Here is a 70,387-nt window from a genome sequence, read left to right on the forward strand (position 1 = left end):
TGGCCTTAGAGATGAACCTAGTTAAGGCTACCATTTTGCCAGTAAGGCTCTGGATGTCTTTTGAAGTTACCAGTTCCTTCATGTCGAGGATTGCTTTGATCTTCTCGGGATTAGCCTCAATGCCTCGTTGGCTTATCATGAAGCCTAAGAATTTGCCAGAGCCTACGCCGAAGGCACATTTGTTGGGGTTCAACCTCATTCGATACCTCTTCAAAATGGTGAAAGTTTCATATAGGTTGGTGATGTGTTGGTCGGCATGTTTGCTCTTGACTAGCATATCATCAACGTAAACTTCCATGTTCTTCCCAATCTGTTCGGTAAACATTGAATTGACTAGTCTCTGATAAGTCGCCCCTACATTCTTTAGGCCGAATGGCATGACTTTATAGCAATATAATCCCCTATTAGTAGTGAAAGATGTGTGTTCTTGGTCCGAAGGGTTCATGAGGATTTGGTTGTATCCTGAGTAGGCATCCATAAAGCTCAGGAGTTCACACCCTGCCGTAGAATCTATAAGTTTGTCAATGAGAGGAATAGGAAAGATATCCTTCAGGCATCTTTTGTTTAGGTCGGTGTAGTCGACACACATTCTCCACAAGACCTTTTGGAGGAGGAGACTTTCTTTGGTCGGATTTTTCTTAACAAGGATCACATTTGCTACCCATGTTGGGTAATTGACTTCACGGACGAAGCCTATGCCTTTGAGTTTTTCAACTTCTGCCTTCATTGCTTCGTATCGTTCAACATCATAAGATCTTCGCTTCTGTCTCACCGGCTTAGTCTTGGGGTCAATACTCAAGCGATGACATATGATATCGGGAGAGATGCCTGGCATTTCCTTGTATAACCAGGCGAATACCTCAATGTTCTCTTGCAAAAAAGAGATCAATGCCAACCGAATTGGTGGTGACAAGGTGCTGCCAATCTTCACTATGCGATCTGGATAATCTTTTGACATAGAAACCTTCTCCAGCTCTTCAGCGGGTTGTGCTTGCTGGGTGAAAGAGTCATCTCGAGGATCGTCGGGTTGACTGTTGCCACCGTGAAGATCCAAGTTGGCTTCTTCCGGGCTGGTCTTTATGACTTGGTCATGTATAGAAAAGGTTTCCTTGGGCACAGGCAGGTGTTATTGCTTGACCGAAGTGTTGTAGCATAACCGTGCACTAAGTTGATTTCCTCTAATGTAACCATTGCCATAGGGGGTTGGAAATTTCATCAACAACATATGTGTGGATATCATGGCCTTGAGATCATTGATGCCTATGCGTCCAAAGATGACATTGTATGTCGTTAGGCAATCAACTACCATGAAGTTAATGGTAATGGTAGTTGTGTAAGGGTCTGTACCAATGGTGAAAGGTAAGTGTATGCTTCCTATAGGTTGCATGATATCACCGAAGAAGCTTATCAGAGGAGAAATCGAGCGATCAAGCAAGTGTTCAGCTAGATTAAGTGCCTTGAAAACTTCAGCAAACATGATATTGACCGAAGCCCCCGTGTCTACCAGGATTTGTCGTACTTCAAAGTTGGTTATGTGAGCCTCCACAATCAGTGGGTCGTTGTGAGGGTAGATGATACCTCTTTCTTCTTCAGGGTAGAAACATATTGGATCCTAGTTAGGCTTTTGATACCTGCATCCCATTATGTCTTCCACATGAAACACTTGGTTGCCAGGCCTTAAAACTCGTTCGCTATTTTTCATGGCCTTATTGAAAGATTCAGATATGGGTGTGTTACTGCTTATGAAATATATCACATTCACTTGGCGTTGGTTATGGTTATCCCTTGAAGGGTGAAAGAGGAATCGATCAATTTTTCCTTCACGTGCCAAATCTTCAATATGATCACGAAGGGTAATACACTTCTCGCCGTCATGGCCGTTATGCTCGTGGTAGCAGCAAAACGTGCCCGTGTTCTTCGTGGGCTTGTAACCCGACTGCCTCGGCATTGGCTTCGGCATCAGGTGTGCTATGCTAGGGTAAATGGCCACGCATGTGGTGTTCAAAGATGTGTATGTCTCATACCTTGGGCTAGGGCCTGCCCTGACATGTGTTTGGCCCACTGTGTTGACTGCCTGGGGGCGGGCATTATCGTGGCGACACCCTTGGTTATCGCGATAGTGTCCCTTACTTTTTTTAGTAAAATGAAACTGGTGAGGATGGAAATCTTTCCTTTTGCCCTGAGATTGATATGTCTGTTGACTTGGCGAAGTATTAAGTAAGGCAAAGGGAGGCACCGCTGCTGTTTGGAAGGTTGAGGTCTTTTCATTTGGTTGGATCTGGCTTCCACTCCCTACTTGCTGATAAGGGGTGGCTGTGGAATGTTTCCCTTGATATGTCCTTGCCTCAGCGGAGGCATGGTTGTAAGCATGTGCCATCACTTCAGAGTAAGTCTTCCAAGTGTTGGCATTGATCATGTACTTTGAAGAAACAATCACTTAGGATTGCCGTGAAGGCTTTGAGGGTAGTCTTGTCGTCTACCTCGGCACAACGGGAATACTCATGGCTGAAGCGGCCAACATATATACTTAATGACTCGTCTGCCTTCTGGCGAATAGTGTACAAGTCATCCGCAGAGTGCAAGCGATCGGTCTAGAAAATGTGTTGAGAAACAAACAGTTTCCTCAATTCCTCAAATGAGTCTATCGTCTCAGGTGGAAGGCAGCAATACCAGTTTAGAGCTCCGCCAGAGAGGGTGGAGGGGAAGAAAAGACATCGCTCTTCGTCGGTGTGCATCCAGTATGCCATGGTGGACTCAAAGAGGTTAAGGTGTTCAATCGGGTCCTCATTTCCAGTATAGAGTTGCAAGCCAAGCTTCTGCTTTGTCTTTGCTTGGAGAGGGTGTCTAGGATCCTCCTTTTAAGAGGGCCAGGCCTAAGGTGGTTCCAATCAGGTATCTTAGCTTGTCGTTCGGCCTTCAACTTGTTTACTTCCTTAAAGAGCTGTAAGACAAAAGGGTCCTGAGTAGAGTCATGTACCACTGAAGCTTTCTTTCGTAAATCTCCATCTCCTCTTGGAAGTAGGAAGGTTTGATCAAGAGCATGTGATTTTTCCTTGGACTCGCCGTACTGACTTCCAAGGTATGTCTGTCGGACCATCTCTGAGTCCCCTATACCTTCGTGTTCCTCTAAGACTTGTTTCCCCTTCCCCAAATTGGTAGCCGGCCTGGGACATGGGAGGGGACCGAGTCTTTCAGAGACCCTCGGGTCATTGATCTTCAAGCTTACGTGGATGTTGTCTCGACGTTGCTTTAGGAAGTCTCGACGGTTGCGAAATACGACTTTCGATCCTTCCACTCCTTCTGTAAGGAGGTACATTCCTCCACTCATCCTACTTCGGGTCAAAGCAGCTGGGTTGAGAGAAGTCTCATGTTGGTCGCCATTTCGATGAGTAGCTCACTCCATAACAGGAATACCCAAGTCGAGGGCAAATGACCCTCCGTGCTTGGGGGCACCCAATTAATGGTTGACTTCCACAGGGGTGATGAGCTCGTGTGTTTTAGTATATCTAGCCTCGTGGAGCATCTCGAAGACCTTGTCATATTGCTCTTGAAGGATCTCATTCTTCATCGCTATCTTGTTGTTCTGAGCCTCCAGCTCATCGACTTTAGCCTAAAAAACAAACTTCTTTTGTTCCTTCTTTCGTTGCTTCGCACCAGGTGTGAGGGGGGTGTCGTTCTGTATGTTGTGGCTTCCTTCGCTCCCCATGATGGAGAGGGATGCTTGGTCAAAAGAGAGTGTACGAATGGTGGAGACCAGCTTGACGAAGCTAAAGAGAGTAGGAATAAGTGTCGTTCCCACAGACGGCGCCAAATGTTGATGCACAAAATCAGTGGGGACTTTGGTACAACAGAAAGTGTCAAGTTTGTGACCTTCGCTAGATTGCTCCGGTCACTAGTGTGGATAAGTATGTAAATGGATAGAGACAGGGAAGCAAACACAAGACATACGTGGTTCACCCAGATTGGCTACGTCCACGGAGTAGAGGAGTTCTCATTAATTGTGAAGGGTTTACATAAGTACATAGGTTCAAGCTCTCCTTTAGTGAGTACTAGTGAATGATTTAGTACAAATGACATTAGGAAATATTGTGGGAGAATGATCTCCTTTTATAGAAGAGAGTTTCTAGCTTTGTTCTGACATTGACACATGTCGTGTTGTGATTGGCTTTCGATGTTGACACATGTCGCGCTATGATTGGCTTCTGATGTCGACACATGTCATACTGTGATTGGCCTCCTGGTTGGAGGGAAACTCTTCTGGGTCCTTGACGGTATAACGTTGACCGGTGCTCGGTAGTTTCGGGATTGGTCAAGTATGGTACAAACAAACTGGATACATTCATTGTATGCAATAATTTTTTATTCAAATGATATAAAGAAATTAATGAATGCATTTTAGATCGAAGTTCAAATTTTGTAGTTTCTTTTTTTTTCGTTAAGAAAATGTTCTAGAGACTTATGTCGTTCGATAGATGCATATTTTGCAGATGATGAATCTAGAACACATGAACAATCTACCATACTGCAGTGCATATAGGTGCTTTTCTTGGATGGATCGTCACAATTTATGAATCAATTGGTATATGACAATTATACCCATGATCTTCCCAGAGTGTTTTAAGCTATACTAAATTGTTTCTTACGTTAATTATTTTGTAGCAAAGTCGTCCTTTCACTATGAAGCCACTAGCAACTGGTTTACAGAGCTTCCTGTGAGTTAAAGTGTCTTAAACTTTTGATTGAAAATCTTTATGGTGTTTTTTTTATCATTTTTGTTATCTCTGTAGCTGTTTTGAAAATTTTTTTTTTTACGATTTTTATCCAATGTTTATATGTGTAGGCACTCAAATTAGAGTTTACTGTTTTTATTTCGAAGTAGGAAAATGATGGAAAAATAGGACTCCTATAAGATTTTGGTTTTTTGTGGGTTTTCAAGTTTTTCCTTGGCTTCAATTTGTGTTTTTAAATATGTCTGTGATGTTTACATTGACCATTTCATCGTTTCGGCTTGCAGAAAAATTGCAGTTGTCAATCTGGATCCTGCCAACGATGCATTGCCATATCCTTTTCAATTTTTTCATCTTTTGTTGTTCGTAATTTCGTTGTGTGATTAATATTTCAAATGCTAAAAATGCAGTCCATATATACTTCAATTATAGGCACTAATTTAATAAATCTGTGATGAGCTCACGACCTTTTGATTTGATGAAACCATATGGCATATTACAGCTTCTTTCAACGTACTCTAATTTATGATTGTGCTAATTTTTGTGTATTTTTTGAAGATCTCTTCTTCTTTTTTTTCCCCTCATTCAAATATGCACCAATGCTTTGTTATGTATGTAGCTCTATGTTTCGATTACATGCTCTCAATTTCTAGTTATGCGTTTTTTTGTGTGGTGATTAAGTAATTTGTGTTGTGTTTGGTTAGGAAAGTGCAGAAAAAATGGGTGCCCTATAAATTTAGTAAAAATGCTAGAGAGAAAAAGGCAATCCCAATTGGCAGCGTACACCACGTTCAGAACTCAACGGAAAAACAGCCATAAGTCTATAGTTGATCCGAAAGAGTGGCAGGTTTGACAATGGTTGCACTGAATTCATTTTTGCTCACTGTTTGAATATGAAAATCAGTTAATTTTCCATTCAGGTTGAACCAAAAAGTCTCCTGGATGCACATTTTCTTAATAGCGATGTTAAGGTAAATTTTGTTTACCCTTCTTCCAAATTAATTCAATGGATTATGTCTTCTGAGTAATGTTGAAGCAGGACAATGTATCTTAGAAAGTTCACGGTGTATAGTTTCTGCATAAATTTATTTTGGGAATAGTATATATATTCATATATGGAGTTCCGTGATACATGAACCGGAAATTATACAATTTAGTGTTTTTTTTCAACAGTATGCCATTAGCTTCAATGATTGAGATCTTTGGCATGTGCTCAACATCTAAATAAATGCTTGATCAACCTCTCCCATGGTAGGTAAATTTGATTTGGAAGGAAACACTTCAACTCTTTTTATTTATTTTTTATGATCATAACACTGTCATACAACGTATTACTATTATGAATGTTATGCAGGAAAAAAAAATTGTAAAACATTGCTGATCAACCTTTGCTACCAACAACAACAACAACAACAAAGCCTTTTCCCACTAAGTGGGGTCGGCTATATGAATCCTAGAACGCCATTGCGCTCGATTTTGTGATGTCCTCCGTTAGATCCAAGTACTCTAAGTCTTTTCTTAGAGTCTCTTCCAAAGTTTTCCTAGGTCTTCCTCTACCCCTTCGGCCCTGAACCTCTGTCCCGTAGTCACATCTTCGAACCGGAGCGTCAGACGGCCTTCTTTGCACATGTCCAAATCACCGGAGCCGATTTTCTCTCATCTTTCCTACAATTTCGGCTACTCCTACTTTACCTCGGATATCCTCATTCCCAATCTTATCCTTTCTCATGTGCCCACACATCCCACGAAGCATCCTCATCTCCGCTACACCCATTTTGTGTACATGTTGATGCTTCACCACCCAACATTCTGTGCCATACAACATCGCTGGCCTTATTGCCGTCCTATAAAATTTTCCCTTGAGCTTCAGTGGCCTACGACGGTCACACAACACGCCGGATGCACTCTTTCCATCCAGCTCGTATTCTATGGTTGAGATCTCCATCTAATTCTCCGTTCTCTTGCAAGATAGATCCTAGGTAGCGAAAACGGTCGCTTTTTGTGATCTTCGCTAGATTGCTCCGGTCATTAGTGTGGATAAGTATATAAATGGATAGAGATAGGAAAGCAAACACAAGATGTACGTGGTTCACCCAGATTGGCTACGTCCACGGAATAGAAGAGTTCTCATTAATTGTGAAGGGTTTACACAAGTACATAGGTTCAAGCTCTCCTTTAGTGAGTACAAGTGAATGATTTAGTACAAATGACATTAGGAAATATTGTGGGAGAATGATCTCGTAATCACGAAACTTCTAAGTATCGGAGTGTGGTGTCGTCTTGACTTGCCTTATCTGTCTCATAGGTAGATGTGGCATCTTCTCTGGAAGTACTCTTCCTCCATCCAGGGGTGGTATCTTTAACTGGTGGAGATGCACAAGGTAATGTATCAATTTCACTTGAAGCTTACTTGTAGTTTCAGGCTTGGTCAAGCGCGATACAAACCATGTAGTAGGAGTCCCCCAAGTCGCCGAGCTAGGGGGTCTGCTGAAAGAGGTGACAGACAAGGTAAGCAATCAGAGCTCCGACTGATTGTTCACCTTCTCCCCATCTTGCAGCAGCATGAAGGATAAAGAGAAGAAAAATGAGAAGAGATGATATGAGATACTTTTGCTTTTGAAGAAGTAACGTTCCACAGGCTTATTCTTGAACTGAGCTGGAGGGTTTTTTGGTTTCCTCCAGAGTATAAGGCCGACTGAAGAATTTGAGGGTCAAAACAAGTCCATCAAATCTAGAGTACGTTCCACCCTGCTGATATGGGATACTTTTGCTTTTGACAGAGTAATGGATGTATCGGCACGTGTGCTGTTACGCTTGTCTCCACATGCTTCCTTGTATCCTTCGCACTTGCCCTATCTGTTCCTCAAGCAGATGCGGAATCTTCCCTGGAAACATAAGATGTTGAAGATGAGTACTCGAGAGCAATGCCAGGTAAGTAATCAGGTAAGGGGTTCCAGGCAGTCAGTTCCTGGCTGGAAGCTTGATTCCAAGTGCTGACTGATTGCTCTCTTTCTCCTTGTCTTGCAGGTAAAAACAAGGCCAAAAGAAAAGACAGGGAAAAAGCATGATATGGGATACTCTTGCTTTTAACCCTGATGATATGAGATATTCTTGCTCTAGTATAGCTTGTTTGCAGAGGTATTATCGGGGGGAAAGAAAGCTGAATATTTCGAAAGGCTTCGTTGGGAGTGCCCTCTCAGATATGATGAAGGGTTGAGCATTTTTGCAAGTCTGCCTGTCCGTTGGGGATGGAGGTCGACATATATAGGAGTCTCCCTAACAACAAGTAGTAATGCTATTCCTTTACCCTGCTTGGTCATAGCACAGTAGTGGGAGCTGCCAGTTTCACATGTTTTAACTCTGTCAGAGCACTTTGAAAAAGTGGTCTGTGGTATATGGCTCTCGAGATTCGGAGAACGATGCCTCTTCGATTTTTGAGAAAGCAATCATGCTGGGGGTCTGACTCTCGAGATTCGGAGAGCAGTGTCTCTTCGATTTTTGAGGAAGTAATCATGTTGGGAGTCTGGCTCTCGAGATTCGGAGGGCGGTGCCTCTTCGATTTTGGAGCAAGCAATCTTGTTGGGAGTGTTGTCTCGAATGTGAGTAAAGGTTGGGCATGTTTGCTAGTCTACCTTGCCACGAAGCACAAAGGTTGACACACAGGGACTTTCCAATTATCCAGCAATGGTACTGTTCCTTTACCCTCTCTTCGATTTTGAGAAAGTAGTCATGTTGGGAGTCTGGCTCTTTAGATTCAGAGGACGGTGCCTCTTCGATTTTGGAGCAAGCAATCTTGTTGGGAGTGTTTTCTCGAATGTGAGTAAAGGTTGGGCATGTTTGCTAGTCTACCTTGCCACGAAGCACAGAGGTTGACACACAGGGACTTTCCAATTATCCAGCAGTGGTACTGTTCCTTTACCCTTGTGGGTAATAATATGGTAACTAGACCTTCAAAATTTATGTGTCTAAACTTTGTTAGTGCTGTTTCTTTGCTATTCTTTTACCTTTCTTGGTCAGAGCGATGTAGTGGGAGCTGCAAGCTTCACGTGCTCAACTTTGGCAGAGAACTTTGGCAAAGTTATCTGTGGTACCCATGAGTTATTGTTGCGTGTGGGAAGTGAGTGATTGAACAGTAAGATTCATGTGCTTTCTACTTCACCAGAAGTCTTCGACAGAATGCCCATAATTTCTGCAAAGCTGAGTGTGTGTGTGACAGGTGCTGACAAGGCTAGAAAAGTAGGTGCCTCTTTGATTTCTGAGATCGGCCCTCGTGGTCTATGAGCAGCCCAGCTTTTGAGAAAGCGAGCGCCTCTTCGATTGATTCGGAGAACGATGCCTCATCGATTTTTGAGAAAGCAATCATGCTGGGGGTCTGGCTCTCGAGATTCGGGGAGCAGTGTCTCTTCGATTTTTGAGAAAGTAATCATGTTGGGAGTCTGGCTCTCGAGATTCGGAGAGCGGTGCCTCTTTGATTTTGGAGCAAGCAATCTTGTTGGGAGTGTTTTCTCGAATGTGAGTAAAGGTTGGGCATGTTTGCTAGTCTACCTTGCCACGAAGCACAGAGGTTGACACACAGGGACTTTCCAATTATCCAGCAATGGTACTGTTCCTTTACCCTCTCTTCGATTTTTAAGAAAATAGTCATGTTGGGAGTCTGGCTCTTTAGATTCGGAGGACGGTGCATCTTCGATTTTGGAGCAAGCAATCTTATTGGGAGTGTTTTCTCGAATGTGAGTAAAGGTTGGGCATGTTTGCTAGTCTACCTTGCCACGAAGCACAGAGGTTGACACACAGGGACTTTCCAATTATCCAGCAGTGGTACTGTTCCTTTACCCTTGTGGGTAATAATATGGTAGCTAGACCTTCAAAATTTATGGGTCTAAACTTTGTTAGTGCTGTTTCTTTGCTATTCTTTTACCCTTCTTGGTCAGAGCGATGTAGTGGGAGCTGCAAGCTTCACGTGCTCAACTTTGGCAGAGAACTTTGGCAAAGTTATCTGTGGTACCCATGAGCTATTGTTGCGTGTGGGAAATGGGTGATTGAACAGTAAGATTCATGTGTTTTCTACTTCCCCAGAAGTCTTTGACAGAATGCCCATAATTTCCGCAAAGCTGAGTGTGCGTGTGACAGGTGCTGACAAGGTTGGAAAAGTAGGTGCCTCTTCAATTTCTGAGATCGGCCCTCGTGGTCTCTGGGGAGCCCAGCTTTTGAGAAAGCGAGCGTCTCTTCGATTTCTGAGATCGGCCTTCGTGGTCTTTGAGCAGCCCAACTTTTGAGAAAGCAAACACCTCTTCGATTTCTGAGATCAACCCTCGTGATCTCTAAGTAGCCCAACTTTTGAGAAAGCAAACGCCTCTTCGATTTCTGAGCAGGCGCCTCTTCGATTTCTGAAGCTCCGTCGAGTGCAGATTTTTATAGGGGCTGGCATTAAGTTCCAAAGCACACTTGAATCTCCACCAGTAGAAGCTTCATTCTTGCACTTCTAAGATCTTGATTTGTCCGACCTCTTCTCTCTTCAACACCTTTGAAAATGTCTGGCCCCTCCGACTGTCGTTTTGACTTGAACCTTGTTGAAGAGGCAGCCCCGCCTTCTCCAGACAACATATGGCGCCCATCCTTCGTCTCCCCTACTGGTCATCTTACCGTTGGGGATTCCGTGATGAAGAATGATATGACCGCTGCGGTGGTGGCCAGGAACCTTCTCACTCCCAAAGATAACAGACTACTTTCCAAACGGTCTGATGAGTTAGCTGTTAAGGATTCGCTGGCTCTCAGTGTTCAGTGTGCAGGTTCTGTGTCTAATATGGCCCAACGCCTATTTGCTCGAACCCGCCAAGTTGAATCATTGGCGGCTGAAGTGATGAGTCTCAAACAGAAGATTAGAGGGCTCAAGCATGAGAATAAACAGTTGCACCGGCTCGCACATGACTATGCTACAAACATGAAGAGGAAGCTTGACCAGATGAAGGAAACTGATGGTCAGGTTTTACTTGATCATCAGAGATTTGTGGGTTTGTTCCAAAGGCATTTATTGCCTTCGTCTTCTGGGGCTGTACCGCGTAATGAAGCTCCAAATGATCAACCTCTGATGCCTCCTCCTTCTAGGGTTCTGTCCAGTACTGAGGCTCCAAATGATCCCCCTCCGGTGCCTTCTCTTTCTGGGGCTCTACCGACTGCTGAGACTTCTCCTAAGCAACCTTTGTGAAGGCTCCCTCTTGTGTGTTTATTTTGACTCATGTATATGTACATATTTGTAGCTTATCGGGAATATCAATAAATAAGCTTTCCTTCATTTCAACGTATTGTGTTAAATACACCAAAGCCTTCTTCGCTAAGTTCTTTGAATTTTCTTTTGTTGAAGCTTGTATGTTGAAGCTTGTATGTTGAAGCTTTCTGAGTGGAGCATGTAGGTTGGGGTAGTGTTCCCTTAATTTCCCGAGTGAGGAAAACTTCTCGGTTGGAGACTTGGAAAATCCAAGTCACTGAGTGGGATCGGCTATATGAATCTTAGAACGCCATTGTGCTCGATCCTGTGTCATGTCCTTCGTTAGATCCAAGTACTCTAAGTCTTTTCTTAGAGTCTCTTCCAAAGTTTTCCTAGGTCAGGTAACGAAAACGGTCGCTCTTTGGTATTTCTTGATCTCCGATCCTCACCCCTAACTCGTTTTGGCCTCCATTTGCACTGAACTTGCACTCCATATATTCTGTTTTTGATCGGCTTAGGCGAAGACCTTTAGATTCCAACACTTCTCTCCAAAGGTTAAGCTTTGCATTTACCCCTTCCTGAGTTTCATCTATCAACACTATATCGTCTGCGAAAAGCATACACCAAGGAATATCATCTTGAATATGTCCTGTTAACTCATCCATTACCAACGCAAAAAGGTAAGGACTTAAGGATGAGCCTTGATGTAATCCTACAGTTATGGGAAAGCTTTCGGTTTGTCCTTCATGAGTTCTTACGGCAGTCTTTGCTCCTTCATACATATCCTTTATAGCTTGGATATATGCTACTCGTACTCCTTTCTTCTCTAAAATCCTCCAAAGAATGTCTCTTGGGACCCTATCATACGCTTTTTCCAAATCTATAAAGACCATGTGTAAATCCTTTTTCCCATCTCTATATCTTTCCATCAATCTTCGTAAGAGATAGATTGCCTCCATGGTTGAGCGCCCTGGCATGAACCCGAATTGGTTGTCCGAAACCCGTGTCTCTTGCCTCAATCTATGCTCAATGACTCTCTCCCAGAGCTTCATTGTATGACTCATTAGCTTAATACCCCTATAGTTCATGCAATTTTGTACGTCACCCTTATTCTTGTAGATAGGCACCAAAGTGCTCGTTCGCCACTCATTTGGCATCTTCTTCGTTTTCAAAATCCTATTGAAAAGGTCAGTGAGCCATGTTATACCTGTCTCTCCCAAAAGTTTCCACACTTCGATTGGTATATCGTCTGGGCCTATTGCTTTTTTATGTTTCATCTTCTTCAAAGCTACAACCACTTCTTCCTTCCGGATTCGACGATAAAAAGAGTAGTTTCTACACTCTTCTGAGTTACTCAACTCCCCTAAAGAATCACTCATTTCATGTCCTTCATTGAAATGATTATGAAAATAACCTCTCCATCTGTCTTTAACCGCGTTCTCTGTAGCAAGAACCTTTCCATCCTCATCCTTGATGCACCTCACTTGGTTTAGGTCCCTTGTCTTCTTTTCCCTTGCTCTAGATAGTTTATAGATATCCAACTCTCCTTCTTTGGTATCTAGTCGTTTATACATATCGTCGTAAGCCGCTAACTTAGCTTCTCTGACAGCTTTCTTCGCCTCTTGCTTCGCTTTTCTATACCTTTCACCATTTTCATCGGTCCTCTCCTTGTATAAGGCTTTACAACATTCCTTCTTAGCCTTCACCTTTGTTTGTACCTCCTCATTCCACCACCAAGATTCCTTTTGGTGTGGGGCAAAGCCCTTGGACTCTCCTAATACCTCTTTTGCTACTTTTCGGATACAACTAGCCATGGAATCCCACATTTGGCTAGCTTCCCCCTCTCTATCCCACACACATTGGGTGATTACCTTCTCTTTGAAAATGACTTGTTTTTCTTCTTTTAGATTCCACCATCTAGTCCTTGGGCACTTCCAAGTATTGTTCTTTTGTCTTACTCTTTTGATATGTACATCCATCACCAACAAGCGATGTTGATTAGCCACGCTCTCTCCTGGTATAACTTTGCAATCCTTACAAGTTATACGATCCCCTTTCCTCATTAGAAGAAAATCTATTTGTGTTTTTGACGACCCACTCTTGTAGGTGATCACATGTTCTTCTCTCTTCTTAAAGAAGGTGTTGGCTAAGAAGAGATCATATGCCATTGCAAAATCCAAGATAGCTTCCCCATCCTCGTTTCTCTCCCCAAAACCATGGCCACCATGAAAACCTCCATAGTTGCCTGTCTCCCTGCCCACGTGTCCATTTAAATCTCCTCCTATAAATAACTTCTCCGTCTGAGCAATTCCTTGCACCAAGTCTCCAAGATCTTCCCAAAATTTCTCCTTCGAACTCGTATCCAACCCTACTTGAGGTGCGTACGCACTAATCACATTGATAAGTTCTTGTCCTATTACAATCTTGATTGCCATGATTCTATCTCCTACCCTCTTGACATCTACAACATCTTGTACCAAGGTCTTGTCCACGATGATGCCAACACCGTTTCTCGTTCTATTTGTGCCCGAATACCAAAGTTTAAACCCTGAGTTTTCTAGATCCTTTGCCTTACTACCAACCCACTTAGTTTCTTGTAGGCACATAATATTTATCCTTCTCCTCACCATAACTTCCACTACTTCCATAGATTTTCCCGTTAAGGTTCCTATATTCCACGTTCCTAAACGCATTTTGCTCTCTTGAACTCTACCCTTCTGTCCTAGCTTCTTCACCCTCCCCTGTCTAATAGGATCAAAGTACTTCTTTTGTGTGTCCCGGGTAAAGTTGATAGGAGCATATGCTCCCAAACAACTTTGAGTGGAGTCGTTCGAAAAGAAGTTTCTATGGCCCCCTTGCTCATTTAACACTGCATCCGGGTGCCGATGGAGATACAGCGACCCTTGCTCACTTATCACTGTGCTCGGGCCACACAGCGCGCCACTTACGGGTGACGCCCTAGCTTTAGCGCGATTTTGTTCTGGATTCATTTTCATAAGGATTCGACGTGATCATGGAGTGCCGGCTGTCGACTACCTGACGCCCTCCCCCTCCTCCTTTATCCGGGCTTGGGACCGGCCATGTAAGACATAGGCGGAGTTTAACCTTTGCTACCACCAAAATAAAATTTGTATAAAGTTGCTAATGGACAATAATAGGTAGCTTGCATTTCCTTTTCATGTACTAACAACTTTTAGTTTATATTATTAACTTTTTTTTACGATATATATACTTCTCTTTACTTGCTCACTTGAATTTTCATTTATATTAACAACTTCTGTTTTTTTCTTATTTTTGTCAGAGAAGCTTGTATATCATGAAAAATAAAACAAGGAAGATCTAAAGTGACAGTCAACGAAATTTAAATAGTGCTAATTAGTGTATGTATGTAAATATAGCTGTAAACAGGAATGTAAACTCCACCGTTCGACACCTAATATGATCATACTTATGTAGAGAACTTATTGTATGTTTTACACTTTTACAACCCGCAGCAACGCGCGAGCTCTATTACTAGTATTATCTATTCGTTGAGGAGGGATTTGACTGTAGCTTAGCTACAGTCAAATCTTTGCCACTCGATTTTGCTTTATTTACACCAGTACCATCAAGGTTAATTATTAAAATTAGAAGGGTAATTTTGTCTCTAACCAGTTTCAATATTTATGATTTTGCCCCGTCTATTCATGTTTGTTGTGAAATGGACCCTCGATTTGTATTATTTATATTTCTACCATTGCCAAACAGCATGGGTTGCAGAGACAGAGAGAGGGAGATACTCCATTCCAAGTTTGACATGAAGTTTGTTTAGTTAAACACTTTCCTTAGCCATGAATCTTAATTTTCTGTTAATATTGCAGATACTTCATTCCAAGTTTGACTCAAATTCAAATGTCAGTACATCAGCCATGAAATTTTCATTTCCTTGTGATGGTTCAATTACAAATTTTGATTCCTGGTCGAGTGGATTTGATATTGGCGCTTGCGTAGAGGTAATTTCTAACATATTTTTCTTTCAAACTCGTCTTTTGAAATTTTTGCTACATAAAACCTGCAAATATTCCTGTTTGCACAGAAATCAAGTGCCCCGGTTGTACTGTAATTGGTATATAATGTTGCTTACTCTAATTAGAAATCTGAAATCATAGGTAATAGAGCATATGGAGGAAAATCAAGCATCTGAGTTTGGCAACGTGATGCCAAACATATGGACTTGAGTGGTGTTGATGAAGAAGAATTTTCTGGAATTTAACGACCTCAAAGTGTTGGTGCCTGATCGTATTCATGAGCTATTTTGTAAAGGGGTTTCGTTGCGGCTTATTAGCTTTGGTGAGAATGCAACTTTGCTTCTTAGATTCCTTCTTGATAACAAGTATTTATTAGTAACATTGTTGAATAAGTATCTAATCTTATTTTGTTTGCATTGATTTGGGTATTTAATGAAAAAGCATGTGAATGTGATACATGGATAAAGTTTGATTTTTTTTTTTCCTGAGTTAAGCATTTAGCTACTGGATTGCATGAAATTAGTATTTAAATAATTTCTTTGATAAAATTGTTCTTGCTTCTTATTTTCTTTTTGGGGTTTATTTGCTGCATAATTTGTTTGTTAATCTTTGAGTGTGGAGAAGATTTGTTTCCTTATTCTATTCAAATAGTCCAAGAAGAATAGAAGATTGTTTCATTTTTCTTTTTTTTTTTGGCTTTGAATATGAATTTTCAAATTTACACCTCATCATATCCTAATGAGGACATGTGTGGAAATTATTCATGTTTGTCGTGGATAATATATTCAACGCCCAGCAGCAAAGCAAGAGCACATTTTCTAGTTCTCTCTATTCAAACTAAGCTTTCTCTAAGTGGTTGGATAGGGATTAATCGTTCTATTCAATGGTGGCGATGATGACATACCTTGGAGGCCAAGGAAAAGGACAAGAAATAGTTTCATAATCAACTTTGGTCATAGGCAGCAGCAGAACAAGGAAAGTCCCATGACCTAAATAGAGAAGACCGATTCCTGGTGTTTGGTGTGGTTGTGGTGTTGGGACAAGTAATGAGGATGACACAAGGACTTAATCATTATTCCATATAATATTCAACCGTATAAATACTTTAAAATCTTTTCTGTGGACATCCACCCTCCCACTGTAGTCCCACTACTTACACAACCCAGCAACCCTCCCCGGCTATCTCCCACCCAACATCCCCTGCTGCAAATTAAATACAAGGTAAACAAAACAAGGAATTTAATTGGGATGGGCTGGGCTGAAGAAGATTGAAAAGATGCAGGGGGTGGCAGTGGGTGCTTCGAAAGGGAGGGAGAGAGTTGAGGGGGAAGAGAGGAAGGATGAGCTGTGGAAAGGGAGAGAAAGACTTGCAACTAATTCGACCGTTGGATTTGCATCAACGGATGAGACCAATACGTCAGGAGGATCCTTATCAAAAATGACATTTCATCACACTTGACAACCAATAAAAAAGCTTTAGAATTAGCAGACAGGGTTTAGGGTTTAGGGTTTGCGGGATTAATCTATCATAATTAAGGATTAAGAAAGATTGGAATTCTTTGGGAAACACGAATTCAAAGTCATTGATGGTGCTTCCATTTATTCATACAATATATACGATCGAATTCGTCCATACATGCATCAAATTGTTGGCACATGAACACAACACCTACGTACGCATCAAGTTTACATATTTTTTCTTACACCTTGGAATGAATGGAATTCTTTTATCATCAATGTTTAGACCGAGACCAAAACCAATTCCAAAAAAAATGCCAAAAGAGATCCCAAAGATGAGTGCTTTAAAAACTTCCTGTGTGTTAGATTTTTGAGCAGCTGAAAATACCGGCGAGCAAGAGAGGTTCGCTGTTGGAGGGCCGCATAGTCCTGGATTCCCTTCAAAGCTAGAGCTGGTAAAAGTATCTAACTGACCTCCAGATGGTACAAGTCCCTGAAGATCATTGTATGCCACACTGAAGAAAGACAAGAAATGCAGACCTTTCAGAGAATTAGGGATTTCACCGGACAGATGGTTATAAGAGAGATTCAGTCTCTCTAAGTTGGTTAGGTTGGAAATCTGTTCTGGGATGCTGCCAGCGAAGTTGTTATGACCAAGGTCCAACACATGAATATACTTCAATCGACAAATTTCAGAAGGGATACTGCCAGTAAGGCTGTTGTTACCCAGACATATAGTTGGGGGGAGATTGGACAGCTGATTGTACTGATGATTAGTAGGGTTGTTGGGCATCAAAAAGACTGGCAACTTAAGATAACTTCTGTCTATCATATCACCGGCCTCTTTCGATGTCAAAGCTGGCATTCCACAAAACTCAATGGGAAATCCTCCGGTAATGAGGTTATTAGACAAATCCACGTAGAAAAGGTTGGGCAGACTACCCAATGAAGCCGGAATAGGACCAGTTATGTGGTTAAATGGTAGGTCCAAGACTTTAAGATTTTTAAGCATGGATAGCCAGGTTGGTATTTGACCAGTGAATTGACAAGCGCCCAGGGCAAAAACCTGAAGACTTTGGAATCCAACTGGGTTTCCAAGGCTTTTATCATCTGGCAGAGGCTCATTGAAAATATTCTTGGCCAAGACCAGAGTGGTTAGATTCTTGCAACCCTTCAGAATCCTAAAAGCCCCCGCAGCATTTCTCAAGTTGTTGTTAGAGATGGACAGGAAAGACAACGATTCTAATGCGACTACTTCAGGTATCTCGCCTGTGAGCTGGTTGCTGGCAAATCTAATAGCTGTTAAGGACTTGCAAGAGTAGAGGCTTTGAGGTAACTCACCAATGAAGTTGTTGTTGCCAAGGTCCAGAGTGGTGAGACGTTGGAGAGTCGAAAAATTGAAGGCAGAGAGCTCTCCAGTCAAGTTGTTGATCCGCAAATTCAAGGTCGATAGATTTGTGCAGTTGGTGAGAGATGGAGGCAAAGGACCTGTAAAGTTGTTGATGTGGAGGAGCAGCTTTTCCAACTTGAAAAGGCTACCGATATGGGTTGGAATTGGGCCAGAGAACAGATTCATAAAGAGCTCTAGGACCTTGAGATTGGTGAGGTTCATGATACCACCGCTGATGGGTCCAGAGAGACTATTGTTAGGCAGAGAAAGCTGTTGGAGATCAGCAAGCTTGAATATCTCACCAGGGAGAGAACCAGAGAGTGCATTGAAGCCTGCACGAAAAACTTGGAGCTTGGAGCATGATCCGATTCCAGGGGGAATTGTGTCAGTGAATTCATTGAAGGACAAGTCGAAGAATGTAAGGGAAGCATGGCTGCTGCGGTTGCTCATGGGTATTGACCCGGAAAAGCTGTTGTTGCTGACATTGAAAATTGATATTGATGGGACAAGGACTGAAGCCGGGATTATTCCATTGAAGAAGTTGCTGGACAAGTTTATAATCTGAAGGCGGCTGCTTCCATTAGAAGATGGTGGAAAGCGGCCGATGAGACGATTGAAGCTCAAGTCAATGACCTGAAGACTTGGGAGGGAAGAAAGCAAGTCATTTGGGAGAGAACCCAATAGGGAATTGTGGGAAAGATTGAGGTGGGTGAGACGAGTGAGGTTGGTGATGGCCAAAGAGACGACACCAGATAAGCCTCTTTTCGGCAACCACAGCCGGATGACGCGGCGATGGTCAAGTGGGTCGCAGGTGATTCCATCCCAAAGGCAGCAGTCAGTCGAAGCAGACCAATTCAAAGGTGCCTTGAAAGGCAAGGACAAGAGAGCATCGCGGTCGAGTTCGTCGCAGGCAGCATAAGCAGAGCAAGGCAGCAGAAAAAGTAGAGCGGAAATTAGAAGAAGCTGCGTTGCCGAGACGTCCTCCATGAATCTGTTCGTATCAACCTTCATGACCATCACCATCGCATGGACCTATAGTATAAGCAAGTAACACTGAATGACATTTTATAAGAAAGAGCTTGAGTCAAATTCACCCATTGACATTGACTTTGTGACATTTTCCAAGAAAGATTTTGAGTCAAGTCCCCCAAAAGACAAGAAACTGTTTTCTTATTAGTGTTGGCTTGGTGTTTTTGGGAACTCATCTTCTCGTTCTTGGCAGTCTCTCTCTTTTCTTTCATTTCAACCATATGGAATAATTTCTATGTACTGATCTATATCTATATCTATACACACACACACACAGTGACACACAAACAAACATATTTATCCTGCATGTCTGGTCTCAGTTAACTTTTGAGAGCTGTTAGACTTGGTCTAGATCCCACTAAATAATTAGAAACTAATTAAGTTGGTTAATGCATCCGGCAACAGACTATTCCAATGTGTTCAAGATTATACTATGTTGACTGCGGTCAATAACCTTAAATATATAGTACCTTGTTAGTTGGGAGAAATAATATAATGCTGTATGAAATCAGTGTTCAGTAACATATAAAGAAAGGGTTCAAGTGGCTTTCTGCTATCACATCTTTTAACATAGTTTAATTTGACTACAATGAATTGCATTATGTGAGGAATCACATTTTCTGCATAGTAATTTCTCACCTTTATGCTAAACCTTATACAGAAATAACCAACAACGATGATTACGTAATATGAACGCGGAGCCACGTCAGCTATGTTTGTTGTAGCCTTAAGTAATTTAGCATATATTATTCATCATTTTTCTAAACATAAAATTGTATCCAAGAAGGATACCCAGCATGTTACTAGTAGCTTAGTATATATAATAAGTTATTTGGTATCCTTCTTTCACTGTTCTAAAAATCTCTGTCTAGCGCCGCCTAGGTTCCGTCTAGGCATTAAGCGGTTGGCCACCGCCCCGGTTAATGCCTAAGCGTTTGAAAATTAAGAAATGGCGCCTAGACCTGCTGAGGCATCCGCCTAGACCGCCTAGGCACCCGTCTACCCCGCCTAAACCGGCCTAAGTTGCAACTCACTTAGACAGAAGATAGATAACTTTTATTTTGCATTTTATTTTCTTCAATAAATTGTAAGAGACTTGTTGAATACTTAAATGAACACACATTATATGCTTGTTCCCTTTGTTTTCTTATGTTCCAATACTTCATAATATATATGTCATTCTATTTTATAGTTTATGATGAAACTATATATATATTTTAAGTATAAACAGACACTTACTTACACGAAATATAATAGATTTACTTAAATCCACCTAGTCCGCCTGAACCCCACTTAGACGCCTAGGCGCTAGGCTCCAGCCTGTCGCCTTTAAAACCTTGCGTTCTTGTATCTAATTTTTTGTTTTTGAAACTAATAAGTATTATGGAATTTAGCATATATTATTCATCATTTTTCTAAACATAAAATTGTATCCAAGAAGGATACCCAACATAGCCTAAGCTTCCTCCTTTTGTCAAAACATCAATACAAAGATTAGAGAGATTTCCTTTCGTTTCTTTGTTCTTCGGTTATGTCCTTCAAAGTACATGGAATAATTTCTATGTACTGATCTATATCTATATCTATACACACACACACAATGACACACAAACAAACATATTTATCCTGCATGTCTGGTCTCAGTTAACTTTTGAGAGCTGTTAGACTTGGTCTAGATCCCACTAAATAATTAGAAACTAATTAAGTTGGTTAATGCATCCGGCAACAGACTATTCCAATGTGTTCAAGATTATACTATGTTGACTGCGGTCAATAACCTTAAATATATAGTACCTTGTTAGTTGGGAGAAATAATATAATGCTGTATCAAATCAGTGTTCATTAACATATAAAGAAAGGGTTCAAGTGGCTTTCTGCTATCACATCTTTTAACATAGTTTAATTTGACTACAATGAATTGCATTATGTGAGGAATCACATTTTCTGCATAGTAATTTCTCACCTTTATGCTAAACCTTATACAGAAATAACCAACAACGATGATTACGTAATATGAACGCGGAGCCACGTCAGCTATGTTTGTTGTAGCCTTAAGTAATTTAGCATATATTATTCATCATTTTTCTAAACATAAAATTGTATCCAAGAAGGATACCCAGCATGTTACTAGTAGCTTAGTATATATAATAAGTTATTTGGTATCCTTCTTTCAGTGTTCTAAAAATCTCTGTCTAGCGCCGCCTAGGTTCCGTCTAGGCATTAAGCGGTTGGCCACCGCCCCGGTTAATGCCTAAACGTTTGAAAATTAAGAAATGGCGCTTAGACCTGCTGAGGCATCCGCCTAGGCACCCGTCTACCCCTCCTAAACCGGCCTAAGTTGCAACTCACTTAAACAGAAGATAGATAACTTTTATTTTGCATTTTATTTTCTTCAATAAATTGTAAGAGACTTGTTGAATACTTAAATGAACACACATTATATGTTTGTTCCCCCTGTTTTCTTATGTTCCAATACTTCATAATATATATGTCATTCTATTTTATAGTTTATGATGAAACTATATATATATTTTAAGTATAAATAGATACTTACTTACACGAAATATAATAGATTTACTTAAATCCACCTAGTCCGCCTGAACCCCACTTAGACGCCTAGGCGCTAGGCTCCAGCATGTCGCCTTTAAAACCTTGCGTTCTTGTATCTAATTTTTTGTTTTTGAAACTAATAAGTATTATGGAATTTAGCATATATTATTCATCATTTTTCTAAACATAAAATTGTATCCAAGAAGGATACCCAACATAACCTAAGCTTCCTCCTTTTGTCAAAACATCAATACAAAGATTAGAGAGATTTCCTTTCGTTTCTTTGTTCTTCGGTTATGTCTTTCATTAATTTTAGTACAATAGTTATCACCTTATACATTATTAAGCCAGCAGTCAGTTGACTTGTACATTAACCGAACAACCAATATTGTAGACAAAATTTACAAAGTAAATTATGTGTCACGAGTAAGGATGAGCATTCTTATTAACCTTAAGCAATAAATCAATTATGAACTTCCATGTCCTTTAGTTTCGAAAATTTTGTCTAAAAATTTAGTCTCCCTAGCATTATCCATAGTCCATTAGATCAGATGAGCGTTTACTTTGAAAGGATTAGTGGCTGCTGGACTGGCTAAATATTCACATTCACATAATATAATAATGACTGTTAGTTTAAACATGAAGCCAAAACTCGGGAGTTGACAACCTACCTCTTAATCTAGTCAAATTTATGTTTATGCGGAAGTCATTTGCAGGAAGCAATTGAAATAATTAAGGACTCGGTTTGGAAGTTTTTTCTATCTTTGTATGTGGTCTAATATCCTAGTAAATAAGGTGTTGAGTTTCTGCACATGTATCTAGTGGCGGAGCCAGAATTTTATGGCAATGAGGGGCGTGACAAAGAAGTTCTCAAATATTGGTTGTTCACATATACTTTTGGCAACACAAGTTCAAAGTCATTGATTGTCATACCATATATGTGACGAATTCCATACACGGATCAAAATGTTGGCACAGCAAAAGCTAGTACCGATGAATGGAATTCTTTTATCATCAACGTTAAGACCAATGGCAAAGCCAATGCCAAAGAAAATCCCAAAGATGAGTGCAGTGAGAATTTTCTTTGTCTTTGGCTTGGATCTCAGAGTATCTGTAAATACTGGTTGAAGGCTTTGACAACAAGTATTTGTTTTATCTTTTTAAGCATGGCTAGCCAGGTTGGTATTTGTCTTGTGAATTGACAAGCGCCCAGGGAAAAAACCTCAAGACTTTGGAATCCAACTGGGTCTCCAAGGCTTTTATCATCTGGGAAAGGCTCGTTCAAAAAATTCATGAACAAGACCAGAGTGGTCAGATTCTTGCAACCCTTCAGAATCCTAAAAGCCCCCGCGGCATTTCTCAGGTTGTAGGCAGAGATGGAAAGGAAGGACAGTGATTCTAACGCGACTACTCCAGGTGACATCTCGCCTGTGAGCTGGTTGCTGCCATATCTAATAGCTGTTAAGGACTTGCAAGAGTAGAGGCTTTGAGGTAACTCACCAATGAAGTTGTTGTTGCCAAGGTCCAGAGTGGCGAGGCGTTGGAGAGTTGAAAATTTGAAAGCAGAGAGCTCTCCCATCAAGTTGTTGACCCGCAAATTCAAGCTCGATAGAATTGTGCAGTTGGGGAGAGATGAAGGCAAAGGACCTGTGAAGTTGTTGGTGTGGAGGAGCAGCTTTTCCAACATTGAAAGGTTTACCAACATGGCTGGGGATTTTCCCGGAAAATTGGTTTGAGTGGAGCTCTATGATGTTGAGATTGGTGAGCTTCACAATGCCATCGCCGATGTGTCCAGAGAAGCTATTGACAGGAAGTGAAAGCTATTGACCTGGAAAAGCTGTTGTTGCTGACTTTGTAAATTGATATTGATGGGACAAGGACCGAAGACGGGATTGCTCCATTGAAGAAGTTGCTGGACAAGTTTATAATTTGAAGGTGGTTGCTTGCATTAGAAGATGATGGAAAGCGGCCGATGAGACGATTGAAGCTCAAGTCAATGACCTGAAGACTTGGTAGGGAAGAAAGCAAGTCATCTGGGAGAGAACCCAATAGGGAATTGTGGGAAAGATTGAGGTGGGTTAGAAGGGTGAGGTTGGTGACGGCAGAAGAGACGACACCGGATAAGCCTCTTTTCGGCAACCGTAGCCAGATGACGCGGATATGGTAAAGTGGGTCGCAGATGATTCCATCCCAAAGGCAGCAGTCAGTCGAAGCAGACCAATTCAACGGTGCCTTGAAAGGCAAGGACAAGAGAGCATCACGGTCGAGTTCGTCGCAGGCATCATAAGCAGAGCAAGGCAGCAGAAAAAGTAGAGCGGAAAGGAGAAGAAGCTGCGTTGCCGAGACATCCTCCATGAATCTAACGTATCAATCTTCATTACCATCACCATCGCATGGACCTATAGCATATGCAAAGACCCAAGTGACATTGACCAAGAACGAACCCTAATTGAAAATCTATCACAAAACAGAGCAGGGGCAGCTGCTAGTTGCTGTTCTGAATTTTTCTAAATTTAATCCAACACCAATGATCTTTTCCCGAAAAGCTTCACGATCAAATAAAAACGTCAATGGATGCTCCGAACATATGGTAAATTATGTATTTTGATCAACGGTGTCGAGGATAATACGCCATAAGACGCTACATTGCACTAGAATGAGCAGCCAATAACACTAATTATTCAAGAACCAAGTCACAGGAAAAACAAAGAATTTGGTATGACTACGAATCAGGCACCCTCAGTACACATCAAAAAACCTATCTGTATATTTGCCTCTAAGTAATCAACATCTCAAGATAAGGGGGTCCAATAAACTGGCACAACCGCAATCGTTATAAACAACTCTCAGAGAAAGACAGGAGCCATAACCAGCGTGATTGTAGCAAGCATTTTAATGAGAACGTGCAGTGAAGGTCCGGCTGTGTCTTTGAATGGGTCGCCCACACTGCAACACAAAATAAACCGGATCATATAGTAATTTTCTATTTCTTAGATTCAGAATCGAGCACCAACAAACAATGCAAGGAACAATAGGTTAACTGGAAATTTCATGGCACGTGAAAGAACTGAGCACAAGAATTGATAATGACGGAGAGAGAGATGATATCGAAAGAACTTACGTATCTCCTGTAATGGCAGCCTTATGGCAATCACTTCCTTTGCCACCAAGAACCCCCGTCTCAATGTACTTCTTTGCATTATCCCAGGCACCACCTGCTGTGTTGAGGAAAAGTGCCATAAGAATACCGGAAACAGTTGCAAACATCAGCATGGACGCCACAACTTTAGCACCGAGTAGAGGTTGCCCAGTATAAAATCCAAAGATCCGGAACACAATACCTGCAAGGAGTACAAGCAAGAATTAATCCTTCATCATGCAGCATTAGAAAGTTTCTGTAAAGCAGAATGGTCAAACATGGAAGAAAATGAAATGAAAATAACAAAACAATGTCAGCTAAGTTGTGGGATAACGAGAAATAAAGATAAATGCCAAAGATCAACATGAACCGCATGCTAAAGCAGCATGTTGGTATGTTTTCACCAAACGCTAAACATTTGACAATAATGCTAAGAGTTGCATCCTTTTCATCAAAAAGTAAAAAATACTAGCTCCTTCCGTAAAGACTGCGACCATTTGAATCAGAGAATCAAATTGCAAAAATCCTTGGTAAACCCACATTTATAAAAGTTCAAAATAGGAAGCACCAAAATTCAATGAACAAACAATTATATAAAGAAGCCTGATCCTAGAAAGAAGGAAAAAAAAACAACTATCATCTCTAAACCATAAAGAAAAATACACCATTTGTAGCAGACTCTCAAGTTTGTTCAAACGTAATTATGCAGGAACACTAAACTCCTATAGTGCAATTTGTTTCATTCAATGCCCCATAATTAATTTCATCACAATTCATTGCAACTCAACCAAAGGAAAAGAGACTCAATAAATGAAGATAAGTATGGTAAAAGTACATTTATACTGTGCACTATATAAGATATTATAACTTCTGCAGTCGTTTATAGAAATAATGCAAATCCAATGCACACATTTTAATTCTCTCAAAAAGCAGCCATGATAAGAGATCAAGTCCACTGGATAAAGGAATACAAGTGAAACAAGATAATTAACCCACCAACAGCTATAGGTGAAATAATAGCCAAGGCACCAGGTTTTATCATCTCCCTTAAAGATGCAGATGCTACAATAGCGACACAACGAGCATAATCTGGCTTCTCCTTGTACTCCTACAGAAAGCAAGTTAGGAAAAGCATAATTAGAAGGGTAGTTTGATTATTTATCCAACAGTTGTGCGCACACTGTTTGCGTACCATCATGTACACTAATTTTTCATCATATTCTTTTCTACATTCTCTCCGTTCACTTTTTAATTCTTATTTCATTTATTTACAATTATACCAGTATGTCTAACTAGTATTTGAATGGCATTTAGGACAATATTTATTGTGGTGAGACTCTGATTCCAAACAAATGCTTTAGCGTCATTATAAAGATTAAGAATATGGGAATTTCTACAAAAGCAATACTCACCATTATCCCAGGCCTCTCAATAAATTGTCGCCTTACTTCCTTAACCACCTCTTGAGCAGTTCGGCCAACTGCTGAACAGGCCCAAGCACTAAATAAAAATATCAGCATAGAACCCAACAATCCGCCAACAAAAACTTCTGGAATGGCAATATCAACCTGGAAAAGAGTTAAAAGTGCAAATTAAGACACAACTGAATGGTATTTGTCAGGGGAAAATATCAACGGTGGGATGCTGTTCTGTTTACCTGTTTGAAAGGCTCACGTGCAAATGCAGCAACCTCATCCATATAAGCACTAAACAGAAGAAAAGATGCAAGTGCAGCAGATCCTATGGCAAATCCTTTAGTAGTAGCTTTTGTAGTGTTTCCTACAGCGTCTAGAACATCGGTGATCTCCCGAACACTTTCAGGCTGTAAGGATATATCAAATCCAAATTTGTATAAAATAAGAAAAAATAGAAAAAGTAGTCTTCACAACTGAAACAGAAATCTTAAATTCGTCATTATAAGATACCTGCTGACTCATCTCTACAATTCCACCAGCATTATCAGCTATTGGACCAAACATATCCATAGTGAGAACATACGCAGCAGTACTGAGCATTCCCATTGTTGCTACAGCTGTGCCAAACAGCCCACCAGTCGGAATTCCATTTTCGTCTATAAGGCCAGAGGTCTGGCCCAGCCAGTAAGCTGAGATAATAGATACACTAATGACAAGAACCGGAAGAGCAGTTGATTCAAGACCCAAACTGACTCCAGCAATTATATTAGTCCCATGACCTGTGGAGCTTGCAAGAGCTAATGTGCGTACAGGCTCATGTTTGTAGTCGGTATAGTACTGGGTGATAAAGACGAAAACATATGCTGTGATGATCCCAACTAGCCCACACAAGGCAAAGTTAAACCAGGCTGATGGTGCTTGCTCAGTGTAAAGCAGCCATCGGGTAGACTGTACAAAAGAAACAATCGCAATGACAACAATGTCTTAAAACTCAAATAAAAGGAAATTTATGCAAGCCTCTGAAGCATAAACTTCAAAAAAAAAATATTTCAAATGATAACCCGAGGAAAAAAGATAAACATGACTCGATGGTCAGCGAAGTATTACCGCACCAAATGTCAGAACAGCCAAGACTATTGTAATAGAATATCCTCTTTGTAGAATTTTCATTGGATCCTCGGAAGAAGCCTTTCCGCTGGAATCACGTGTACCTCTAATTGAGAATATTCCGACCGATGAAATCACCAGATCAAAAGAGTGAACAACCAGAGGAAACAAGATGAAACCAGATGCATCTGCACAAGCAGTGAAAGAAAAGGTGAGTGTTTAAGAGAAATGAGTGGCCCGGTTTGAATAAAACCAGTAACAACGCTAATGAAATGGCCAACAAACATATTTGTCACCAAGGTTGAGTGACTGAGTATGAATATAACACCACAAATTGTGCTTGCCTTCAATTTTACAACGTTGAGCCATCGTTCCCCCGAGTATCATAGCACTAATAATCTCAGCAGCAATACTTTCAAAAAGATCAGCACCACGGGCTGCGCAATCTCCCACATTGTCTCCAACCTCAATTTCAATTATCAAAGTACAGCCAATAAATTTACACATTTAAAGGTAGAAGGCATAATACTAATATATTGGTGTTGTCCTCAACTATGGATAAGAGGACTAATAAAACAGATGATATGAAACACATAAAAATGGAAAGTAGGTCTTCAATATACATAAGTACTGCGTAGGATTTCAGGGTAGGAAGAAGAAAAATACCAGATCTGCAATCACAGCAGGATTCCTAGGGTCATCTTCGGGAATTCCCTGCTCTACTTTTCCAACAAGATCTGCTCCAACATCAGCTGCTTTGGTGTATATTCCACCTCCCAACTGAGCAAATAAGGCAACAAAAGAAGCACCAAATCCATATCCAACAAGCAGAAGAGGCACTGAAAATTACATAAACCAAAGTCAAGCACTAGGTCAAAAAAAAGAACAATGGAAATAGCAATTGATGTAGAATAGTGAGAATAGAAAGCACAAAGATGAATATGCACTCAAACAGCTAACATCATCATATAGGTACTAAGTTGAGACCATCATATTTAAGCATTAAAGCCAAATTTACCGCTTACTGTCTAGATCAACAGGTTATACCAGGGCAGACGGGCAGCAATAAGTTTGTAAATACATTTTCAAACAGAGTGGAAAAATTTACATTAGGACAGAAAAAAAAAATAACTATTATCTAAATAAATCAACACAGGAAACCCATGACAACCCAAAAGATTAAGATGATACAGCAGTACAGTTTAATGTTTCAAAATAGGATCATTGACGTAGAAATTCTTTAAATTGATGCGATAAATATCAATCATAAGCCAAGGAGCAAGGAGAGTCAACACATACAGTCAGTAACCTTCATTGAACCTGGCGAATCCACTCCCAACCAAACATAAAATGTGGCATACAGGATGGCTATACCAAGTACAGCCATACCAACAACCACCAAAGCAGAAAAACCACCAGCACGAACAGCTATCTGCACATGGTATTTCCCCTTTAAGACATGAATACGATGTGTTCTCAAACAGTAAACTACATAGGACACATACCTGTAATGCCTCTCTTGCAGACCGTCTTGCAGCACTAGAGACTCTAACATTTGCACGAACTGAAACCCACATCCCAACATACCCAGCAGCACCAGAACACAAAGCTCCCAAAAGAAATGCAGCTACCGTAATATAAGCTGAAGTGAACCTGCATCAGACAATCATCATCAATATTTAGTGACATAGCTTTTCTTTTGGATTGGGGTGAAGAGGACAGGTATGAATATAAAAATCAAATTATTACCTCCCGAGACCAGATGCTTCTTGCTGAGGTGTCGGTCTGCGAAATAAATATATGCAGAAAATAACCGCAGCTAGTAAAAATGCCATCTTAGAGATGGTCCCATACTGGGTCCTGAAGAAACCTTCAGCTCCATCACGTATTGCATCTGATATCTGAAGAGGGAAATGAGAAGCTCTAAATAACTACAAGCAGAGCTAAAGAATGCCACCTTTCAACTACATATCAGTACCATCTTTAGAAATTAAATTAAGACTTGTCAGACTATCCCAGCTCTGTTTACTACCCAAAATGCAGTCAGGCCATTGAGTATTACCATGCCTTTCATCACATAAATACTAACTTATGATTCTTTGGACTCTTCAAATATGAAAAATGAAAAGACTTCAGTGACAACAGTGAGGAACTACATGTAACACCAATACTTTAGCGAAACCTCTCATGAATCCGTGTTGTGATTGATATATTATCCCCTCCGTACTGAATTTTAATAAAAAGAGGGGCTTGGTGTTTGGAACATGGACCACATTGGCTATTATTTGGGTAGTTTGGATAGAAAGGAATAGACAGATATTTGAGAATATAAGACTGAATTTTAATAAAAAGAGGGGCTTGGTGTTTGGAACATGGGCCGCATTGGCTATTATTTGGGTAGTTTGGATTGAAAGGAATAGACAGATATTTGAGAATATAAGATTGATTATTTGTCGGAAAGAGTTCCCTTCTGGGCTTCCCTTTGGACATTGTCATCAGATTTCACGTAGAGACCCTTTTTTTAAGGTTGGAATTATGTTGTTAAAAATGCATTTTGTTGTTTTCTTGGATGTCTTCTGTTGCTAGTTTTAAGGCAGATGATGATTTTGGTCTTTGATTTTTTTCTGTTAGAGGACATCTTGTTCAAGTGTTATACCCTTTGCTTTTTATTAATAAAGTCTTGTTTCCTATGAAGATACATAAACAAAAGAAGGAAATAGACCCTCATTGGGTATATCCAATAGATTGTGGATGAACAGAGTATAGATATGTTAACTTTAATGGCAGTTTACAGATATAGAAATTGTAAAAAGATGTACCTGACCCATCTCCAGAGGTCCCTCATCCTTTGCAAGAACCCATTTCGCCAGGTGCATAGACACCAGAAAGCTGATAATACAAATTGCGAAGACGAACACAATGATAGGAGAAGTACTTGCTCCAATGTAAAAGACCACTCCAAGCGCAATAAGTAAAATAACAAAACGAACACGGACATTTATCCGCATCAGAATCCGAAAAATCTGCACAAACATACAATAGAATAAGAATTCACTTATAGAAGTGTCAAATATAATTTCATATATGTTCATAGTATCATGTAGGTTGGCATAAGCATGCACTAATTTGCTTTCTATAACCAAGGTGCCGAGCCAAAAAAAAAAACAGTATGTAAAGATGAGTTTCAAATGTCTAGCCTACATAAATGGTTGTTATTATGAACAAATTCAATGTACAGCTGCTGCCCAGATGAATTATAAAGCGACTTTCTTCTTGCATCAAATTCTTGTCACCACCAAAGTGGATGTTGTTTTTCTCAAATTATTTCTCTCAATTCAAGGCAAAACAAACAAAATAAAGACAAAATGTGCCTAGATGATAACATAGCAGTTTAATTCCCACACTAAAATGACACTAAGAAGAAAAACAGATACTAAAAGAGGGGTATAACATTCTTACCAATGGGTTGTAAGATTTACCACGCATGTTAGGGAATGTCCTCGGTCTGTCTTGGTAAGGCCCCAAATTACCACCCTCCACGTCAACATCCATGACCATAGAATGGATGGAATCCACCTTCTGAGCTACAGGAAAAGGACTGTACTCGCCACCTTGGGGCAAGTCGCCCCCTGAACCTGGATGCTGAATTTTGAAAGTTATAATTCAGCCAGGAAAAAAGACTTCTTGCACTTCACCGCATACAAGTAAGAAGAAGTAACTTTGGTTAACAGTCCAGCAGTCGTCTAAACTCAAAAACTACTCTCCATATTCCCTCCCGGAATTCAAAAAACTCAAAATTTCAGCCTTTAACGCCAAGCAACTTTGCTGTTAAACAAAAGCCATTAGTTTGTTAACTATAATTTGCTTTTTTTTTTCATATTACATTCGTTGAAAAAACAGCATAAAAATTTAAAATCACAAAGGGAAGGGAATTAGATTAATATGTCAAAAATCACACGAATGAGCTACCTTTTTCATTACAATAAACTTACAAATCTATTATCCATTGTATAACAATTGACTCCGAAAATCGACATCTCTGACACAGAACACATTAAACAAACAAAACTTAAACCAAATGTAAAATCCAGTCCTATTCACTAGACTGAACTGATCAGTCCCGAACCCAAACAGGATCACGAAAGCTGTTCTAATGCCGAATTCGGTTTCCGAAACAATGCAATCAGAGAGTAAACACAGTAAACGAAATAATGCCCCAAACAAACGCTGAATCTCTCACCTTCACCACTCATTTTCTCGGCCAACAAACCAAAATTGATGATGTAAAATTCAAACAAAATTCACACAAAACCGAATGAGATCCAAATGCAAAAACCCTAAATTTGAAAATTGAGGGTCCCAAATCGCTCTACTTAAGATCAATACAGAAACCGGAAAACGATAATTGCAGTGAGAGAGAGAGATCGAAGAATAGTATAATCTTACCAGTGAACGAGTCGAATGATGAATGTGATTGCAGAGAGAAATGTTAAATTAGGGTTTCAACAGCTCCTTTGAGAGACGAACTCGTAGACTTTTCACAGACCGATGAGAGCTAGAGAGAGAGAGAGAGAGAGGCAAAATTTCCTTAATTTAATTTTTTTGAAATATATTTTTAATTTTTTCTTAAAAGTGAAGTGAGTTTTTGGGTGGGGGTGGATTTGATGAACAATGTCATTTCACGATTGACACTGTGACGGATATTCGATCGTTATTGCATACGTGGCAAATTGACATGTCACCGCACCCAATTGGACGATGCCATGTTAGTCAATGTCATCCTGACACATGGCGCACATTGGGTAGTGCGATACGCCACACCAATTTTAACTTCTCATATTTTCTCAATTTTCAATTATTGGATTAACAGAATGGTTGAAGAAGATTAATGATTAAAAATTAATAAAAACGTCTGGATAGTAAAACTGAATGTGTGAACAGTCTGATAATCAATTAATTTCCTTCTAACAGAAATAAAAAAATGGGGAGATGAAATATTATAAAAATAGGGAGATGGAGCATATTCCATTCCATACAAATAATTTGGTGGAAATCAGATCCCTCAATGAAAGGGATCCTCAATTGTTTTTATGAGAAATGGGATTCGTACTGTGGCTACTCCACGTTCTTTTACGATTAACCAAATCCTTAAATTTTTTTATATTTTAATTCATATATTAGCTTTGCAAAAGATTAATTTATTTGTAACTATTTACTTATTTAATTCTCGTGATGAAATTTCAATTTTTGTTAACCCAAAGCACACCAACTTTCAACAATCTCAAGCGATCGAGCGTTGATGTCTATCCCTGTGAAAATGATGCAATATGGACCTCGAGTGCGTTCTAAATATCCTCAAGGTTATACCGATTTTTTAAATTAAAGTACGATATTCATTGAAAAAAGGGGAATATAGACAAACAGATGAATGGTTAGTGGTCTTTTGACGAGGATACGATGCAGACATAAAAGCAGTCTAGATTCACAAGTGAGCATCTGAAAAAAAAAAGTTAAGATGCAGAGATTCAAAGGTGTTGGGTAGAATTATAATTTTATAATCATAATACTTAATCGTGAATGTTTTGATGTAAGTTTTTTTTTTTTTTTTAATTTTATGTAAGTTAACCATACAATGATAAAAGTAAATTAAGATTTTCATGTTGGTTTTTGAATGTCATGCAAGTTAATCATGTTGGTTTAGCTCATTCTTTAGTTATGTGCTAGATGCAGAAGGGGTTAACTGACCATTGCATGGTAATTTCTTACGTTTTGATTCACTCCTTGCTGAATTATGATGTGGGACACTTAAAGATGAACTCTATAGTTGATATTGTTGGTCGAGAGTTTTGAAGCGAGACTTACATCCTCCTTGCATGGACGGATCCACTATAAGCCAGAGGGGGCAGATGCCCCCACTCAAATTATTTTTTTCCCCACAAAAATTGTACAGTTTTGCATCACAATGACCAACCATAATTAAAATACAATTAAACTCTATATGTTAATTGATATCAAGGGAAATGCTAATAAGACTATTAAGAGTCAGATTCTCCACCATCTATTGTTTTTTTTTACACAATTCTCGTATCAACATTATAAAACATTATGCCAAAAACATGAGGTGACGGAAAGTCTCACTTTAAAAGAGTCTCCTTAGCATTTCTCTTGGTATCAGTATGATTGACTTCCAGAGATGAAGTTAGAAATCTAGACTAGGATGGGCCTTCAAGCCATACAAAAGAAATTTGACAAAATGATTGCAATTTTATTGCATGGGAGGAAAAACAAAGGTTTTGTTTTTTGTATTGGCAAGGAAAATTTTAATCAAACAAGAGTGATAGAGCTTAAATTTTTAATATTGAAATGATTATAGCATAGGAACAAAACTTGTTTATGAGCTTTAATAAATAAAAGATTAGTACATTAGATTCGAACAAATATTTTAAGTCAAGACTTAAAAATAGATCTAGTTCTAAACGGCAAGATCTTATTTTATATCAACTGGAAAAGAAAAAAGAAAAAAGAGGGTATGATTTTTATATGGTAAACATAAGGATAATTACTACCGAAAAAAAGTGGGCTTAGTTATTGTGTGGGATTGGATATATGGTTAAAAAGAAGACAAATTACAAGGGTTTTTGTACTTTCAATTTAAAAAAAAAAAAAAAAAAATTGAAGGATGTGGCATACGCCAGCAAGTCTCTCGACCCCAGGAACACTTGGAATTGCAAAAACCAACTAACCAATGAGCCAAGTACTAACTATTGTAATAATCGCAAATAATACATATAAAAGGGTAAAATTCGAGGAAAGGCCTAGGCCTATGATGGCCTCTACGTTGCTCCGCCACTGTTGACTTTGCCAACAATGATTTTAAGTTTTTTTGCATGAAAATTTTTATTGATTAATATATAAGTGCTTTATTCAATAAAATTTTTAGTTTTTTAATTGTAATTTCGTTGTTTGAGGATGCCCTCATTCATACAAATATCTAGCTTCGTCCCTACCTCTTTTTAGTCGAGGTTTTCCCATTATAGTGTCTGGATTGTGGCGAGAAACTTTTATAAATACGTCCTAACATCGTATTAATTGTTTGAAAGTGACCAACAGATTCATATTTGGCAATTGACACCCAAGCTAAGCATAAGGCGACATCTTCACTAGGAAGCTAATCAGCATTTCTAGCGCTCTCTTTGTCTGCCATATGAGCTAATTTTGAAAGAAAAATGTAATGATTGAAGAAATTTGGTGGTGAAATATTAGAAAATTGAATTTGTTATGGATTAGCTAAAAATGGATGGGATAACATTATTTTGGCCGCTGAAGATTTTTATTGTTAAAATTGATTAAATTAGATTTGAGTTGTTGGATTTAAAATAATAACCGTTGAATCTTTATTTTTAAACTAACTATTGGATTGCAACGATAAAAAAATCACTGCTACACTTTAAACAGATGTTGGAATATGATGTAGTTAGGTGCGCAACACTGGATCAAAACCCAAGAGCTCGCATCAGCCATTGAAAAGCAACAACGCTATAATCTAGGCCGTAGAAGAGATGCTTATCGTGCACTCACCCACAGATAATATGTTGGTTCCATTATCCCCCCACCTTCCCCACACACACCCCCCCCCTCGGGCGAGCCCCCCTGCGCAGGGGCACCCCCAAAATATAGTTTTGGGCCCAAATTTTGGGTTTTTTTTTTTCCCACCTCCCATTGAGACAGCCTTAACTTCTCCACAACCATCTTCATCTTCTCCACATTCATCTTCATCTTCTCCACATTCAATTCTAGTAACCACCCAACTTAACCATGAACATCTACACCCAGCTCCAACATCATCTTCACCACGATATACTGGCCAGAAAAACTCCACTCTATGTCCTCTTCACTGGCCCAACCGTCTTGCTTACCCATTTTTATTATTCATCCTTCATTTCCCTAGCTATTATCGTGAAATATGGTAAAATTGGAGTCTAAGTGGTTAAGTATCAACAATGCCAAATAGTGCCTGCAAAAATTCTGTATAATTAGAACGTGTCACAAAGTTTTGGCGCTAAGAAAATAATTGCGAACATATGCAAATAAATCAATTGTAGGACAAATTTCACATAAATGTATAATTACTCGAATGTAATTTGATACACGTGGCGTCCCTTCTGGATCTGGTGAAATTTTGTTACTACATCGACAAAGCCAAGTATTTAATCAATATATCATGCATGTTACACTTCCATAAATTCTTTGTTTCGAACCAAGTAAATATTCTTTAAAATTCAGAAATGGAATAATTAACCACCAGTCTAACCGACGTTCCATATATATGGTGGTTGTTACACAAAATAAAATTGTAATTTAAATTAGCAATTTCAAGGTGTCACTCAATAATTCAGTGCGAAATATGCCAAGGGAATACAAAATCACCAATGTATTTAATTAAATGGTAAGATTTTATCCATATATATACGTCATTTAGATCATCGGTCAAGCTATTAATACATAAACTCATAATAATGCATGACTCATGCATGTCTACACAAGTAATCCCTCTTTTGGCAACCCAGGATGATTACGAATAATCCATGTCATACCATATCTAACTATCCCACCTAACAATTAGTTTTTTAGGTCATTAGCTCAAAATATAGGTGCATTTCGACTTATTTTTAGACATTTTTTTCTTATCAAAGGATATAAGAAAATGAGAAAAATTTACGTCAAAACTTCAGATACAAAAGAGTGAATGGTCTTAATCAAATAAAGTTATCAAGCTAGCTAAAAACCCTTGCATTTTATCGAATACGTAAACCCAATCAATGTAGTACTATTAATGCTCAAATATTTGATCCGATATTTATTTTTATTTTTATCATTAATTCAAAGAAAAACTAATGAAAATGACTTCAAAACTTTGAGTTTTAATGATAAGGACAAAATAAAGGGTAAAGTGAATAGTACCAGAATTGACTTTTTGGTGTAAAAATTTGAATTTTTGTTAAAGTGAACAGTACGATGAGCTTTTCGTTAAACTTCTCTTAATTCAATGTTTTTACACTATGATCGTTTATTATGACTTTGGTAAATGACAAGTTGGTATATTAGTCTCAAGTATATGTACGGTACTATTTATTTGAATTTGTAAGAATTATACCCCTTATGTAACATATGTGTTATTTTCTATTACTAATATAATTTAAAATTACATGGGACATTAATTTTGACATCCAACAATGTTTTAACCAGGACGTCTCAGATTCGAGGTTCTAAGCTGGTGAGTTTGCTTGACTGTGGTCAGGGGGAAGCTGAAATGCTCCTGTGAGTCTATTCAGTTCTCGATCTCAGTCCCCCTTTTTAATAAGGAAAAAAAATTGGGATACTTTAGATGCGGTACCTAATTCTTAACATTCTTTGATTAAAACCTTAATGGTATTCAAAGTTTGATCAAAGTCCCTTGACTTTGTACACCTCATTATATTACTATTAATATTTATATTTTTATAGTTTTGACATTAATTGTTTGATATTTTATGTGATTTATAATCCTATAAATTTAAAATCCCATATTATAATACTATTAGAAATGGTTACAATAAAAGAATTCAAACATTTTGATTGAATAAATGAATAAAAACTATGTAAAAATAAGAAATAATAAATGGCAAAAGAATGTATCCACAGTGTTAAAAAAAATGGTACATTTCACGTACGTACATTAATAAAGAAGAATGGGTACATTATAAATAAATTAGGGTACATATAAAAGATTAAAAAATTATGAGTACAAATGAATTTTAAAAAAAAGGTATAGGCCCTAAAAGAAATTAATACATGGGTACAAAATAAAACTCTAAAAAAAATACTACAAATTTAAAAAAAATGTTACAAATTAAAAGTGGGTACAAACTAAAAATATAAATATATGATACAAAGTTTAGGCATAAAACATCATAAGTAATTTTTTCTATCATTGATTAAATATACAATGTCACGTGACAGTATACACATGGGTACAAACACAAATAAAACTTTAAAAAATATGGGCACAAAAAGAAACTAATATATGGGTACAAATTAAAAAAGAAAAGAAAATTGGTACAAATTAAAAAATATTTGCAAATTAAAAATAGGTACAAACTAAAAATAAAAATATATGATAAAAAATTTAGCCATAAATATAAATATACTAATTGTAATATTTTTAACACTAAAGGAATATATTTAAAAATAAAAATATTTTATTATTCAAATAATTAATGATGTTATTAATGCCCAAGGACTTTGATCAAAAATTTAAAATGAATATGATTTTAATCAATAGAGTAACGAAAAGAAGTATGTGAACCTAATTTCTTCAAAAAAATATTATAACACTTAAAATAATAATATTATTTGACGATGGTATTCCTAACAACACACAAAATTCCACGTCAAGGATCACAAAGTTGATAGCGAAATTTTTTAATTGGAGTGGAGTTATAAAACTATTGATCATCAAATTAAATACCCACTTCCTTCTCCTTCACCATGAGATTTGATCTGAACCATTCATTTGAACCACAAGACATCTATAAATAGACTCCTTTTATTTATTAGAAGAACATGTACGTTTAACTAGAGAGAGCTTGAGTGAAGTATTTTGAAGCAATTTCTTTTGCAACTTTGCTGAGACATTGTTGCGGTAAGAAACACATTAATTTTCTAGCTTCATTTCTTTAATTTCTAATTGAAGTAAGAGCTTTAGAGGGTTTGTGATTCAATTTAAATATAGTGGTCATATTTCATGTATCACAACAAAAGTGATCTATGTTAGACTATGTATACTGCGTTATACGTACTTTAATTTTTTCGACTTCTAAGTTTTATATCTAACTCTACTATGTGTCTACAGGTGACCTTAATCTGCAGAATGGCTTGTGGAGCATTACTATTTGTTGCTTTGTTAAGTTTGATTGTTGGGAGCTGGTGCCTCCCAGAAAATGCAGAACTTAAAGATTTCGGTACTAATAAGGATAATGGCCCTCCAAGTAACACTGAGAAAAAGGGAAATAGATGGGCAGTTCTAGTTGCTGGGTCAAATGAATACTACAACTATAGACACCAGGTTTAAGTTTGTCCAAATTTCATTATATAGTATCAAGTAATATTATTTTGGTTATGTTATTAATTATACAATTTATTAATTTTTTTATGCAGGCTGATATATCCCATGCATACCAGATACTGAAGAAAGGCGGACTGAAAGATGAGAACATCATTGTTTTTATGTACGATGATATTGCATACAACCCGGAAAATCCTAGACAAGGTGTCATCGTCAACAAACCAAATGGCCCTAATGTTTATAAAGGAGTTCCCAAGGTTTAACTTTTTAGCATATATTGATTTAGTTTCTAGCTAGTAATTTGGTAGTTTAACATTGTTAAAACCATGTATATTTTTTTAATGCAGGATTATACAGGAACTGATGTTAATTCAAACAATTTCTATAATGTTATTCTTGGAAACAAAAGTGCTCTCACTGGAGGGAGTGGCAAGGTTCTGCTTAGCGGTCCAAATGACCATGTTTTCATATATTATGCAGACCATGGTTCTGCAGGATTACTTGGTACAATAAGGAAGAAATTTTTAAAATTTTAGTTTTCTATGAAATTAAATAAATACTGCATAGTTAACTGACATATGAATCTGTATTAATGTATTCAGCTATGCCTACTGATGGCGATTATGTTTACGCTAAAGATCTCATACGTGTCCTGAAGAAGAAGCATGCTTCTAGAGGTTTCAAAAGCATGGTATGAATTTCTACTTATATGAAGAAAAAGAAAATAGAATCGAGCGTCATTAAATTTTGAATTAATTTTTGGTGGATTTCAGTACCTTCTAAGGCTTTGATGCATTTATATGAAAAAAAAAAAAATAGGTACTTTACGTTGAAGCTTGCGAGTCTGGGAGCATGTTTGATGGTATCCTTCCGAGAAATCTAAATATTTATGCTACTACCTCGGCAAATCCAGAAGAGAGCAGTTATGGAACATATTGTCCTGGTGAAGATCCTCCTGTTGCTCAAGAGTATGGTACTTGTTTGGGAGACTTGTATAGTATTTCCTGGATGGAGGATTGGTAATGCAATGCTTTCCATTTTGAGATTATTCTGTTCTAAAGAGTACATTACTTTCCAAGTTTCCAATATACTTTCGATCAAAGGCTCGTACTAACATTCTTTTGTTTTGGTGGCTATTGCAACATATTTTCACATTTGAGAGCAGTGACATAAGTGATTCGCGCAAAGAAACTTTGCAGCAGCAGTATGAAAGGGTAACATGCATATTGAATTTTATATCGTTATGTGTAATAATATTAGCAAAAATAAGAATTGTATATATGACCATGTCGGCTAAATTACAGGTTCGAAGAAGAACAAATAAATCTCATGTTATGCAGTATGGAGATATGAGTCGCAGACAGCAGTTCCTTGTCACTTACATGGGTGGATATCTTTCTAAACATAGTACTTCCACCAGCGATATCTCTTCACCCTTAATCTCAAGGGTTGTTAACCAACGCGACACTAAGCTCCACTATTTTCAGCACAAGGTTTCTGCTCTAAACTTGGATGTTTCTAATGAAATATATACACTAATTTTAGTTTTTGCAACATAACAATGCCAAACTTTTCGGCTAGAGAAAATTTTCATATAATTTGATAATGCAGCTCTGCATTCAAAATGTTTTTCTTATGATTATAAGTTTTTCAGTTGCGTAGAGCTCCGACTGGCTCTCAGGAGGAATCGGAAGCTCGAAAGCAGCTACTCGATGAAATTGCTCATCGGAAACATGTGGACGATAGCATACATAAAATAGGGGAGCTTTTGTTTGGACACCGGGAGAGCTCAAACATGTTGATGAAGGGTAGGCCTCGAGGGCAACCTCTAGTAGATAACTGGGACTGCTTCAAGAAGCTTGTAAGTCCTCGATCTTTTAACTGTTTAAAGTACACCCGGTATACCTTTTTCTCCGAGATTTTGATATCAATCGGGTTCTTTCCATGCAGTTGAAGATTTACGAGAAGTATTGTGGACATTTTTCTGCATACGGAATGAAACACACGCGAGCTATAGCCAACATGTGCAACGCTGGGATCACAGCAGAGAAAATGGTTGTGGCGTCTGATCAGACTTGTTCCAAAAAACCCCATGTTTAGAGCTTCCTTTCTGATAATCAGATGAATTAATAAAAGGAAACTGGAAAAGAGTGGAGGATCACTACTAATTACTAAAAAAAAAATTAATGAAAAGGGAGTTTACTATACATTGAACATTACAATAAAATGTTACAAAACTGTGACAATTTGTGGTTTATTGTTTACAAACTAAGAACAGATCATCCTCGCTAATCAGAGTTAAGGTCAGTTGGTCAAGACTGTGCCGACCTGCTTGCGCTCAAGTTTGAGTCCTTGTTCCTGTAGATTAGAGTATAGCTTTGTCAAAACAGAAGATAGGCTCCTCTCACTGCATTATTGTCTAGCCAACATATCTCGTAAGCTACCAACACCCATATACACTTCAGCAAATTCTTCATCGTTTCTAGCCAACATATCTCGTAAGCTAAACTCGATATTTCTCCCCTTTAGCACCCAGTATCTAGGTTTTATCCTCTTTTCCAATGAATAACTGAAGTCCTTGGATACTCCACCAAATCCGTCACTGGTTTCTCCATTGTGTTCACGAGGAATTCAAGCTTCGGACTCAAAACATCTTCAATGCTATACCCGAGTAAAGGAGAAAATTTGCGGACCATGAATGCAATACCCCTCCACGACAGCCCTTTCTTCATTAAATATTTCATCCTGCCCACCAAATTCTCCACATCAGTCCATGATACAACAGATTAATTCACATTTCACCAAGAACTGGAGAATTCTAAATTTTTTGAGCCGCAAATTTTAAATGAAATTAAAGAGCATTACCGAGGAAGTAAAGTTCTATCAGTGTCAGAGACGAGAAGCTCTGGATACTTTTTGATAACCTGAGGAAGGTGGGGTTCGGAAACACCAATGCTAGCAAGAAATTCCAGCTTCACCTTGAGAGTTTTGCCAATGCTGGCAGCAAATATTTTGGGACAACGCCCCATTATGCTCCCAACTATTTCTTTATCAAATTCTAGACCTTCCACGAATGAAACTACCTGTATATAGCAGGAATACCAGTTAAAACTTAACTCCAAAAAATGTGGCACCTATGTACATTGCAGTCTCGTTCTCATAGACCCCAGGATCCAAGGAGATTGTGGTCACCCATCGTTTAATCTTAATCGAACAGTTGGTGGTCATCAACATTTGTTCTTGTACTTTCTCCTCTCCACTATTGGATTAAGAAAGAACAGTAGGTAACCACAATTTCCTTGGACCATGGGGTCTAGGATAATAGGACTCATATACATGGTTCCCAAATCCTTCACAGAGAGACTGATAAAATGTATCCAAATGCTGCGTGTTGGATGAGATTTTCACTCTCTAAGGTGGGACCAACTTGAAAAGATGGGTGATTGGACTAGGTTTCATGACGACACGTAAACGGTACACTACAAGCCGAACCTGCACAGTTTCCTTTCTTGGCCGTGTTCCCCATTCATCACCATAGTTGGGGCAACTTTACAATGACAGTAAGCGACAAGTCATATGATATGAGATTTGGTCATGGGGGATTTCAGGGTATTTAAAGTATGTATCGGTTTTAAGTTCACTGAAGTATCTTGTTCAAAAATAAAATTAAACAAAGTTGTACAATGTGTCACAGGGATTGCATATTGTGGACACTACTGCAGTCTACCATAAAATTTGCAAACTCAGCACACACAAAAGGCATCTTAACGGTTTCAAATGCAATAAATTCTTTTTAAAATTTTGCATCACTTCAACTTATTCTTTTTATGGCCATTTCAAATTCAATAATATTAGCTATAAGGCATGAAACCGAAAGACTAGAGTATATGGCACTGTATTACCAAACAAATTCCTTTGGTATCTCATCTTCAACATAAAACGGAAATTCATGAAACAGCCACACAAGTATTTTCTACACGAAAGATTTAAACAGGAAGATGACATGAGGTAATATTCATGAATACAAGGAACAAACATATTTGTGAAAATATCAATAACCTACCTGAAGAAATTCTTGAGGTTCCGTGTCAATATCTAAGGACTTCTACAGATAACCTGACCCAACTTCTTGTTTCTAATACCCAATTCACCAATTTCTTCGACCATCAATTTTAGCATGCTGGTTGAGCAACCCAAAATATGAGGCCAGCTTCTGATTGCACGGCCAACACTCAATTTTGGTACCTGTTATGAAACATAAGTTCACATTTAGCATTTAGCTCAAAATAATCAACCAACATTTGTTTTGGAGAATTTGGAGTCCTATAAGTTACATAATGTTTCTGTGCATAAACTAAAATGAAGAGAAAGCAGAGCTGAAGTTGGCAGTACCTCTTTAAAAGCAAGCACTCTCGTTTTGATGACTTTAATGTTGCAAAAAATAACAGGTGGAAATAACAGAAATATGTTTCTCATTACTTCTCTAGGGACTCCAATATTTTCAAGATATTCCACAATAGGTCTCACTTGAGGATCCAAGGACAGCAAAAGAAGACGTGGAAAGGTTCACCGAAAAAAAAAAGAAAAAAAAAGAAGACGTGGAAAGGATTCAATTAAGCAACGGACAGCAGCATCTCCAGAGCCCAACATATCCAGACCTCTACACCTTGCTACAATCTGTAGCATGAAATGAAAAACCAACTAAAAATAAGATAAAGTGATCCAGACACACATGATGCACGTGAAAATGAATCTCTAAATAGCAAAGAAAAGAAATAAGAATAACTTGCATATAGACATTCATGCACTATAAAGATTTGAAAGAGACATACCAGACCTTTTAAAAAAAAGGATAGGGTTTGTTGCAAGTCATCATCAATAGGAATTGATAAGTGCATCATCATACGACGAGCATTTTTCCCAGTGAACCCACCATCACTACTGTCAGAAAAGAATATTTTCTTCACATAGTTTAACCTATAAGCAAATGTAAAATAAGAAACCATTCTGCCACAGATCTAAAAAATAATTTCACTTGTGGATTCATATGTTGAGAATCAATACCAAATTCCTGCTCTTTATCCATTTCATAAGGTTTCCAATTTTATAAGGTATATTGGTCCTAATTCAACTTGATTCCCAAATTTACAAACTCGAATGTAATTTCAATGATTTTCATGTGGCTTTGCCTGAAACTAATCAGGCTGCACATTCCCAAAGCTTGTAATATCATCTAATGTACCATTTCTCTCATGCTTCCCAGTGAGCACTATTTTACTACCTTAGAACATAATCAAGAAAGCACAATTATGTTAATAGTGCAGAACCTCATACAACCTTGAACGAATTTGCTTCACATTGTATGTCATATCAAAACCCCTTCTCAGGGAGCACATAGATTATTGTCTAGCACAGAATACATAATAGAAATATTGATTTTTGATAAATAAAGATGTCATAGATAAGCCATAAAAAAATGATGAACATGTCATCACTTCTTAGTTCCTACAATAAGAATGTCATCACTTCCTACCCTATACAGTTTCTGACAAATAGTTCTAATGCCAATTGCTAGTTCACAATAACCAAAATCTCGATTACTAAAAAAAAACCAATAGATTGTCAACGAAACAAATAATAACGAACCAGAATGCCCTTACCTTCTCAATGAGCCGAGCCCCGGAAGCGTCTCTGCAGATAAATGCCTGGCAACATTCATAGCCGAAGACAGATTCAACCCGACCACACCCTCCAAAAACGCAACCTTTCCATTGTCACCTTTCTCTATAGCCAAATACCTCACCTTCCCTTTGAACGCCCCCAATTCTCTCCCCTCCTTCTCCCACTCTCCCCACATCCCCAGCTCATCCAACTCCACAACCCCATCCATCAACCAACATCCGGAAATACCTCGGCGAATTCGATGAAACAAAGGCGGCTTCCGCCTCAGAAGCCCTAAATTCTTGAAGAAGCTCCAAAAGGGCTTCTTGGGCAGTTTTTATTTGCTCCGGTTGGTGGTCCGGCGGCAGCACAGAGCTGTTGGGCGGCGCGGAAAACAGGGGGCAGTGGAAATTTTGGTGGGTTTTGGAGGGTTTCTGGAAAAATTGGATCTTGGGTTTGTCGGTGAGGTGGAGTCTGAGAGTAAGAGTGGGGTTTGAGGGGTTGGGGAGATGGGGTGATAGGTTTGTGGGGGTGTTCGGTGACGAGGATAGTCTGAAAGTTATGGGGAAGTTTGTGGGGATTGAGGGGAATTTGGAGGAGGAGGAGGACATGGTTGGAGGAATTAAGCATCCATACATGGAAAGAAAGTCTTTTTCTTTCTTAAACCCTAAAACCCTGGAACTGTCAAGAGAAAGCCCTCATCTTTTTCTTTTGGATTGAGCTTAAAAGGAACTTTGACGGGACACGATGGTGGAATGAGACGAAGTTTGGAAAATCCAAATATAAGGGGTAAATCATTTACCTGTGTAATTGTAACCTCATAAAATGTCTTAAAAATATCTCAATATTATACACAAACTTGTATTTTAATTGCAATTTCATATATCTGTTAGTTAAACTGCCACTTTGACGTTAAGTGATGTGTGATAATTGCAAGTTCCACTGTTTTGTTGAAGTAGCATAAATAATAGAGAAATACCCAAAAATTTGATATTTTCTTAATCTTAATAGGATTTTTTGAATATGCACACAGCATGCACATGTCATGCACAACAATCAGACATAAATATGATTTTTTGAATATGCACATGACATGCACAACAATCGGACATAAATATGATTTTTCATACACCTTAAAATGTCCAAATTGCCCTCCTATATAAATGAGTTATTTCCTTCTATTTTCTGATGTATCTCTCTCTACTCTCTCTCCCTCCCTCTCTTTCTCCATAATTGATATTTATTGGATGTTCTTAGATTAGTGAAAGATAATGGAAAACCCAATTGGAAGATTTGATTTATTTGAAGATTGTTTGTGTTTGTTGATTGACCATTTTGGGAAATAAACACATTTATGTGCATGCAGTTGCAGATTGGGGATTTCTTCCTCAAATCATCATCTTCTTCCTCAAATTTGAAAACCTAGTTGGAAGATTTGATTTATTTGGAGATTGTTTGTATTTGCTGATTGGCCTTTTTGGAAAATGAACACATTTATGTGCTTGTAGTTGCAGATTGAGATTTCTTCCTCAAATCATCATCTTCTTCCCCAAATTTGAAATCTCATTCAAAACCCATCTAGGTCAAAACAAATCTACAATCCAAAAAAAATTCAGATGTTGAAGAAGAAAAACTAAAGACACCATTTTTTCTTCTTCAATCTCTTTTTCTCCTTCGCCGATGAACGTCTTCTCCCTCTAAATTAGAAGAAAATCCAAAATTTGTTATCTGTATCAATACGTGCAACGACGTTAGTTTTGTTGTGGACGTGCATCGTGCAATTAACAGCGTTGAGGGTATGTGAGGACCTAGATTCCGGAAATCCCTTAGAGATCTATAGTTTACAAATCTTTGATCAAAACCTAGATTCTGGAAATCCCATTAAAAATCATCTATTTCCAGTGACATGCACACGACATGCACATAATATACTCACATATCTGAGCGAACCCAAAAACCCAGAGCTCGCAGCTCTTTCTTTGAAATTAGAAAAATGACGTCATCACCTGTGATGTCACCACCATATACACTATATGCACATCACATGGATAATACATGCACATAACTGGAGATCGAGCAACTAGCTGTTTTCGCATTAATAAGAAACTTTAACGGCAATCTATTGGTATATTGGATACAATTAAAACATAATTGTCGTGTATATAAGGTTACAATGGCAGTTTGAAAAGTATTGTTATGTATATCAACCATCGGTTAGCCGTGCACGTGGAAAACATGATACTCGTTGTTGTTGGACGTGCATGACCCTTAACATCCTTTAAGCTTTTTCATAATTTTGTTTTTTGCCAAGGCCAACTAGGTTATGGTCATACTCGCTAAATTCTGGGACCCAACATACGTGCATTATAACTAGTGAACATTCCTGTTTCTCATATTAAGTTGTAGCCATGCAGACTATATGCACACCATATGCACATTATGAAAAAGGTTTTACAAATTTCTACAATTGGACACTTGAACCAAAAATTGTTCTATCTTAGTTTTGTAGCACGTCGAAAAGTAAAGTTTATTCCACAACCCATAGGCCCTAACATGAAACACACACCCTAATTTAACTTCAAAGTATTAATTCATCCTATAAACAACCCATTTATTCCCTAAATCATTGATGTAGAAACTTGGAACTACCTTACTATGCCTGCTGAAACTTCAGTTGCTGGAAAAAATGGAACTTTCCGACCAAAACAGAAAATATGGTACAAAACCCAGCTCACTCCTCCCACCTCTCTCTCTCACATCCCTTTGTTCAAAATCAAAGGTATGAGGTCAACCCAAAACCCAACTCACTATTCTCACCTCTCTTTGGACTTCCCTCTCTTTGAAATCTAAGCTCAACCCAAAAATTCAGAGTTTACAAAGCTCTCTCCACATCCCTGTCTTCCAAATGAGAAAAGTGATGCAACGGGCTGATGATATTTAGTATTTATATATGAGTATTTTAGTAATATCGATTTTGTGCATGGTAAGCATGGCTTGTGTATGACTGGTTTTTCCTATTTCTATCCCAAAATTAAGAAAATATCATATTTATGGGTATTTCCCTAAATAATATGCCACTTAGAAATTTTTTTTTTTTTGAAATGTTAATTTTAGAAGGAAAAGTTTTTAAAAATATAACTTTTAACATTAGTCGACGAGCCACTTAGTGCTACGGTTAGTGATATTTCTTTTCATTTGTAAGTGAGAGATCTTAGATTTGATTTTTGCCAAAGGCAAATTTGAACCACATTAAACTTAGCTCACTCCACCATTTTCTTAGTGTAGATAACATCGTTTGTTAAAAAAAAATATATATATATACATACATACATATATATCAAGAGTGAGATGGTTGGCTGAGCAAATGAGAGAGTAATAATTGTTTGATGATATATTAAATGATTTGAAATAATTTATAACAATTAAATATTTTATTAGTTGTTTGGCCATGCGACACAGATTGGCAGTCACGTTACTAGAAATGTAGAACCCATTGTCACCATGTCATCATTTAACGGCTAACTTAATAAATATTTTAACGGTTGTATAAAATTGAAATAAAATAATAACTACATGTATGAGACAATGAAAGATTTAAGATTTTAACATCGAGTTGTCTCAATATAAGCTCAAAAAAAATTAGATGAAAATAACATTGAAAAAGTAAACAATAACCTACAATTTTTCGTTCATAATCTTTATACAAACAACATTACAAGCTACATAGACTAAACCTATCAATTACGAGTTTTCATACTCTAAAAACGTGTCATAATAGTTTCATTGTCAATATAAGAAAAACATATTTCTCAATGTAAATAACTAAGCTATCATTTAACCATTGATCTCTATTTTGTTACAGAGTGGAAATCTATCATTTAACCATTGATCCTCATTTTGTTATAGAGTGGACTCTTAAGTATATTCATGGTTGAAATGCTCCATCCACTGATACAGTTGCAACCAGTAAAACCAAAACCAATTCAATAAGTAAATACACATATTGGTTGAGGTTGGGAATAGGGACAGGCTGATAACCAATTAGAAATTAGTTTTGGTAGGAAATGGATCATCTCCGGATCCCTTCCTCCTAATCCATCAAGTCTGGGGATCCGGGCTATTGAAATTTGATCCAACGGCTACAAACAGGGGTCCATTTTAAAAATTATAATAACTTTAACCGTTGGATTAAATTTCAATGATTCGGATCTCCGTATTTAATGAATTAGGTAGAAGAGATCCAGAGACGATCATTTCCTGTTTTGGTAAAGTGAGGTAAAGTAAAATGAGGATAGGTTGGACAAAGATAAATTGAAATTTGTGCTTCACCTTACCAAACGAGGCTTTATTTTTTAATTTTAAAATGGTTCGAACTTCAAATTGAAAATGGTGAGCTGCTCGTTAATGCTCTCTCACGTGGATCAAAGCCTCTCACATGTCTATGCTTTAATGTTTTTTAAATGACATGACTTAAAATGACATCATTTTGGACAAGTAATCTTTAAAAAAGAGTCTTTTTCTTTCTCCTTCTGTTTGCAGAACCTGCACTGCAGTCTGCACCCATTCCTGCACTTATCCTCCACCACAGGTCCACAGCGCAGACTTGGGTGGCTCTCAGTGGTCTTCACAGCTACTTATCCAAGCTTCTGAATGGTCTCAGAGCCACTCCAGTCCTTTAATAATCATTTTCTGATGTGAAAATGAAATGTTTTAAAAATATTTCAAAAACAATTGTATAATTGCACCTAAATTTGAAGGGGAAAATATAATTTACCCCTAAAAAAAATGGCCTAATCGGATAAATGGTCCACGTGGTCATAAGGTATTCGGATGATAGCCCATGTGGTAAAAAAATTCGGATTTAAACCCCTGTGGTCTAAATCTGTTAGGATTTATGCCCTTCTGTTAAATAATGCTGACGTGGCTGCCACATATATGCCACGTGGCTGCCAAATGTCTGCCACGTGGCAAAAATAATAATTTTTAATTTTTTTAAAAAAAAACCTAAATTTTTACAACAACAAAAAAAAAAAAAAAAACAAGATCTGCAAGAAGAAGAAGGAAAAGGGAGAGGGAGGAGGGTCGCGCGGGGAGAGGGCTCCGGCGAGGGGGGGAGCTGGTCTCCGGCGGGAAGAAGAAGAAGAAGAAGAAGAAGGAAGAGGGAGAGGGAGGAGTCGCGCGGGGAGACCGGCGGGAAGAAGAAGAAGAAGGAAGAAGGAGAGGGAGGAGGGTCGCGCGGGGAGAGGGCTCCGGCGGGAAGAAGAAGAAGTCCGGGGGGGGGGGGGGAACGGGCGGAAGGCGGGGGGAGCTTCCGGGTTTTTTTTTTTTTTTTTTTTTTTTTTTTTGTAAAAATTCAGGTTTTTAAAAAAAAAAAAAATTATTATTTTTGTCACGTGGCAGACATTTGGCAGAAGAGGGAGAGGGAGGAGTCGCGCGGGGAGACCGGCAGGAAGAAGAAGAAGAAGGAAGAAGGAGAGGGAGGAGGGTCGCGCGGGGAGAGGGCTCCAGCGGGAAGAAGAAGAAGTCTGGGGGGGGGGGAACGGGCGGAAGGCGGGGGGAGCTTCTGGGTTTTTTTTTTTTTTTTTTTTTTGTAAAAATTCAGGTTTTTTTAAAAAAAATTAAAAATTATTATTTTTGTCACGTGGCAGACATTTGGCAGCTACGTGGCATATATGTGGCAGCCACGTCAACATTATTTAACAGAAGGGCATAAATCCTAACAGACTTAGACCACAGGGGTTTAAATCCGATTTTTTTTACCACAGGGGCTATCATCCGAATACCTTATGACTACGGAGACCATTTATCCGATTAGGCCAAAAAAAATTGTTGCATTTTAAGGCCCTCAAAATGTAAATGGGGCCAGGTATATGCAGCCCATTAAGGGAAACAGAACATGGGCCGGGTTTTGCAAAAACAAGGATGAAGCTTTTCTCCCATGTCGAATTCTGGTTGCAATTTCAAAACTTTTTCTCTTTTTCTTCAGAAATAGCCTTCACCATTTGATGTCTGTACAGAAAATTGGAGCAAAAATTGAGGACCTGTAAGTAATTTTTGATTTCTTGGTCTTTTTATTTTACAAGCATATTTTGAATTTGCACATTTCAATACTCATCAATCATCATTGTTCATAGAGTTAAAAAAAAATCATCATTGTTCATAAATTGTATATATTTACATGTAATGCCAATCATATTTACATGAGAATTGGAACAAAGTTTCAGGCTGGCAGAGAATTTGAATTTAAAAATAAAAAAAATCCAACATTCTGGGATCCAAAATTTCAATTGAAAAAAGAAAAATTGAGGAAAAAAATGTGTGACAATTATTCTAGGGGTGTGCTATCCACACATTTTTTTTTTTTACTTCTCACACACCCCTTGTTAATTTCTCGCCGTTGATATTTTTCAATTCATCTAATCCGACGGTCGAAAATTTAAAATGGTGTGTGAGAAGTAAATAGGAGTGTGTAGATATCACACCCCTTATTCTAATGAGGTCACTGGAGCAATGTTATATCTGTAACTCACAGAAACTTGCTATCAATATTTATGCAGTTGTCCCTGTGAAGGAAAAGTAAATCGAAAAATAATTAAAATTCAGTTCTCAATAATTTGTTTCCAAAGGTTGTTTGTCAGTCTATAGTTTATGGTGTCTATACCTGCTTCTTCTGCTTGATTTTCTGATTGTGAAGATGTGCTCGACTGGCTCTTTGAGGTTTCCGAATTCTTGAGCTGTGGATCGCTTATTACTTCCTGCAGAAGATGTGATTTTCTCAAGTATTTTAGTTAAATTTGATGATCATTATAAGAAGTTACAGTTGCTATTGGTTTTTATGGCATTGGAATACTAACTTACGCCTCGTTTGTTGTCTAAGATTGAATCTGATCGGATGATTCGCTTGATTATGTGTATGTTGAACGAAGAAATGGATGTTAACTTCATTGCTTCCAATCTATAAATAAAATGGTAAGATTTGGAGGATACGTTTCGTTCATGCTTAATCCATCGTCTACCTTCAGCTTGGACAAAATTTGGAAGTTCCATCCATTTCTTCCTTCAACATTGATTCCAAAGAGCTGCCCTATCCAATCTAATCCTATACACTTAATTGCAATACGAAGAAACTTTAGGGAAGGTAGGGAGTTTCTATTTAAATTTTTATGGGTAGACTTATGCAACTAAATGCTTCCGAACTTCAGTTTTCTTGACTTACTTGTTGATCGGCAACATGACTATGATAAGGAGAAGGGCCATCATTGCCTCCTAATATCTTGTGGTTCATCTTTTCGTCAGCAAGTTCTCTCAGTTTATTTAGTTCTGGCAGTATCACAGTGCCAAGATCCGGCCTGTCCTTCCGTCTAAGTTCTGCACATTGGACTGCTAGCTTTGCAAAGCTCAAGGCTTCTTCATATGGCCAATCAGGCACAGATGGGTCCAGCATCTCCACGAATGTGCCATTTTCAATTGCACATTCGACATGGTGAGCCAACCCCATAGGTGGTCTGTTTGTTACCAATTGAAGAAGCATAATGCCTAAGGAGTATACATCAGATTTTACACCAAGCATACCTGTCTGCTGATACTCAGGATCAATATAGCAGAATGTTCCGGCTGTTGCTGTCATGAGGCACTGCGTCATGTTTTCAGCAACAGCTGGGACAAGTCTGGCCAATCCGACATCACTAATCTTGCTCACATAGTTGTGATCTAGCAAAATGTTGCCTGGCTTGAGGTCACGGTGCACCAAGGGCTCCGGCTTCGTCTGGTGAAGAAAGAGTAGGCCTGTGGCAATCTCAGCTGCAATGCGGAACCTAAGTTGCCAAGACAAAGCTGGAGTGTTCCCTTTTCTTGAGAGACAGTCGTCTAAGCTTCCATTCGCCATGTATTCATAGGCTAGAATGCCGTATTCCGGGCAGGCTCCTAGAAGCAGCACCATGTTGGGATGTCGAATGCAGCTGAGTATGTCGATCTGCATCAAATCATGAAAGAAGAGGTTAGGTATAAATTTTTCGATATCATATCTTTTTACCATATATCTTTGTAGGATGCAATTTAGAGCCAAATGTAAGATAAAAAAGCATGTTGTAATAGAAAAAAACATGTACAGACATGTTTAACTCGTCACAAAAATATTACAATGTCAAATAAGCTAATTTCATTCGGAAATCTTTGTCCTTTGCATGGAGTTCACTTCTTATACTTACCTTTTCCAATGAAATTCTTTTCAGCACAAAACCAAGGTAAAGAAAATTAACGAATCATGATAGCTAAATAAGATTCTCAGTTCCTTACCTCTTTCTGAAACTGTGACCTTCCTTGAGCAGCATCCGGGCGCAAGACCTTGACTGCAACCAGCGTGTGATTAAGATAGCACTTATAGACAGGACCATAACCTCCTTCCCCAACTTTTCGAGATGGCAAAAAGTGTTCTGTTGCTTCTTCAATCTCCTCAATGGAATACCTCCTATACTTGTCATCAGTGTGGGCTAGATTTGACAATAGCTTCCTCATGTCCTCTGCTTCTCTAAGAGCCTTACTTTCTGTGTTTACCCGTTTATTTGACTCAAATTCTGCAATTCTTTTAGCTGCATCAGCTGCTTCCATGGCTGCCTTGCACCTAGCTTTTTCTTTCTCTGCAACTGCCAGTGCTGCTTCTTGACCCAGTCGTGCCTCCTCTAGTTTTTGTTCCTCTTCAACCCTCCAGCTGTGCAACTTCATTTCCTGTCGTGGACATAAATTTAAATGGCATCTTGAAAAGATTGCAGAAAGCAAATCTGACTTGCACTCACTTTCTGTTTAGCTGTAATTGCTTCTCTGCATGCCGTACTGTACATGTCCATTGTTTGCTTCAGCTCTAGCTTTAGCCTCCTCATCTCCGATTCTACTTCATCCTACGTCAGTTTAATAAATGCAGTGCAAAAATCATCTAGAAAATGTGAGAGGAAGGATATTTGAACAAAAATGTTGAGAAAGTGATGATGGTGGAAACAATCATCATATAAGATGTAAAAGGTTTGAGATTTTCGGTTGCTTACCAGGTTCTGTGATGACCATGATGATGATGTTCGGCTGCTTTCATGTGAAACTGATGAGAGATCTTGCTGAAAATTGAGTTCCGCAAACTTAGGTCCTAGGCGCATTGATCCAAAGCTTTGGTCTGAGCTGGTAGATAGCCGCCCTCGGTCCATATAGTCATACATCACAGATGACGCTCGGTCAGTGCTCGCCCTGTCAGAGCTTATAAATGATATGTCACTTTCCGATTCTGAGAACCCTCCACCAATCATTCCATTACTAAAACCTCCTCCTCTTGCATATGCGTATCTGTTTCCAATCAAGATGGTGATCAGTTTTCTCAGTAAATTGGCATCAATACTCACTACGCATAACAACATAGTACAAAGAGATTGTCTGCTCATCACATCATATTGTATCTCAAAAAATGGTTTAGCATGCTGCGGCTTACCTGGCTGCTTCATCTTGCAGGTTGCGAGGCTTGAACGATGGTCTGGCTGCTGGATGTAAAGGATCAAAATAATAATTTTAGTACTCAACCAAACTTGGTTTTCAAGAAAGCTTAATAACCAAGAGAAACAAACCTTTCAAGTACATATTTTGTTTAGGTGTTTCAGCTGCTTTAGCACTTTGCTGATTTAATGCCTCTATTTGGGCAAGTAGCGGAGAACTGTGAGGTGCTGGACGAGAAGCATGTCGCTCTGAATTGATTTTCCCTTTGGAGATGACATATATGGTGCAGAAATCAGGTGCCCCTTTTGATACACTGCTTGGAATACTTGATGACTTGAATCTGAATGAGTAAATCATCGATTTTTAAGCCCACTGAATGAGTCTACACAAGCTATAGCATGGATAAACGTGTCTGTATATATTGGGTTTACACGTACCATTAAAATGTGTCATATTGCCTAGTGAATTCCATTATGAAATTGCCAATTCTGTGCTTATATGAGAGTGCAAAATACGTTAACCATGACAGTTTGAAAACAATCAACGTGTTCCTGCTCGAATCAGCATCATGCTAATATTTTACGGAATATTGAGTAACAATATTTTCATCGATAAATAGTGTGATTCTTCCCTCGTGGATAATGCTTTTTCTTGTTGTAGCATTTTGTTTCATTGCCATTCTTTGCATGATCTTGGTGGAAATGTTAAGAAAATGTTAATAAAAGTAAATCATAAGACAGGGCAATTACCTTATAAATCCATGCTTTGATGGAGCTCCCAGAACCAAAGTCTCAATTGCAGCATAGGAAGCATACTCTGTTAGTGCTTTTGGTATATCTGAGTCTTCAAGTATGATATCAAGGCAGTTTATCTGAAAAAACAAATCAGTCAAAAGTAACAAAGATACAGTTATATGAAACTATGAATCGTAAGAAATGCGATGATAATTCCTTCTTCCCAAAAGGGTACATTTATTTGATTTTTAAATGATGTTATGTACTATTTAAGACAAGTTTTTGTAAGACATGCTTTGATATGCATTCACTACAATATATGATAATGCATAAGAAATTTTAGGGTTGTAATCCAAAAAATTTAATAAAGCATTTAATGCAGGTTGGTCATGGAAAAAGCTTTCGAAGGAAGAGCTCCGAAACCTACATCCTTACGAGTACAATAGCAATGGAAGGTAACGAACAGATCCTTGGCCATCTTTTCGAGTTGCTGTTTGCGCGGGGATTGAGACGGATTGTTTATATTGCATACAACAGCATTGTTTCCAGCCACTGCACCCATAAAAAAAAAAAAAAAAAAAAAAAAGCTGTATCATTGCCTGCCATTGAAAAGTAATTTTTTAGCTAGCTATAGAGAGAGAGAGAGAGAGAGAGAGAGAGAGAGAGAGAGAGAGAGAGAGAGAGAGATTACAGGGGCAAACTGATGATGTCTTCTGAACATGTAGTAGAATGACAGTTTGGCCCCTGGTGAGAACATGTTCAGCAGCCCATCTGAGTGCATTTTGGCTCCCTTTCTGATTGTCTATGGCAACTGCCACCAATCCATTTCCTCCTGCTTCCTTCTTTGCTCCATTTGCTTTTTTCGCATTCCACATTTTCTCCAAATCCTCTTAACTATGAAAAATAGAATGTTTCTAGGTCCGAGAATACTAGAATGATACAGAAAAAATTAGCATGACCTCTAAGCAAAGATGACATGCATAAATCAAGAAGGTTTATAGGACACAAACAAATCAGGTAGAAACTCTTCCATGATGCGTAAAAACTAACCTAGAGATCTTTGAGGCCTAAAACCTTTTGTTCCTAATTAAACAAATATAAACATAAAAATAAATGGAAAAACTACTTTAAAATTTAGGGTTTACAAGAACTTATGAGGCACAATAGGCACAGGAGTTTTCACATTTCTTTGGTCTTCTTTTTCTGTTCAGAAGCTGGCCGTTTTTCTATTTCGGGTTTTCAAATAGAAGCCTCACAATTCAGATAAAAATGAAAAAAAAGCAAAGTATGTGGAAGCCTCACGATTGAGAGAGTTGCTGCCAAAACTAGAAGATCAAAGCATAGGCCATGGATAAATCCCCCTCTCACAAAATACTATTTTTATGTTATGATACATCTAGGGTACGGACTTAAATTTTGGATTTTTTTTTTTAAGCTAACTACTTTAAAGATCTCGATTATTTCTCTCCTTATGTATCCTATTTGGTTAAACTTGAAGTAGTAACAATCTTTTTTTCCAAAGAGTAGTTTCTATCTTTCACTTATAAGTTATCTTCACAAAGAGTTTTTTTTGGTCAAACAGTAAAGGGTAATTCATGCAGTAAGATTGCTCTTTATCTAGACCCGACAGTTTCTTACACGACATGGTGACATGACACGAAAATGACAAGAAAATGACGGGTTTCGGGTCAACACAATAACTAATCGGGTCATTATCGGGTGACCCGTTAATAACGGGTATACACGTGGGTAATCCGTTTCGACCCGTTAAGAAAACTAAATTATAATTTTAAAGTTTAATTACTAAAAAAATTATTATAAAATACAATAGCCATATTGTATATATTGGTATATTCTATATTAAATATATATTTTTGTATTATAATTCTATATAAGTTAAAAAAATTAAGTCTTATTCATTTATTTATTTTTATTATGAGAATTTCTTATTATCATTAATAGGATCAATTTTACTTAACATGTTGTTGTCTAAAATTAAAATCAACTAGTATAGTATTAGTATAGGCAATAAGACATCCCTACAAATATGAAAAATGTGAAAGAATATATAAACACTCGTGATTCATCATTCCTCCATGAGTAGACAATGGTTACACTTACATTATCGTTTAGATTTTTAAAACCCTCCAAACCGTCATGAATGGTGTTTTTTATTTGAGTGTAAAAGTAATAAAATTAATAATAATTATTGTAGAAGTGTAAGAAATGTAAAATATATATATATATATATATATATACAATCACTCGTAGTGACAAGCTTTACAATTTTCGTGAAGGCGTCAGCTTCGAAATCCGACACTATAATCCATAAACCTTAAATATATATTTAACCGTCGATTGTCATTTAGGCTTTATTCTTTATATTGAATTTCATTTTAAAATTTTCTTTTTTGAAAACATGATCTTATGGGGGATGTAGGAAGATGAACGGTTCGGATCTTTGATATCACGTCCCAATATTTACGGTTAATTGAAATATGAGTCGATATCATATAGTTTGTAGAGACTTTATAAACACCAAGCAATATTTTTACTAACGGTAAAACTCTGAACATAATATCAACTATCCGAACCATTCATCTTCCTGTATCCTCTAATAGATCATGTTTTCAAAAAACAAAATCTAAAAAAAAAAACAAAATTTGGTGAGAAAAATGAAGCATAAATGTAAACAACAATCGACGGTTAAATTTTGATCCATGATTTATTTGATTATAGTGGCACATTTCAAAGTTAAGCCCTAGTTGTAAAGCTTGTCATTATGAGCGTTTATATATATATTTTTTCTATATTTTTCACACTTCTACATTAATTAAAAAAAAACTATTAAAGACTTTACTTAAACAATAGCCATAGGATAAATGAGAAGAGAGTGCTAATGTAGAAAGTCTCACTGAAAATATCATCAATATAACTCTTGAAGACAATAAATCAAGCCAAAGTTCCAATACCGTTTCTCATGGTGATTGATGAAAATTGAAGAGTTTGATTGTAAGAAAATGTGCAAGGTTCCAAACATTGAAACATAGCTCCCTTAATTATGCAAATCTTTTGAACATTTGATATTTTGTAATGTTCTAATGTTTTTTTTTAAATTATGCTCTTATTTTGGGTATGTAAATATGTAATACTTGAAAGACAAATGCGTTTTTATGTTTTGAATGTGATAATATAGTATGTATATACTTATTTAGTATTATGTTTTTCATTTGATGGTTCAAAATATATTTTCCTTAACAGATTACGGGTTGGGTCATATTACCTGTTAATATTATCGGGTAGATTTCGGGTCGGGTCATTTTACCCGTTTATTTTAAGGGGTGTTACATAACACGACCCTTTAAGATATCGGGTATAACATGAAAACGACACGAACACGGGAAACACGACACGAATGCCAGGTCTATCTTTACCATGAGTAATTTTACCGATTTGAATATTATTGAAACAAACCAATATTTATTGAAATATAAGTCAATAGAATTGTTGAATCACAAAACAAATCACACTACTTCTAATTGAATCTAAACCTTGCATAAAACTCCACATCTATTGGTTGCACAAGTAATTAAGTGAGGACAATATTGATGCGATTAGTGTAGTATAATATCAGCATGTAGTATGTACTACTAATGTAGACATTTCCTATTTTGACACTTTGGTTTCAACCTTCTTGCCCACGCGTGTGAAAGATATGTTTTTTTAATCATGACGTTCTTGATGGAGTTAGAAATTTAAAACGATGGGATCATAAAATTGAAGCTTCCAAAAAATGATCATACTTTGCATAGAATTCCCAATTTATAATTTTTTTTCCTGCTAAAAATTCATTCCCAATCAATCAATCAATCAATACAAAACCCTAAAACTTCCCAATAAGCCCAAGATGAGAAAAATATTGATATGATTAAGATTTCGTGATATAATCAAGTGCGATGAAGGTAGGTTGATCGAACTTAAACACCGAAGAAGCTTTGAATTGAGAGATATGAAGGCTGGGTGGAGAAGGCATTTGCGTATTTGATAAGTCTTGAGCTTGTTTGAGAATTAGCATGAAATTTCAAAGAGGGTATTTTATATGCTAGTGGGGTCAACAGTAGCCAATGCCCCAGATTGGCTCCACCATATACCTCTTCTTTCGGATAGTAGAATATGAAGTTCTTTGGATTCCTCCTTATGGTCTCGTACTCCCTAAATAAGAGTCACAAACCATTATGTAATGCTTTGAAAATTTTAAAATGCGCTTGTTAAGTTTCTAGAATGGATAATCACCAAACTTTATACAAAGTGAAACGAAACTAATCGAAAATAATAATAATAAAGATTGAAAACCGAATAAGTTGCTGTAAATTATAAAACAATATTGAATTTTTTTTTTGTTTTGATTTTGGTAAGGGTCTGCCCTGGTGCGAATTTCCCAAATAAGGCAGTAGAAACATGAAGTGGCCGTGTGAAATGTGAGGTTCGATGAGTTCAATCACAAAGAGTCCCTCCTTTTGTGTAGAGGGTCGCACGACTAATGTGCAGGTATCTAGACCCAAGAATTACTCCTTAATAGAAGCTCAACTTACTTATAGAATTAATGCACTTTTTGCACTAAAACGATACATTGTGGAAGTTTTATAAATACATTTAGGGGTACAAGTTGGATTGAAAGTTTTTGTTTTGACTGACTTTGATAAAATAATTTCCAACTTTTGGCTGATCCTAATTCGCCCTCTATATTTTGAAAATTTCAAAATTTTTGGCATACTGGAATGTATCTTCCGAAAGTTATATAAATTTCTAGAACGCATTTGATTTTTAAGTTTGAACTACCTGAGATGATTGATTTCATGTTGAAATTATATTATTTCAAAAGTGAAAATCTACTACAAGTGGTCCTTTATCACAATAGTGGAAAAGTGTTGAGCCATTGCATGATGGCGTGGGTTCGAATCCTGTCGGTGATTAATCTAACTCAGAAACCTTATCCCCCCACGAGCCACGCAGATGCACCTCCCTCCCCCTCCTCTCTTCCCCTTCTCCTCCTCTCTTCTCCCCCATCTTCATCTTCTTCCCCCGACCCCCTACCTTCAACCCAGAAAAAAAAAAAAAAACCCAAATCCTATCTACGCTGCCATCTCCAGGTTCGTGAGGTGAAAATGAGAGGAAATGGGTGTGGATTTAAGGAGTGGGATGTGTAGAGGAGAGAAGAGGGTGGGTGCCGGGGGGGGGGGGGGAGGGGGTGGGGGTGAAGAGGAGAAATGGCTCGTGGAAGGTGGGGGTGGGGTGGGATGGGGTGGGTTTTTGGATGGGAAGGGAGCTGAAGAGAGTGGAGGAGAGGGAGGTGGTCGGGAGGCTTGGGAGGGAGAAGAGGGGTGGGGAGAGGTTGCGGGGGTGGGTTCTGCGTTTTCTAAGTTTTTATTTTTATTTTTTTATTTTTTATTTTTTTTATAGAAGATTCAGGTTTTTTCTTTTTAAATTAAATTTTTTTTTTTGCCATGTGGCAACCACGTCTGCGTTTAACGGATCAATAGATGGAAAATGTAACTGAGGTATTATTTTGAAATAAAATAGTATGTGAGGTATGAAAGTGAAATGTTTTAAAGATGTTGTATAAGGTTGTAATAGACCTCAAACCTAATGAGGTATTATGTAATTTACCCTAGTTTTTTTAGGTTTCAAATTGTTTGTCATATTAAAGATTCCAAGTTATTATTGAAAGAAATTTGAGATATATAGTTTAGAAATATTTCAAAATTTTGAAAATGGATGTTGAAATTCCATTTTTTTGCAGAATGAAAATTGAAAGACATTTCTCATACAAACATTTTTTAAATGAAATTGGTACTCATTAATTCCGATCACATCCGTCCGAATTAGGCCTAAATACACCAATTGAAAATTTTTCATTTTTTTTTTGGTTTTTGATCCGGTCGAGTGTACTCTATCAAATTTATAATTCCATTTAGAAGCCTTCGTTTCAACTTGGAAACACACCAAAACACATGCTTGAATTTAGAGAGAGCATTTCTAACTAGTTTTATCAACTAATTAATTCGCATTACACCAAGATGATACAAGAGTGTCATCCCCAACACCTACAGTACAACCCCATTTCCTGATCCAGAAGAAATGGTAGCAAAATAATAATGACACAAAAAAAATAAAAAATAGTTCTTCATTTCTTTAAGTTCAAATCTCTCCCTGCACATGCATGCTTCAACTTATGGGAATGGTTCATTCCGAATGAAGTTAGCTGAAACCTGTACACCTGCATTATTACACATTGGTTTCCCTAAGTCCCAACCAGCCAGTAGTATTTGGAATGAAGAAGCAATCATTATTTCTCAAATCACACCACTTGTGAAGGGTAATCATCTCCTTCACTAGAAACACTTGATCGGTAATCTCCATCGCTTTCTCCCTCGTTCAATTCTTCAATCTTCTCAACGACTTCATTCAAATCCAGCCTTCTCTCAATATCCTCCTCACAACAACTCACTCCAATCTTCAAGAGCTTTAACAGTTCTCCTCTACTGTTCCCCACTCTCCCCATTTCTACATCAAACACCTCACTTGTTCTCTTTTCCTTGATCATTCCATTGACCCAATTTGCTAAATCCGCCTTACTATCATAACTTTCCTTGAGGTAGTTCTCTGGGAACTTTCCGGTTAACACCTCCAAGATTATTATTCCGAAGCACCATAGGTCGGTCTTCTTTGTTATACGTCGGTGCTGGGCGTATTCGGGTGACTTGTATGCCATCATCAGGTGTTGAGCTTGCTCCATGTTGATCACGGGGAGTAGAGCATAGTCGTTCAGTAGGGGCTCAAAGTTTTCGTCTAAAAGCACATTAGAGGATTTCAGATGACCATGGGGTACAACCAAGCTAGGGAGTGTGCTGTAGAGGTATGTCAATCCCCTTGCTATGCCTTTGATTATTCTCAAACGTGTTGGCCAATCAAGCACGGGCATATCTGAATTATGATTGCCTGTGAAAACAAAAATTTACCACCATGATGTTATTTCACTATGAATTAGTAAATCAATTCGTACTATATTTTAACGATCACACTCTCACTCAGCAACGTGGATTCCACTGAATCTTAAGAGAAACGTCATGAAAAATGTAGTCAGTAAATATTGTAGGTGGAACATAATAGTACTCATTCAAGCATGCACATAATTAAGGAGACCTAATGTTAAGCTAACTTGTGACACAAGAAAAAAAAAAAAACTCACCGTGAAGATGAGAAGCCAAGCTACCATTCTCCACAAAGTCAGAAACCAAGAGCTTCTCTTCCCTTCTATAATAATAGGCCACCAGAGGCAACAAGTTTTGGTGTGTCAATCTTCCAAGCCTTCTCATGTGCTCATGGAACTCCTCTCTTCCCACATTGTTCATCTGCTTATACCTCTTGACCACCACAACATCAGTCATGATCAAAGCCTTGTAGGAAGCCCCAAAATTCCCGCTCCCCAAGATTTCAGCCGAGGCTCTGAGAAGGTCATGCAAATCAAACCTCTGTCTGTCATCCCTCACAAATGACAACTTTCCCTGGTCAGCTCTCTTTGGATGTGGGTTAGTTTCTACCGACTTAACATCCATTTGGCTGCTTGCAGCAGCTGCCGTATAATTGGAGGACTCGTCCAATGATTCAGTCCCGTCTAATTCTGATCGTTGCTTTCTCTTGTTGAGGAACATGAAAATCGCAGCAATGAGGGCCAGTAGAAGTAATAGACTCACCACAATTAGGGCTACTTTTAGACCTGACGGCTTCTTAGACGCACCGCATGAATCCCCCGTGCATTCAGGCGGTGGGGCAGGAGTTGTAGGAGGAGGAGCAGGTGGAGAAGGAGGAGGAGGAGGGGGGCTGCATGCTCCCTGAAGAGGCGAACCACATAGCTTTCCATTGCCTGCATTTTGGTTAAAATCAGATCCAAATTCATAAATGGTTAATGGTGATGATTTAAATGAAGGATGATGACCCTAATGGGAAAATTTTGATGATCACATCCGTTGCAATTTCACTTTGAATTCAAAATGAATCAGTCATCTACATTTCAGTTTCAATTCAAAACTAATCAGTCAAACAAATATAGCAACAAAACTAACGCATGAACGATATTAATTAATTACCTGCAAAGTTACTTGGATCCATCTTTTTTAGGCTTTCTGGAACTGGACCCTCCAAATCATTTTGAGATACATTCAACCTCTTCAAAGCCTTGTGCTTAAAATCAGGTATTTGGCCACTAAACTTGTTCCCCTCAAGACCCACATCGAAAACCCTAGGCAAAGTAGTAAGGGAAGACGGGATTTTGCCGGAAAACTCATTGTTTGCAAGATACAATTTCCTCAACAAATGCATACCTTCAAATTCATCGGCTGGAATCTCACCAGAGAAATGATTGTAGGACAAATACAAAGACCTTAACTTTTTAAATTTCTTAAGGTCCGGCAATGGACCATCCAACACGTTATTCATGAAGCTTAGGGTTTTCAAATAAGGCAACTGAGCGAGAGGCTCCAAATCCAGCTTTCCCTGTAAACCCAAGTTTTCGAGCTGCAATCCCCGGACATTCCCATTAAAGCAAAGCACGCCAACCCAATTCGCCTTGTTACCATTACACGGGTTTTTGTTAGGATCCCAATTTCTAAGAGCCTCGGTGTTGTTTCCCAATTGCAACGTTTTCTTGAACTTCAAAAGGGCATCGGTGGTTGTATCCATTGGTGAACCAAACGGTAAAACCGCCATGCATGATACATAACCAACAAAGAGGGTAAGAAAAAATGTTGGGGTAGGGTTTGGTGCGCGCATAAGCCTAGTCATAGCCATATGCGCGCCCATTACCATGCAATGTTGTTGTAGTACAAACCAAAAGGGGTTCCCAGCTTAATTAATCAGAAATTGAACTGGTTTCTAATTAAATGAACAAACTAAATCCCCTTCCCTCCCTCCCTCCCTCCCTCTCTCTCTGGGTTTTTAGTTTTGTTATTGGTGCTTATTGACAATGGGAATTAGAGGATGTGCAAAAAGGTGGGCGTGAAGGGACCAAAAACCAAAGAAGAGGAAGAGGTGGAGAGAATGATATTGGAAGAAATCAAGGAAACCATGGTCTGTGAAAATTGACAAGGTCTAATTAGTGCGGCATGACAGCTCAATTGGGTTGTTTTTGTGTGTTGGATAGAGGTTGAGTTTAAGGGAGGAGATATCTAAGGCCGGCCTTTCAATTGGAAATGTTGTTTTGCTATATTTTGTGAGCAAAGTTTTGTTGTCTTGCCAATTATAGGGTTGTGATGACTGATCGTGCTAATTTCCTTAAGTTCCACAATGATGAATTTCCTTAGATATTTCATAACTAATTAAAAGAGGAAATTAACCAAATTAATCAGCTTATTCGAATGTTTTTAAAATTTTTAGTTTTATAGTTCGAGATGGGATTTAGATGTTAAACTTATTTTGCCAAGGACGAGATTAAGTTGCAATAATCACAATCAAGAAAGCTCGAAACCTTTTACATATAAAACACTGCAAACCTACTAACTTGATGAACCTCCTTTGGAAGTTGCCATGGTAGCTGATTTCCAATCTCAGTACGCTGCAAACCTTCTCCTCTCTGTCAGATTGTTCTAAGCTCTAACCAAGAATAGGACTTAGTTCTGAATCGAGCACACATCTGTGAGAGCAGAGGTTACAACATACATATATATATATATATATATATAAGCACATATATATCCTTCTTATAACTTGACAAGGATTCCCTATTAAAATTTAATAGAAAACAACTTATGTTTTCCAATCCATATCAGTTTACATGCTATAACAGAATCCTTCACAAACAAGGATTTGCACAGAGCTCCTCATGGCTTTCCTATTCCAATCGGACTTAATCATTCACTGTCAAAATATCCAATCTCATGTTCATATTCTTACATTAGATTCTTAGGACCATATTATATATGTACTATATCAAGCAAGGGTTAATTTCTAGTTAGAAACCAGAAAGTAGAAGAAGTAATGCATATGGTTTGTATCTGCTAACAGGAATATAGTGTTCAAGCAAGATTTGTTTTGATATTGGCACCTTCCTAAATGGAGTAAATTGGTTCTCTCAAACTTCGGAAAACCCTAGTGCTAATGTGTTAGTTTGTTTTTACCCTTATTGAAGCTAAGTTATATTTATTCTGGGTGATGCTAGATCATCAAATTTTCAAACCATCTTTTGTAAACTGACACATCCCGACCTAAATCAAGGCGTGCTGGCCGTCATGTGAGGGAGACGTAGCCATGTGCGCAGTGCGGAAGTGATAAGGATATAAAAATGTGAATAAAAAAAAAACCCAATTTAACTAATTTACACTAGATGAAAATATAGGTGCTAGAGACGAGATTTAAGTATAATTACACATAACCAGAGTATAGGTAACCTAAGTGCAGTCCAGCAGGACAAATACTAATTATACAATACCAGAAAGATGGTCCTACATTAATTACAGTCTGTCAAAACCGCTGTCAACTCCTCGCAAGCCACCAACAAGCACACCTACCTAGAACCTGGAGGGGCGCAAAACAGAAAGTGTGAGTGAGCAAAAACAAAGCTTTTCAAAACCATTTCACTTATTAAAAGTAATAACCCCTCGCCGTAAAACCCGTATAATTACCCAGAAAATAGAATACATATCTATATCGAAACCATAATTGAAATAGCCAAATCCACATGTACGTCATGCCAAATATCTCAACATAATGAAATAAGTAAACCAGGTGAAGTAAATCAATGAAAAGTAATATGTTAGCCAGATCCACCTATTGTGGCCTGTACGGCTGAACCTATAGCTCATCAAATATGCCTACACATGAGTTGGAACCACCTAGAATGGTCTGTACGACAGGACTGGATGTAAATAAATACGCTCAAGTGCTACGATCACGTGAAGACTGTGCGAATAGTCGCGGGTCACCTACGAGTCAGAACCACCTATAGTGGTTCGTACGACAGGACTGTGCACCTAACTTGGATCCAAGGTGAGCATGCAGTTCGGGAGGTGAACATCACGTGAAGGACTGTGCCCTGTCCATGGGTAGGAGCATTAACACCGGGGTGCAGGTTTATGAATTCTAAATGCATCAAATGTAATCATAACCATGCAACTCACATCCACAATATATAAACCCACCTGGAACTTACCTGAGCATTCGCAGCACCAACAATAATATATGCAACTACTAAATGCATATTCTAAGTATAAAACATTTGGCATGGCATTCAAAACATAAAACCATTTAAATAAGTTTTATGGGAAAAATACCAAGCATATCTATATATATATATATATATATATATATATATATATATATATATATATATACTGAAAACCAAAAGCCCACTCACTGATATGTGCAAGGGTCGTAACCCCCGAGTCTCGCTTGACTGCACTCGTCCTCTGGAAACGTCTCATATATGTGAAACAACTATTTTAACGTTATTTTAAGCATATAACCAAAACTAGGAAATAACTTCTCATACGTTGCTCAATTGGGGTATTTGAATATACCATCGTGGCCCACTCAAGCCCACGAACATCCCCATATTTTTAGAAAAAATTTCTAAGTTCCCACACGTCCTCACGCATTGGCCAAGGCATGGCCACACGCGTCGCCCACGCGCAGGCGCGTGCCTGGCACACTGACGGATTCCTTAACGACGTTAGGGAATATTTCGTTAAATAATAGCATATTCCATCAAAATTGACCGAATATTCATCTTCTCCCTCGGTTCGCCGGAGTCCCGCGCCGACCACTGCTGCACTCGTCGGTTTCTAGAAAAACTTTAAACCTTAATATCTCACTCATTTCTCAACCAATTTCCATGAAATTTGTACCAAAATGAAGCTCTGGACAAGGAGAACAAAGTCTTACCACTTTTACGTCCTAAACCCAACAGAAACTGGTCGAAAAAATTTCTTGAAAAACTGGCTAAGTCTGCAACTCAACGAACTCGAGTGTCTCGACGTCCAAAACCTTCCAAAACTTCTCTAACAACTTCGTACATTTGTTTTAAGTCCCCCAGAAACACCCATGATCACGTCGGAGCTCACTGGTTCTCGAGTTCCCAAGATTTTTCCTCCAAATTAAGGGTATAGTTCGACTCCTGAGCTTCCAAGGAACCCAGAAGTAACCTCCACTAGCTCGATCTACGACGATTTGAAGGGATTTGTGGCTGGTCTTAGGTGTACAAAGAGAGAGAGTTCGAGAACAAGAGGCAGTACATGAAGGTGAACATATGTGAAGGTGTGTGTGTGTGTCTTGATCCGGATTGAGCACCCATATACAATTCTTAAGCTCTAATTGGGCCACCAATTATAGGCTAAAAATTATCCCAAACAACCCCAAATTTCAATTGGGTCCAAAGAAGTCGGAAATGAGATAATTGGTCCATTTCCTTAGTCCATTTATACATTCACAACCTAACGCTCAAGGGTAAAATCGACATTTCCATGCTATCGGGGATAAAATACATTATAATTCGGGATGAGTCGTCACAAAACTACATGATGTGGTGATTGATGGTTGGGCTTCTTTTTAATGATTTTAAAAAAAAAAAGTCCAACCATCAAATGACACATCATATGGTTTACAAAAAAAAAAAAAAAGTCTATAAATTTGATATTCTTAGTATTTGATACCATAAAGTCAATTGAAGAAAGTTGAAGTTTCACCATAAAACCAATTTGGAATATGGAAGTACCCCAACTACTTATAAGCACATGCAATGTCTCTCCTCCTATCAATGTGAGATCATTAATTCTCAACACACCTCCTCATGTGTGGTAAATTTCAAGCCTAACACGTGGACAACACAAATGAGGTGACATGGAGCATATGTGGCCGTTGGGTTTCACACATGAGATAACATGGCTTTGGTACCATGAAGGAAGTTGAGGTTCCACCATAAAACCAATTGGCAATATAGGGAATAGTCCAACCTTTTATAAACTCTTGCAAGGTTTCTCATTTCACCAGCGTGAGACTGTTTTATTTTCACATCCTAACACATTATCCCAAGTGCAACCTAACCCCAATAATATTTCCAAGGGAACCGATGCGACGATCGGTTAAAGGCCTATTTGGAAGTGATTTGAAAGCAGGGATGGAGCTAGAGACTTTTTCAAATGGGAGCATCCTAAAACAACAAGGTAAAATTAAAAACTGCAATGCATTTTATATACTAAATGAAACACTTATTTGTTAATTCATAATATTTTACGTGTAATACATTACAATTTTCCTCCATTTGCTTAATGTTTAAGAACAACCCGATTTTATTAAATCTCTCTTTCCCTTTGTATATATTTCAATTTTTACAAAGAATTCATCACAATACATATACCTTTTTTTTTTTTTTTTTTGAGTTACATTTTGATAGTTACCAATTAATGTATAGCTTAACAGAGAGATGCATTAAACAAATAATTTATCAAGAGAAATTAAATGATATCCACACATCTCTTTAATCCTTTTATACACACTTGTTTATTTTTGTTCATTAAATAAGTACTCAACCTATTGAAAATGTAATATATGTTAAGCCCCAGTTAATTTATTCTATTAAATATACATGTGGCAACAATCGATCCCAATCTTTAGCTTACTTGGACACCATAATAATAATAATAATAATAATAACATTAAAAAAGACATGAAGATGAAAATGAATACACAAATTCACAAGTAAAATGGAAAAATGAAGATTGGGAAATATCAAGCCCACACCACCTCCAAACTCAACCCACAACCACTAAAACCCCCAACCTTTATATTCAAAATCCACCAACTAGATGTATCATGATCAACGTTAATATTAGTTGCCTCAAAATCTAAATTTTAAATACGACACGCCCCGACCCCGATGTCCTCGGGACATCAGGATGGTCACGTGCTGGCCGACACTCGAAGGGTGACGAAAGCCATTTAATTTAAGTAAAAGCTAAGAAATATGCTAAAACGGGCAATAGGAACTAATAATACCAAACTAACGTCCAACTGCTAATTAATAAAATTATGGTCATATACATAAGTTCAGAGCATAAGTCTATTACAGAGTATAAGCGGAACTTAAGACAGAGAAGTGCTATATTACAATAGGTGCAGAAGCAAAGAATATATAGCACTGAATCACTGGTAGGGAAATGCCTCGTAGCTCATGTCATAATCCTCGTTCATAGGTCCTGAAGGGGGCGCAAAACAAACGTGAGTGGACTAATTTGATATATATATATATATATATATATATATATATATATATATATATATAACAGTTATCAACATACTAACCCCTAAGTTTATGAAAATACATATATAATGAAAAACATAGGTTTTCCGAAACCTAGCATGTTGTGCAATGTTTCAAAATATAACTTGTATATATAATAATCACTGGTGAGTGTCTGATAACCCCCAGGCCCTATGCCGGCTCCCCGTCTCTGAGCAGACAGTCAGAGGAAAATACATTTCAGGCCCCATGCCAACTCCCCGTCCCTATGCTAAATAGCCAAAGGAAACACACTCTAGGCCCTATGCCAACACCAAACCATCGCCCGGGACGGACTGGAATCTATCCCTACGTCTCGTAGCGAAAAGGACCACTAAGTAAGTACAAAACCATTAACATATTTATATTGAAAAACAACTTCATAGTATAAAGTCATCCATCATCTATACTATAAAGAGGTGTTCTAAACATGTTCTAAGTATCATATCATCATCCATCAGATATTTTATAAGAACATGGGTTATATGAAAAATAGTAGTAATTTAATCTAGCCTCAGTAAACATGTTATATTACAAAACATTTCATAAAACATAACATTAAATCATGCTTTTCATGTATGTATTTCTACTATTAAAACATTCTTTTGAAGGGGTCCACTCATCATACATCGATGGTGCAAAGCTATACCAAAAAGGAATAACAGAATCACCATTAATAATTGCACCTATTCACATGAAGGAGTACCTTTAGTCAAACTCTAATCAAACAATTGAATTTAGGAAAACGAAATTTAAAAACGGGTCCAAAACGTCGAAATTAGCCCAAGAGAGGTCCCAGACGAAACCCTGAAAAGTCAACTCCAAAAGTCAACGTTGACTGTTGATCGGTCAAAGTCAAAGTCAAAGTCAACGGTCAATTGGGTCAAACGGTCAAAGGTCAGACTGGCTTGGATTTGGGTTGGGCCGATTAGGCCCTAAGGGTTTTGGGTCTAAAGGGTTAATAGGTGGGATAAGTTATAAGGGAAATGGGTTAGGAGCTCTCTAGGCTCAGGCCCAGACCTACACGGCCCGAGGGCCTCATTATAAAGAGTTTAGGGGGATTGGGCTTAAGCCCCTTAAAAGAAAATGGACCAAAGGGCCCTATTTAAATAAAACAAAAGCTAAATAGGTTTTAGGTTGGGTCAACGGGCCACAGGCCCTAAACAAAACGGTCCAAAGGCCTTTTGGGTTATAAAGAAATAAAACAAAAACAAAATAAAATAAAAAGGAAATGGGTTAGGGTTTTGGGTTGAGCTCACCACGAGCCTAAAGCCCGAGTGCCTTAGCAGCTTAAAAGGCCTGGTGCACCGAAGAAGAACGCTGGAGCTTTCCCAGCTCCGACCGACTGCAAACAACAACCCTAGACTCCGATCTAGGTGCCAAAATGAAACACAAGACGAGAGGAACAACTTTATACCTTCCTTTTGCCGTAGAATAACCGGAGATGACCGAAAATTCCCTCAACACCCACGGCCTTGCAGGAGCTGGGTGTGCCTTCCCCTGACTCGATTTCGTTCTAAAACTTCGACAACAACGCAATAAACCCATTCAAAACACATTCACGTATGATTCTAGGACGAAATAGGAAGAACTCGAAGCTTACCTAACCGGAGAAATAGGAAATCTCGCCGGAGATCGTTTTTTGGGTTTTGTCTTTGTACCACAGGAAATAAAGAGAGCTGATGAAGGATTGATGATGATGGTGTCTTCCTCGCAGGTGATGCAGCTGGATGTGTGTGTGTGTGTGTGTTCACGGTGCAAGAGAGGGAGAGAAAGATGAGGGTTTCGAGAGGGAGAGAGAAGAGAGAAAAAGAAGAAGATGAAGTCACGGGAGGGGTAGGGGACAGAGAGAGAAATGTGAGATTGTTAAGGTGTTGCCACGTGGCAGCTTAAGAATAAAGAGAATCAAAGTTTTAGATCCTGATAGGGTGATAGAATTAGGACTAAATTGATAGATTAATAACAGGTTTGGGGATAATTACCTAATTATATTATCTATAAATGAAGGTGGGTGTAACAAAATATGTATTATATAATATGGAACCCAATGATCAAACGAGTATT

At 38.1% G+C, this 70,387-nt stretch overlaps 7 protein-coding genes and 2 long non-coding RNA genes across 13 annotated transcripts; 3 read left to right on the forward strand and 6 right to left on the reverse strand.

Moving 5' to 3' along the window:
- Positions 1-14,034: 14,034 nt before the first annotated feature.
- LOC139188180 (uncharacterized) lies at positions 14,035-15,414 on the forward strand. Its single transcript, XR_011571445.1, has 3 exons — positions 14,035-14,090; positions 14,793-14,924; positions 15,081-15,414. It is a non-coding gene; the product is annotated as an uncharacterized lncRNA (long non-coding RNA).
- A 1,098-nt stretch (positions 15,415-16,512) lies between these two features.
- On the reverse strand, positions 16,513-18,786 carry LOC103443382 (tyrosine-sulfated glycopeptide receptor 1-like). Its single transcript, XM_029108790.2, has one exon. It carries the CDS (start codon positions 18,772-18,774, stop codon positions 16,609-16,611), a length of 2,166 nt encoding a protein of 721 aa, XP_028964623.2. The 5' UTR covers positions 18,775-18,786; the 3' UTR covers positions 16,513-16,608.
- A 4,380-nt stretch (positions 18,787-23,166) lies between these two features.
- On the reverse strand, positions 23,167-23,721 carry LOC139187778 (receptor-like protein 3). The gene has a single exon (XM_070804369.1). The coding sequence runs from the start codon at positions 23,719-23,721 to the stop codon at positions 23,167-23,169; it is 555 nt and encodes a 184-aa protein (XP_070660470.1).
- A 262-nt stretch (positions 23,722-23,983) lies between these two features.
- LOC103443357 (pyrophosphate-energized membrane proton pump 2) lies at positions 23,984-31,700 on the reverse strand. 2 transcript variants are annotated; one of them, XM_008382186.4, is made up of 15 exons: positions 31,474-31,700; positions 30,487-30,669; positions 29,847-30,050; positions 28,777-28,928; positions 28,533-28,680; positions 28,327-28,459; positions 27,694-27,866; positions 27,372-27,492; positions 27,028-27,215; positions 26,431-26,868; positions 26,163-26,327; positions 25,918-26,073; positions 25,502-25,613; positions 24,488-24,707; positions 23,984-24,312 (listed from the first exon to the last, which is right to left on the reverse strand). In XM_008382186.4, the coding sequence occupies exons 2-15, from the start codon at positions 30,583-30,585 to the stop codon at positions 24,213-24,215; spliced, it is 2,409 nt and encodes an 802-aa protein (XP_008380408.1). In that variant the 5' UTR covers positions 30,586-30,669; positions 31,474-31,700; the 3' UTR covers positions 23,984-24,212. The 2 variants fall into 2 exon arrangements, with proteins under 2 accessions (XP_008380408.1, XP_008380410.1); XM_008382188.4 differs by having other exon boundaries at positions 30,487-30,852.
- Positions 31,701-37,574: 5,874 nt separating this feature from the next.
- On the forward strand, positions 37,575-40,377 carry LOC103443359 (vacuolar-processing enzyme). Its single transcript, XM_008382190.4, has 10 exons — positions 37,575-37,708; positions 37,919-38,131; positions 38,224-38,388; positions 38,479-38,635; positions 38,734-38,822; positions 38,951-39,150; positions 39,297-39,345; positions 39,436-39,624; positions 39,786-39,992; positions 40,082-40,377. The coding sequence occupies exons 2-10, from the start codon at positions 37,937-37,939 to the stop codon at positions 40,229-40,231; spliced, it is 1,401 nt and encodes a 466-aa protein (XP_008380412.1). The 5' UTR covers positions 37,575-37,708; positions 37,919-37,936; the 3' UTR covers positions 40,232-40,377.
- Positions 40,315-44,554, reverse strand: LOC103443358 (transcription termination factor MTERF2, chloroplastic). The gene is given in 8 exon segments (XM_070805363.1): positions 40,315-40,707; positions 40,710-40,876; positions 40,997-41,214; positions 42,195-42,220; positions 42,223-42,376; positions 42,524-42,808; positions 42,969-43,072; positions 43,792-44,554. Coding segments are annotated over 6 exon segments (813 nt in total). The 5' UTR covers positions 42,608-42,808; positions 42,969-43,072; positions 43,792-44,554; the 3' UTR covers positions 40,315-40,543.
- A 5,007-nt stretch (positions 44,555-49,561) lies between these two features.
- LOC103443383 (U-box domain-containing protein 35) lies at positions 49,562-54,872 on the reverse strand. 3 transcript variants are annotated; one of them, XM_070805415.1, is made up of 11 exons: positions 54,689-54,872; positions 54,425-54,549; positions 54,013-54,134; positions 53,395-53,603; positions 53,262-53,310; positions 52,831-53,119; positions 52,585-52,686; positions 52,088-52,516; positions 51,009-51,764; positions 50,454-50,547; positions 49,562-49,801 (listed from the first exon to the last, which is right to left on the reverse strand). In XM_070805415.1, the coding sequence occupies exons 1-11, from the start codon at positions 54,870-54,872 to the stop codon at positions 49,788-49,790; spliced, it is 2,373 nt and encodes a 790-aa protein (XP_070661516.1). In that variant the 3' UTR covers positions 49,562-49,787. The 3 variants fall into 3 exon arrangements, with proteins under 3 accessions (XP_070661516.1, XP_070661517.1, XP_070661515.1); XM_070805416.1 differs by lacking the exon at positions 49,562-49,801 and adding an exon at positions 49,929-50,355 and having other exon boundaries at positions 53,262-53,307; XM_070805414.1 differs by lacking the exon at positions 49,562-49,801 and adding an exon at positions 49,929-50,355.
- LOC108174171 (uncharacterized) lies at positions 51,653-54,836 on the forward strand. Of its 2 annotated transcripts, none has more exons than XR_011571500.1 (3): positions 51,653-51,793; positions 53,282-53,559; positions 54,380-54,836. It is a non-coding gene; the product is annotated as an uncharacterized lncRNA (long non-coding RNA). The 2 variants fall into 2 exon arrangements; XR_001790967.3 differs by having other exon boundaries at positions 51,656-51,788.
- Positions 54,873-60,030: 5,158 nt separating the features above from the next.
- Positions 60,031-63,158, reverse strand: LOC103443362 (pollen receptor-like kinase 4). Its single transcript, XM_008382194.4, has 3 exons — positions 62,145-63,158; positions 61,247-61,921; positions 60,031-60,996 (listed from the first exon to the last, which is right to left on the reverse strand). Exons 1-3 carry the CDS (start codon positions 62,860-62,862, stop codon positions 60,356-60,358), a joined length of 2,034 nt encoding a protein of 677 aa, XP_008380416.4. The 5' UTR covers positions 62,863-63,158; the 3' UTR covers positions 60,031-60,355.
- Positions 63,159-70,387: the final 7,229 nt, after the last annotated feature.

Source organism: Malus domestica, chromosome 09 (genome assembly GCF_042453785.1).
Source record: "Malus domestica chromosome 09, GDT2T_hap1".
NCBI classification, from domain to species: Eukaryota; Viridiplantae; Streptophyta; class Magnoliopsida; order Rosales; family Rosaceae; genus Malus; species Malus domestica.

Excerpts from the sequence above, each read along its gene's own strand:
- LOC103443382 (XM_029108790.2), bottom strand. The coding sequence starts at position 18,774 with ATGGAGGACGTCTCGGCAACGCAGCTTCTTCTAATTTCCGCTCTACTT.
- LOC139187778 (XM_070804369.1), bottom strand. The coding sequence starts at position 23,721 with ATGGAGGATGTCTCGGCAACGCAGCTTCTTCTCCTTTCCGCTCTACTT.
- LOC103443357 (XM_008382186.4), bottom strand. The coding sequence starts at position 30,585 with ATGGTCATGGATGTTGACGTGGAGGGTGGTAATTTGGGGCCTTACCAA. Across the intron at positions 27,493-27,693 it reads CTGCTGTGATTGCAGATCTG|GTTGGAGACAATGTGGGAGA; the intron begins GTATTTTTCTTC and ends ATTGAAATTGAG. Across the intron at positions 25,614-25,917 it reads TTGAGAGGCCTGGGATAATG|GAGTACAAGGAGAAGCCAGA; the intron begins GTGAGTATTGCT and ends TGCTTTCTGTAG.
- LOC103443359 (XM_008382190.4), top strand. The coding sequence starts at position 37,937 with ATGGCTTGTGGAGCATTACTATTTGTTGCTTTGTTAAGTTTGATTGTT. Across the intron at positions 38,389-38,478 it reads TTTATAAAGGAGTTCCCAAG|GATTATACAGGAACTGATGT; the intron begins GTTTAACTTTTT and ends TTTTTAATGCAG. Across the intron at positions 39,625-39,785 it reads TCCACTATTTTCAGCACAAG|TTGCGTAGAGCTCCGACTGG; the intron begins GTTTCTGCTCTA and ends TAAGTTTTTCAG.
- LOC103443383 (XM_070805415.1), bottom strand. The coding sequence starts at position 54,872 with ATGTGGAATGCGAAAAAAGCAAATGGAGCAAAGAAGGAAGCAGGAGGA. Across the intron at positions 52,517-52,584 it reads CAATTACAGCTAAACAGAAA|GAAATGAAGTTGCACAGCTG; the intron begins GTGAGTGCAAGT and ends TGTCCACGACAG. Across the intron at positions 50,548-51,008 it reads GTCATGTTGCCGATCAACAA|GAAGTAATAAGCGATCCACA; the intron begins GTAAGTCAAGAA and ends CATCTTCTGCAG.
- LOC103443362 (XM_008382194.4), bottom strand. The coding sequence starts at position 62,862 with ATGGTAATGGGCGCGCATATGGCTATGACTAGGCTTATGCGCGCACCA. Across the intron at positions 61,922-62,144 it reads GGATCCAAGTAACTTTGCAG|GCAATGGAAAGCTATGTGGT; the intron begins GTAATTAATTAA and ends ACCAAAATGCAG. Across the intron at positions 60,997-61,246 it reads CTTGGCTTCTCATCTTCACG|GCAATCATAATTCAGATATG; the intron begins GTGAGTTTTTTT and ends TTGTTTTCACAG.